The sequence below is a fragment of the Rhyacophila brunnea genome, unplaced genomic scaffold (genome assembly GCF_057557595.1).
Source record: "Rhyacophila brunnea isolate RB1 unplaced genomic scaffold, BYU_Rbru_1.0 scaffold_24, whole genome shotgun sequence".
NCBI lineage: Eukaryota > Metazoa > Arthropoda > Insecta > Trichoptera > Rhyacophilidae > Rhyacophila > Rhyacophila brunnea.
Window position 1 is genome coordinate 25,991,347 of NW_028232904.1, and position 72,089 is coordinate 26,063,435.

Genomic DNA, 72,089 nt, shown 5'->3' on the forward strand with positions numbered 1-72,089 from the left:
TAATAAAATATTTCTTTTATCCAATGAATAAGACAAAAGATTTGAGAATGTAACATTCTATATATTAAACATCTCATGCATATACACACTAGAAAAAAATCTTTTTGTAGAAATAATATGGCACCCGACGGGACTTGAACCTGTCTCTGCTGGATTCGCGCCAACCGAACATTATTACGCAATTCAATAAGCATTTCATGTAACAACTACTAATGTAGTCGTAATTTAGTAAGATGCCCGTAGCCCTATTGGAAAACCATACTGGCGCAAATCTAGCAGATACAGGTTTAAGTCCCGTCGGGTGTCGTATTTTTTTCTATAAAAAGATTTTTTTCTGCTGTATATAATATGCATGAGATGTTTTCAAATTATGTATGTTCATTATATACCTTTTATTATTATTATGTGTCCAACCTTTTTGCTTCCCTAAGTCACACGTTATTTACCACGAATTAATGATTATCTAGGTACGTAGCGATGTATGACTAATATTTAATTTTAATGTAATGTGATTAATCAAAATGACAGCTCCATGAATAATTTACTTCCGTATCAAGGCTACTATAGGAGGTTTTAAAAACCAATGCTTTGTATATCAATTATAAAAAAGCTATATTGTTAATTATATGGGTCCATACTTGCTTTATCATTAGGCGTCTGAAAATTAACATAACTCATTACTTGGACTGGCTTTGCCACAAACTCTCGAGTAAGACGTACATCGTGTAGCTCCCGGGTCTTTTGTGCTTTAAAAATCGAAAAGTCATCCGATTTTGAAAAAAAAAAGGTTTCTCTGTTTTGGCTCATGAATGTCAACCTGGTGATACAAAACTTTTCCGAGAGATTCCTCCGGAAAGCCGTAAAGCCGGAAAATCTTTTTGAATGTTAGTTTTTTGATAAAGTGTCGCGAGAAAGTGTTTCAGAAAAGTCGGTTTTTGCTCCCAGGCGTCGACGGGAGCCCCCTTGCATTCGAAGTCGTCGGAAAGTTTTGGGAAAATCTCAAGGTTCTTCGTGAATCGAGTGAAAAACCATTTTTTTTTGTCTTTTTTGTGCTATTTGTGACATTGTGAAGGCCCCCTTTGGGCTATAGTGATAAATTGTTTGTGGGATACAGGCGTATGTGCCCTCAACGTTTTGGTGTTTGTCCGAAGAAATTCGGTTCAGACCAACCGATTCTAGCTCCAAAAAACCATAATTTGTATTGTACCATTCCCCGAACACGTGCAAATTATTCATGTTTTGATTTGAACGATTTCCAGAACTTTCTCGAATGATCTGGAAGAATCGAATTTCGAAATCCGCATAGCAATTACACTTAACTGCAAATCCTTCTAGAAGTTTCTCGAAACTACTGGAGCAAATCGAAAACTTCGAGGGACTTTTTTATTAATAATATTACTTGCATATATATTTTAAGTTTAAATTTAATTTAGATTATTTTATTGAATTGAATATTATCATTTACCTAGTTTCTTTAATAAAGAATATATATTTTATATATATTTTTTAGAAATATTTTTTAATTTTTTTTTATAATTCTAAAAAAGGATTTTTTAAATGGTTTTTTAATATTTTTTTTAAATAACATTTTTTTTTTTCTTTAAATATTTTTTTCAATAATTTGAAAAAATATATAATTTTTTTTTTAATTTTAAAATTTTTTTTTTTTTTTTTTACTTTTTCTTTTACTTTAGTCATTTACTTATGCCACTAATCTTATATATATATATTATATAATAAGCTTCTCCACAGCAACTCCACAAGAAAAGCAACGGCATGGGAAAACCTGCAGTCGATCCGCCCCCGGGAGGGGATAAGCCAATAGTTCCCGAGGACTGGTACAATACGCAATCCGACCCCTCCTCCGAGGACTCTGACACAGATGCAGTGCTTGACACCACCAAATCCGAAAAGGAAACGGTGAGAACTAGGGCGGAGGCTGCCACAAAGGCGAAAATCCTTGCTCGAAAGGCTGCGGATCTGAAAGCGGAAAAAATCCTAGCGGAAGCTGCCGTGAAAGCCAAAGCATCCGAACGCCAAGCGGCCACAGAAAGAAAAGAGAAGGAAGAGGCGGCAGCCACCAAGGCCAACAAGAAGGTCAAAAAGGTCAGGAAGGAAAGACGTTCCCTGGCTGAGGAAATACCACAGGACTCTGAGGAAACCCCGAGGCCAAACGCCAAGAATCCAAAGAGCGTTGCCCCTCCCGGGGATAGGATAGCCGACTCGGATGTTACGGACTCACAAAACGGGGCTACTAAGGTTGCTCAAGCAATCCAAAGAGTGAAAGAATTACTCACCGGCGACGGAAATATCCCCGCATCGACAATTAAGGCGATAACAATGGAACTGGAGGCAGTCGTCGCGGAGACTTGGTCTCTCGCAATCAAGCTTGAATCCAGCAAAGCCATACTGGAAGATCGTGCCTCCTACATAAACGCGGTTGCCGCTGCCACTGGTGACGCAGTCAGTGAAGGAACCAAGTATTCTTGGAGCGACGTCACTCGAAAAGGCGCCAAGCCGGTCAGACAGACTTCTCCGGAATGGCCAATTGTGCCACCAACAACCGCCGCAAGGCCCGGCGTGTTCTTTTTTCCTACACAAGAAGGAATGGAGTCTCCGGCCACTAAAGAAGTCGTCAAGAAAGCCATCGTGCCCGCGGAACTAAAAGTCCAAATAACGGGCTTGAGAATGGTACGTGGAGGTGGGGTAATCATTCACCCCAGAACCGAGGAAGAGGCCAAACGACTGGCCGCCGCTCCTGGTCTAAAGGAGGCCGGTCTCCGGGCTGAAATCGCAGGAAAAAGGCTCCCGCGGATAATTGTATTCAACGTGCCGGTCAAGACGACGGAGGACGACCTTAAGGAAACCATTAAGGCCAACACTCAAGAGGTCACGGGTCTCCCCTCGGAGGCATACCGCCATGTTAAACTGAGCCACAGGGCAGGCCCCAGAATCGGAAAATGTCACATGGTGATATCAGTCCCGGCAAAGGTGAGGGAAGCGCTCATCAATGACGGGCGCATATATATGGGATGGGAATCCTTCCCAACCAAAGACTTTTGTGGCGTCGTCAAGTGCACAAGGTGTCACTTATACGGCCACATGGCAAAGAATTGTTCGGCGAGAAGCGCCACATGCGGCCATTGCACCGAGGAAGGACACGATAGGGCTGAATGCCCTAATATTAAGGCCCCCGGAAAGTGCCCGGCCTGCGCCAGGCACAAGAAGCCGCATCAACATGCAGCGATCGACCCTGATTGCCCAGCGCGCAAGTACGCAATGGCACAGGAGCGGAACCGAACGGATTATTCGATTCAATGATTCGGTTCGGTCAGTTAAATGCGGGCAAAGGGAAGGCTATAACGGCGGAGCTGATCAAGACGGTTCGGGAAATGGACATCGATTTGGTCCTGGTGCAGGAGCCTTACTCCTACGGCCCCAACCTGGGTTTCAGTGGGGGTCGGGTAATGCACCACGGCCTGGGGTCCATGGCCTGCATCTTCGTTGCAAATCCTACCCTAGTGGTGCTACACCTTGCCCACTTGTCGAGCGAACTCTTTGCCGTAGCGGAGGTCTCCGACCGATCGGGGAACTCCATTGTGGTGGTCTCTTCTTACTTTAAATTCAGCGTAAACATCCTGAAATGCGTCGAGCAGCTCGATAAAATTCTGGTTGCATGCCGCGGCAAACAGATTATAGTGGGAGCGGACGTCAACGTTCAATCATGGCTGTGGGCCCCCCGGGGGCCGCGGTCTGGCCGGGACAATCCGGCGCCCCTCGAGGAACTCGTGGCAACTCACGACCTGACGGTGCTGAATAACTCTAATGGTCCAGCCACATTCTCTACCAACAATGGGGAATCTCACATTGATGTCACTTTGATATCCAATGGTTCTGCCGGACGCGTCGTGAACTGGACTGTCCATTTGGAAGCGTCAGCAAGCGACCACCGTCTGATCACGTTCGCCTACAGGACCGAGAGGGGCCACGCGTCTCTCGCTCCACTTGTGAGCGAGTCACTGCCGAGGCGTTTCAGGACCAAGGGAACCGACTGGGTACGTTTTGACCGCGAGTTTGCTGAGGGTCTGGACAGGATGGCCTCGCGCCCTCCGCCAAAGGACATGCACGCTGCGGCTGAGGACCTCACGAATCTCATTATTGAAAAAGTGGAGGGCACTATCGGAAGGACGACCCCGAGACCGCCGAACCTCGCACCCTGGTGGAAGCCGAGACTGACAAGACTGAGAGACACGATGAGGAGGGCCAGAAGGGCCTTACAAGCAGCGCGAAGATCGCTGGAGGGGCCGCTGCACGCGGACCATCCGCTTGCGGTCACCTACAGGACCACTAGACTCAAGTTCAAAAAGGCAATCAGTAAGGCTAAGAAGGTGCACTGGAGAGAGTTCGTCACTGAAATGGGTGGCAATGATCCGTGGGGCCCCCCCTTCCGCGTGATGAAGCTTGGCCTACGGCCCGGAAAAGTCAGGTCGGCGGTACGGCGCCCCGACGGATCGTTCACCAATAGCTCTGAAGAGTCCGCCACAGTCCTGTTGGATGCTCTTATCCCGCAGGACAACGAGTCGCTCGACATTGACAACGACCGATTTCAGCAGCTTCGCGTCTATGCGCTGCTCCCCTTAAACACTCCGCGATCCGCAGCCACTACCATGTCCGAGCTAGGGATCCTGTTTGCCAGCCTCCCGATTGGCAAAGCCCCGGGGCTTGACTGCATAGATAACGCGCTAGCGAGAAGGGCGTGGTCTCTTGCCTCACACGAGATCACGCAACTCTACAAAGAATGCATGAGTAGTGGCATATTCCCCGACTGCTGGAAAAAGGGTCATCTCACGGTGATCCCCAAAGCCGGCAGTCGCCCTCCTTGTGACCCGAAAGCGTATAGACCGATTACGCTCCTTCCCGTCTTCGGGAAGATATTGGAAAGATTGATAAACAGCAGGATTGAGTCCCACCTGTCGGAAAACTGTCCAATCTCGCAAAGACAATTTGGGTTTAGACCCGGAAAGTCCACCGAGGATGCGATTCGCTTTGTGATCGATTCTGTGGAGAGCTCTGGCAAGGACCTCGTTGCCGGGATTTTTCTCGACATAGCGGGCGCGTTTGATACTGCGTGGTGGCCCTTGGTTCTGGCAAAGCTTAGGCTGAAACAGATCCCCGGGGACCTCTTTGCCTTAGTTCAAAGCTACTTCAGCAATAGGGAGATAACCTACGACTCCGGCCCCAGCCTGATTCACAGGAGGACCACCATGGGGTGTCCTCAGGGCTCCGTCCTGGGACCCCTTCTGTGGAACATTCTGTTTGACGACGTTCTGTCCCTGCCACTGCCTCCGGGCTGCACGCTCGTTGCGTACGCCGACGACTTGCTCCTGCTTGTTGGGGCGACCAGCCGACCGGCACTTGAGCGTGCAGCCACGGACGCCTTGGGCAGAATCCTTAATTGGGGGTTGCTGAACAAGCTGACCTTTGCCCCGAGCAAAACGGAAGCTGTCCTCCTCAGGGGTAGTTCTCGGGTCAACATAACTCGACGGCCGCCCACGGTTCGTTTTGGCCAGACCTCAGTGCGTTTCTCCGAAAGGGTTACGTATCTGGGAGTAATTCTTGATGACAAGCTGTCTTTCGTTCACCACGCCAAGACGGCCGTCTCTAAGGCCAATTCGGCCTATCAGAGAATGGCCCGAATGGCGGGCAGCAATTGGGGACTTAAGCCTAGAGCCCTTAAGGTTGCATACGGCGCAATTTTCATGGGAATTGCCGGTTACGCCTCCAGCATTTGGCATTCTCGAGTAAACTCCTTAACTCTCGTGAGACGCGCACTATTAAGCGGGCAGCGACTTGCGCTGATCTCGCTTACCAAAGCCTACCGCACAACTTCTACTGACGCGCTTGCCGTACTCGCGGGGGTGCTACCCCTCGATCTGCACGTCCAAGTCAGAGGATCGATCACCCTCCTCTTGAGGGGGATCAGCACAATACTCGCCGGTGTCCATCTGACACCACCGCAGAGATCCGAGGACGTTCCTTACAGGAAGACTGTAAGTGACATTGTGTACAAGACCGCATTTGCGGCATGGCAGGCGAGGTGGACCGCCTCCCTCAAGGGGCGGCACACTTACCGTTTTTTTCCAGACGTATTCTGCAGGCACCAAACTAGAAGACTCCAACCTTCGCACTGGATTAGCCAGTTCCTCACCGGCCATGGCAACTTCGCCGCCAGACTCCACGAGTTTGGCTTGATAGTAGATGGGCCGGGTTGTACCTGCGGGCATGACCACCAAGATGTTGAACACATCCTCTGGGATTGCCCGCTTATGGAATTCGAACGAGCGGAGCTGTTTGCCAGGGTCCGTCCTCACACGGGCCCAATTGGTCATGGAGATCTGGTAGCAACCGAGGCCAACTTTGCGGCATTTGAGAAATTTGCAGCGTCGTATGGGGAGCGGGATAGTCCCGACTCTTCTGTAGACTCATCCATTTCAATTCGTGACACTCAGTATGCGGGTACACAAAGCGCTTAACGTCAGCGGACAGCAGAGCCAGTCCAAAAACAAACATTTTCTTTCTTAACTTTCTTCTTTCAGCACTACGGTGCATGGTTGCAGCATCAGTCCCGTGCGGCTCCGTCTCGGGACGGAATGAGCACTTAAAATCACTTCTTTCAGACACGTTTAAAGCGTCATAGAAAGCGGCCGTGCATATCCACGGTTGTGCATATATGACGGGTGGTGGTGGGCACTTTAACGTAACTCATTACTAGGAACCAGTGGCGTGCGGTACGTAGATTCTATAAATGCAGAGCACCTCCAGAAATAATTGATAATGTACTGTGTAATAATACTAACATAGGTAATCTATTGGGCTAAATTTTTCTAACCTTTACTCTTAAATGACTAATAACGATATTCGTTGAATAAAAAAAATAGTTAGAGTCTGTATTCTATAAGCTGGCGTTCACGTCATGACGGAAAGCATTTGCCATAGCGTTCGACTGTTGCAAGTTTAAGCGGGGGGGGGGACCGCACGCCAGCTTATAGAAGACAGACTCTAATTCAAATATTAACAAGTTTAAGTCCAACAAAAAATCTTGGAGTGATTCGTGACGTCGGTTAGTAATTAAGGTAATTAATACCTACTTTGATTTAAAATACATTTGTTTTAATTTATCGCAATTAGATAAGATGCCTGTACCATTGTGGTCAATGCGCGTCGGCGCGTATCCCGAGAGACACAGGTTCGATCCTGCTGGGTATCGTATTTTTTTCAAAAAGATTTTTTCTATTGGTTACATATTTCTCAAAAGTGTTTTCAAATTATGTATTTACTTTTTTAAATGTTCAATTCTATTTAGGTATACCACGTTCATTTTTTTAAAACATGAAAAAATTACTACCTACTGTAATATGTATTATCATATAATAATTCATCATAATTATATCAAGATCCAAGAGTCAATATCTAAAAGTCACCGCACGCCATTGCTAGAAACCTACTTAACAGTCCTTCTTCAGAGCCACGGGACGAGTATAGACTGTATTGACCATCCTATCACAATCAAACGAAATATTGATTTTTTTTTAATTTCTACGATTTGTGTATAATCTACATAATAGGTATACATTATTAACTAGATAGAGAAAGGACATTTTTTTCTGGGATTGCGACTACGACGTAATCACTTTACAGCGGTGTTAGTGTCATTTGAAAGTAACGATACCAACACATTAATGAATCGTCAGCACTGCCACAAGAATCTGACACCATTCTACATATGTTGATATTTAACTAGTGAAATACTAATGAATTGAATAATCGCTAGAGCAGCGAATTTGAAGTAGGTACCTGAATGAATATGTACCCACCTTAAGTGAAAATCATTTTCAAATTAACCATTAAGAAGCCGGCATGACCTCGTCGTACCTATAACTTAATTCTTATTGCTTCACCCACGGCCATGTGACACAAACTTCAAAAACTTCACAAACGATTGTCCAAAATATGACCAAAATTATAAATGGAAAGTTGATCAGGTACCTATTCGTTTGTGATTGTGAAAAACAAGCTTTACAATGTAAAAAGAATGAGTTTGTTTAAGTTGAAAAATAATAATTACAAGATAAAAAGAACTTTTTATATACAACGTTTTTAAATTTTCTGTTGAATCACATAAACTTGACTTAAACGATCAAAAAAAATGGTACTTGATAGAAATACTGAATAAACATAGAATACTGAAATGTCATTTTGACATTTCATATTGATTTCCACATAGTAACGCACGTATATATTAATAATTTAGTTGCTAGGACCCCAGATCCCTAGCAACCAATAATAATGTTTTACTTTTTACGGATTTCTTCCGAAATAACTTTTCATACAAAACAGAATTAACTGAAAATGAATTCAATTCTACTTAAAGATGGCTTAAAGTATTAAAAGAGTGCATTGGCATCGTGTTCTGATATATTCTAAAAGTTTCAAATGTCTAGCTAGTCGGGAAGTTAGTTAAAAATCGATTGCAAGATTTGTACTGGATAAACAACCACAGGACAAACAAGAATACGACCTAATAAAAACGTTGTAATAATAAAGGAATGTTATATATCACTGCCAAATTTTCATACTTCATATTAGAATACAGCCTAATAGCAGCATAAAAAGATTTAAATGAGAATACGCATTATGCATTCATATTTTTTATTAATAGCTAATATCATGCCAAATATTAGACATTTTTATCAAAAAAATACATCTTCAAAATCAACTCCTCGTCTTCACAATAAAAAGACTTCTTCCGTCCAACCTTGACCTTCACTTTTAACACCAAATTACTATTACCGAACATCCTCAGAATTAACGAAGTTTTTAATAGACCAATTATGTAAATGTATAATAAAAATAAACAAAGCAAGGAAATGATTTGACAATCTGTGACGATGATGGCTGTGGGTCGAATCGATTGCAACGTTTAGTTTTTATCATGTCGAGAGATGCTCTCAAAACGTCATACCGAGCGGCTCGCCCATCATCATCATCATCAGGGGCGTGACAACCCGGTGTGGGTCTTGGCCTCCTCCAACAGCTCCCTCCACTTGTCCCTATCCAGTGTGGCCGCTTTCTAATTCGGTACCCCTAGAATACGGCAGTCACTGGCAGCTCGATCCAACCAGCGAATCTTTGGCCTGCCTCTTCTTCTACGCCCCATTGGATTATCGGACATCACTCTCTTTGCCGGTTCATTGTCATTCATACGGTGTACATGACCTAGCCATCGCAGTCTCCCAATCTTAATTGATTGAACTGCGCTGCAATCTTCGTATAGCCCGTAGAGCTCGGAATAATATCTTTTTCCCCAATTGGTGCCGTTCCTGATCGAATTTTTCTTTCAAAAATGTTCAGGGCTCAGTAAAGTTAATATCGAGGTTTCCGATGTGTATGTGAACACTGGCTTTACAGTAAAAAGTGCTTTTAATTCGGCGAGATAGTATGCAGCTCGCCCAGTCATTGATAATGATTATATATTCACCATAAATTTGAATTTGAAATTTTCAAAAAGTAGTTATAAATCCATACAGTTTTCAAAAATGACGTAACTGTGTATTACTAAAGCAATGGTGCATACCACTTCTCGATCAAAGACCACTTATTTACTGACCCGTTAACAAATTCAATTTTTAACAAATATTCCACTCTCTTCTCTTCTTGGTCGTTCCATCATAGCTGGGTATCGTGGTCTAGCACGATTTGGTGCCGGGACAACTGGACGCCACAAAAATAAATAGACGTTATGTACTTATACGTACTTTAAAAAGAAATATTTGATATTATCATTTATAATTAAATTATTATATTATGATTTAATAGTTGGTGAAAATTTAAATATGCACACGTAAATAATGATTTAATCGTGCATATGTTTAAGTTCCAACGAAAAACGAGTTTTTTTTATTTTTACATAAAGCCTTAGGCGTGGTAATTATCAATCCACAATAAAAAAAAACATTATGTTAAGAGTAAAATGAATTAAAACTACTAAGTAGTAGATAGAAACTGATTAAAATTCATCGTCTACGTTTCTGTTTACGTGTCTACGACAGTGCGGTGTCCAATTGTCTTGGCGTCCAGTTGTCCCATGCCCGGAAATCGTGACCATCTTGAAATTTTGCTATCTTTTGAGCGACCAAGACTTTCTACCCCTCTTGATACTCTGCTTCTCTCAAGACAGAATGAAGACTGCCCCCAGTTTTTCATATACAAATAAATGTTAATATAATATTTTTTAATAAACTATTTCTTTTATTTAACGAATAATTAAAAAAAATAGAGAGTGTGACATTATTTATTTTAAATATACATAATTTTTTAATATTTTAGATATAGGTACCTATTTGCCTAAGTACTAAAAAAAATTATATAAATACGAAGCTTAGAAACTTAATAAAAATCGATAAACAAATAGTAATGCATTTTGGTAAGCATGTCATGTGAAATATATTAGTTGTTTTCGTCATGATTAGATAGAACGCCCGTAGCTTAATTGGTAAGGCACATTGGCGCAAATACAATGAATACAGGTTCGTATCCTATCGGGCGTCATTAATAAATAATAATATATAATATAATATATAACTTTCCCGGGCATTATGCATAATACTCAACTAATCAATAATTGATATATAACATAACATAAGTATTATCATATCACCTACCTATATCACGGAAAATACGCAGTATTGCATCATTAATTCTGATCAAATCGAAAATATTCCATTAACTATAAGATGACCTAATAAAACATGGTGACCTATATTAATTATTACACTTTGCAATTCGTGTGAAATTAAGACTTCGGGCTACTTTTTACTACACAATCAGAGATCTATTAAAGTGACTCGATTGTGTGGGCCCCGCATCAGTTGAAATATGACCTTATGGTGGAGCGAGTTCAAAAGAAAATTTTGAGACTCCTTTATTTGAGGTTATATGGATACTATCCGTGGCTTTATCCAACTGGCTTTCCCTTATGTATGCTTACATACTGTAGTTTAAATGCTAGAATATATCAATATTTTGCCACGTATTTTTTTCGACTTATACGTGGTGTAAATGAGAACTCTGCCATTCCTGGTAGTATTGACTTGTGTATCCCTGATAACTATCTTAGAAATTGGAAGCATCAGTTGATTTTTCTCAGAAGTTACTAACCTGCCATTGGTGATACCAATTGCAACAAATTTTAACTAATGGTTTTTAATACTCACTGAAGCGCTTTCCAAATTGAGCTACTATTGGCGATCGGTTTTGTATTTTAAATCAAAATAGGTATAACTTTAATTACGAACCGACGTCACGGATCACTCCAAGATTTGTTAATGTTATCCAACTGACTATCTCTTAGGTATGCATACATACTGCAGTCTGCAATTTAGAATTAGAGATTTTTATTTAGCTACGTATTTTTTTCGACTTATACGAGGTATAAATGAGAACTCTGCCATTCTGGGCAGTGTTGACCTGTGTGTCCCTGATAACTATCTTAGAAATAGGGAACATTAGCTGTTGTTTATTCTCCCAAGGTGCAGAACCAACCTGCCACTGGTAATGCCAATTGGGAGGGCGATAACTATCTTCAACCAAATTGCTACGGGTGTTGATATATTCCACTTGCGTGAGATGAGTTTAGGTGGACGCTATTTTATAAATTCTTAATTCCTCAGCAAACTAGGTGTACTTTTTTGAACTACTATATATGTATAATTGTGTTTTCACTGCGTTTTTATGTTTATATTTTGTTCTCTTTTTATATTTTCATTTTTATCCCTTTTATTACTTTTCTTTCTCTTTCTTCTTTATAATAATGTTTCACGTCATGTTGTGAACGTCTTAAACTTATAATTTGTAATGTCCACAATATGTAAAATAAATAAATTGAATTGAATTAAAAATTCTTAAATATTGTGAATTATTTGTTGAATTAAAAATGTTTTTTTTCTTTTATACGTACATTAAATTTGTCGATACCATCAACCGGCTCGTACAAGCAATAAATAGTAAGTACGCATGACGTGTTTACAACACTCATTTCGATTGCATATAAACACTATTTTTGGTTCCGATTCCCTCACAATATCGTTTTCCCTTCACCCAAGTGTACCATCATTCCGACGCATCAGTGAATAGTATCCGTTGTTCAACTTAACAATATTCGAGTAGATTCAATTGAATTTGTGAACATACAATCGGTGATACACTTTTTGGGAATTGATTTCATTTCATCAAAATGCCTGCACAAAGTTATTATTGTCTGTTCATATGCATTTTGGTTCAGATGACAATACAGTTTTCACATTCTGCTTCCATACGTGAGTATTTTATTTTCAAAATAATTTTATTATAATATAATAATTTCTTTTATTATGTTAACAGTCAATTCATGGTGGAAATGCATTGTATTATTAATTTTATTTAATAAAACGCAAATTTGGATATTACTTTTTCCACTTTTATATATGCCTCAGAGGGACATTTTCAACTAAATAATCTTTAATAAACAATATCTTGTATTCAATGAATAATTCACGAGATTTTAAGAATATAATATTCCATATATTGAACATATTTAACTTGAAAACACCTCACATATATATTCACTATAAAAAATCATATTTGAAAAAATACGGATGTGAACCCGTATTTCCTTGATTTAGTACACAAAAACCGATAGTCAATAATAACGCAATTTGATAAGCATTTCATGTATGACTTACTAGTTTAAATAGTCGTAATTATGTAGGAGGCTCGTAGCATAATTGATTAATGCACAGATTGGCGTGACACCAATGGGTTAAATCCCGTCGAGTTTCGAATTTTTTTCCAGAATGATTTTTTTCTAGTGGGTATATATCTGAGATGTTTTCAAGTTAAGTATGTAAATAATCTTTATAGAACATGCATTTATCAAAACAAATTCAAAAGGCAACACAAGTAATCTGCCAAAACATTGAATTATCCATCCAATAATATTTTGTCATATTAATTCAATGTACTGGTAGATTACTTGTATCTTATACTTGTACATTTTGAAATTCTTTTGATAAATGCATGTTGTATAAAGATTATTTAATTGAAAATATCACTCTGAAGCGGATGAAACCGGTTCAGATATAATATTAAAATATATTATAAAAATTTGCGTTTTATTAAATTAAAATAATAATTATCTAATAGTATTAATTTTTTTAATAAAAACGTTTAAAGAAACCTTCAAATTATACAAAAATATTACATTTAATTTGGCGAATAACAACATTTATTTTGTAATAGTTATTTTTATTAATTGGTCATATAATATTTAAATTCGATCCGACTGCATCGTTTGGGATTTACCAATTTTTAACTGTCATAATAGACTAAACTGGTCTAGATTTAAATACCTGTCAATGTAGTTATAAACATAATACAAAGAATGGAATGTAATAAAATTTACTATTAGTGACTATTGTAAAATATTTTAAATAATCAACCCTTTCGTATAATATATAATTATTAAAAATAACTGTAATTATTTTTCAAATGAAGAGACAAATAAAATATATTTTCTTTATTTAATAATATATCAATGCATTCGATGAAACGGTTCCTCTTATTACAACGTTTTTCTTAGCTCGTATTCTTATTTGTCCGGTACAAATCTTGTAATCGATATTTAACCAACTTCCCGACTAGCTAGACATTTGAAACTTTTAGGATATATCAGAACACGATGCCAATGCATTTTTTTTAATACTTTTAGCCATCTTTAAGTAGAATTGAATTCGTATTTAGTTAATTCTGTTTTGTATGAAAAGTTATTTCGATACCATTATTGGTTGCTACGGGGTCGTAGCTTTAAATATGTCATTGGTCGTAGCAACTAAATTATTAAATAATATAAACGTGCGTTACTATGGAAATCAATATGAAATGACATTTCATTACTCAGTATTTCTATCAAGTACAATTTTTTTTGATCGTTTAAGCTAGTCAAGTCAAGTTTATACGATTCAACAGAAAATTTAAATCGTTGTATATTAAAAGTTCTTTTTATCTTGTAATTATAATAATTATTATTATATTTATATTTTTATCATTGGGTATATAAAATTATATTAAACGTGTTTTATGTTTATATGTATAATATAACCATTCCAAATTCAAAACACGTTATTTTTATAACCACTGATTTTATACAAGATTTTAAAAAAAGAAACAAATGAATGTCGCTTCTTATGTCATCTGCATACAAACTGTGTTTATATTAAAATGACAATTTATTTTTCATTACCAATAATGGTAAATTCTCTATCGACTTAGGACGAGCATAGATGTAAAAATCATTGCTTATGAATGGGCAAGCCAAACATTATTTAATTAATTTATCATCACCATCAAGCGTGATCGATCCACTACTGAATGGAGGCCTCCCTTAGCTCCATATTTCTTTTCTGCCACTTGCATTCAACGAACTTTATGAGTTCGTCTATCCAGCCGGTTTTAGGGCGTGTAGTACCATTGGATACCGGTACCTTTGTATGACGACAATTTTATCGATTTTCCACTCGCTAAGCTACTTGTTTTTTAAACTAATTTACAAATTAATTATTTATATATATTTTGATAGGGTATGACTTGATGCTCACGAGCACCTATCAGAATTTTATATAGATTATACCATATGATTACACAAAACAGATTTATATATATATATATATTCCGATAGGCTATACCCTAATACACTACATTTTAAAGCAGGGTTTTGAATGTGTGAGTGTCCTACGAAAATGAAACACACATTATAGACGCGCAATGGTGTCTGTTGCAACCTTCAAATACACCAATATTGAATGAGTGAACTATACGATATTACACAGAACAGATTGATAAATATAATTCCGATAGGCTATACTCCAATACACTAGATGTTGAAGCAGGGTTTGAATGTGTGAGTGTCCTACGAAAATGAAACACACACATTATAGACGCGCAATAGTGTCTGTTGAAACCTTCAAATACTGGTGTATTTGAAGGTTGCAACAGTATAATTGGTATATTGAATGAATGAATTATACGAAATGATTACACAAAACAGATTAATAAATATATATATATATTCCTATAGGCTATACCCAATACACTACATTTTGAAACAGGGTTTTGAATGTGTGTGTGTCCTTCGAAAATGAAACACACATTATAGACGGGCAATAGTGTCTGTTGCAACCTTCAAATACACCAATATTGAATGAGTGAATTATACGAAATGATTACACAGAACAGATTAATAAATATATATATTCCGTTAGGCTATACCCCAATACACTACATTTTGAAGCAGGGTTTTGAATGTGTGTGTGTCCTACGAAAATGAAACACACATTATAGACGCGCAATAGTGTCTGTTGCAACCTTCAAATACACCAATATTGAATGAGTGAATTATACGATATGAGACACAGAACAGATTAATAAATATAATTCCGATAGGCTATACCCCAATACACTACATGTTGAAGCAGGGTTTGAATGTGTGAGTGTCCTACGAAAATGAAACACGCATTATAGACGTATCATAGTGTGTATTGCAAACTTCAAATACACCAATATTGAATGAGCGTCAGTGCATAAACCATGAGCAGCTGTCAGAATGAAGGATAAGCTTTGAATGACGTATTCTTGACAGGTGCTTAAGTTTACCCCATATTCTTCCATACTCGAGATTGGTTACCTGTTACTACACACCCGTTGGGTATTTCCGTTCCCATTCATTCTGCGTTCCTTGTATAATTTAAATAATCTTTTGATATTTTAGTATTGTAGTTACATGACATAATGCGTATTTTTAAAACGTCTTCAAGTTTATCCCATAATCTTCCACACTCGAAATCGGTTACATGTTACTTCACACCCGTTAGGTATTTCAGTTCCAATTAATTCTGTGTTGCTTGTATAATTTAAATAACCTTTTGACAATTTAGTATTGTAGTTACAATATGCAATCTTATTATACTTCTGATAACTTCTATTCTCGTCTAGATTGTGAGATTCGCCTTCTGGCAATTGTAATTAAGCATAATATTATATAAACGCAAATCTTTCCACACTTACATAGGACATTATATATATATATATTAATGATGACGATAATATATGTATTTACAGCCATGTTATAATCAATAGTGATATGGCTTAGATCACTAACAACAGTGGCGAAGGGTGAAGGTAGGCTGTTAAAATCCGACATAAATAGCGCATACTAAACTAAACTTTGTCAGTCATACACGTTATTTGCTACCATTGAACTAAGACTACATTTTGATACAGTCTTACTTGGTATATAATAATTAATATTCTTCTTTCTATAAAATATATAAAATATGTCATTAATTCATACATAGTTTTAGACATTTTATAGATAGAAGAATATTTTGTATCGATTATGGTTTGGCTTAAGCAGCGCTTAATGAATTTAAATAAACTAACTACCACCATCTGTAATATGTATTCTTAATTCAACGAAAACAATATTAAGTATGACTGAAAAAGTGTGCACTATTTTTGATGGATCGCCCATAGCATACCTTAACTATTATGGTTTAGTTTAGGCAGGGTTTAATTGACTATTTTTAAATCTAACCACAGGCCTAACCTCATGGCAGCATGTTAATTTCCATGCTTTATAATTATTTATTTTTTTATATAATTTTTGTACCTTTTACTTTATTTTTCATACTGTTTTTGTGATACTGCATAGATATATTTATTTCTTCTTTACACTGTTTCTTTGTTTTTATATGTCATGTTGTGAACGTCTTAAATTTATAATATATAATGTTCACGGCATGTAAAAAAAATTGAATTGAATGAATACTGAAAATACCGATATTTAAAACCGGTAATAAAAAAGGCATACTCAGATAAAAAAAAACTATTGTAATCCCTACTTCTCGTAAATGTGCAGAAAGCAGACTTAATATGTTAGGTCATTGCCGACTCAAGTAGAAAGCCGATACATTCACAACGAATGGTCCTACTTTTTCCGCCTCTCCCTTTATTGTCTACGGATGACCTGTCATTCTCTATCTTTGTTCTATAGAGTGCTAATACTGACGCGTCTGTCGTGTTCACACAAGGAATAGTTTGATTTGGATAGATGAGTTACATAATAAATAATGCACTAGCATTAACACACCTTCTACAAATGTAATGCATAGATCAATGCTACATATTTTTAGGAAATCGATATTACCACCGGTTTTTGTGTGAAGGACTAGTCTGACTTTGACAGCTGATGAATAACAGGAATGTATATTATTTATAAATAACACTGATAGTTGAGGCGTCTAATTCCAAAAAGCGATAAGTCCACATTTGGTCCAAATCGAGAAAAAAATACGCACGTATTCTTTGTATAATTTTACACAATATGTATTGATCTATAAATTCCAAAACGCGACATAACCCTATGAAAAAAAATATTTTAAGTCTCGATTTATTACAAAAAGCGCGAAGTCCGTTTTTCATATTATTTAAAGCTTGGTTGATTTCGCGCGTGCTTAAGTCAGCCAATAAGGGAACGTTCAATATTGAAAAGGGCGTCTCCCATGCTGTAGCATCTGGTTAACTCATGACAGTGCCACGGAAATATGTGCCTAATGCGGAGTAAATTAAAAAATGAGGTACAAATAGCGCTACGTCCAATTTTATTTTGCCTATATTTATTACATTTAAGAGTTTATCGGCTGAAACAAATTGCCATTTGGTTCTCATTTTGACATATAATACAACGGAAAAAATAATCTCACTTTAAAACAAATAATTGAAGCTTGAAACATAAAAACGTTGTTTCCCAAAAATATTAAATTGTGGACTTGTCGCTTTTTGTGATTAGACGCCTCAGTTATTATATTTGATTTAATAATTTATTATAATTCAATTTGAAACGAGAAAGGGCGAATCAATATGTCAAGCAATCTGGGATCTGATTTTGACAGCTGAAAAGTAGACCGCTCGTTGCTTGTGCAAAAAGTTAAGCTCAGGCTTTATTAATCTTAAGGTGGCGGTGGTTAGGTATATGATTTCTGTATCGTTATCATTATGTGTGCGTGCATGTCAAGACATTGTATTCTTTCAATAAACATCATGAACATTGGTACAACGCTAATCATTCATTTATTGAGATAGGTAATCAACAAGTAACTACCTATCATTTCATCGAAGTAATTACTTCCTCGTATCATTCTTTCGTATGCATTTACGCCGTGATATGCAATTAGAATATTGTAGCACAATACAGTGGCGCACCCAGGGGGGGGGCAGGGGGCCTTGCCCCCCCCCCCCCCCCCCCCCCCCCCCAAAATATGAAAATCATCAGAATGATTTTACACATTGAAATTGAAAGCCAATAAACTATACCTTGGGCTTAGACAAACAACACGGCAAAAAATGATTTGTAATTCTCCAGCACCCTTTTTAGTAAAATTTCTTAGATTTTGATTTCTAACACAAAAATTTCGAAACACTGATGTCAGGTTTTTTTAGAAACCCGTTCCCTAATGAAATTCTCGGTGTCCCCCGAATTCTGGAGTGGTATAGGTGATGGCTGGGGAGGGTTGACAGGGCTCTAGCCTGGGGGCCCGGGCTGTGGAGGGCCGGCGTGTCCGGTTGACCAGATAAATGAGATAAACACACATAAATTATCTTTAATAGTAAATTCGCCTGCGGCGCTATTACACTTCATGACTATGAACATTTTAAATTATATAATTGTCCAATATATTTTCAGATTATTATGTGTCGATACTCGACAGCTCCATTATTAAAGTAGATGTACTGAAAATCGCCAATAATTCACTGTATATGTACCCTCAATTTGAACTAAAACACAATTTGAAAAACGTTAATGTAGTGTTTCACACTGTCTTTAATCTAAACGGTGGATAGGGGGCCCGTCAAATACCCTAGCCCAGTGGTCGGCAAACTCATTAGTCAATAGAGCCAAATATCAACAGTACAACGATTGAGATTTCTTTTGAGAGCCAAATTTCTTAAACTGAAATTATATGTTAGGTTAGGTTCGGTTAGGTAAGTCGTAATTAAATTATAGGTAGGTATACTGAATAACACTAATAATGATCTTATTTATTAATAAAAATTAAATTATAAGTCAGGTATCCATAAAATTGAATCATGACAATGACTGACAAACTCAATGTGAATAATGGCCTTGCATCTCCTTGTAAAGTTTGAGTAAGTCAGGTTCGTATGTTGTTGATTTAATTTTAAGTACGATTTCAGGTTCTCATCAATAAATCGATTTCTCAATTTACTCTTTATTTCCTCTCTTGGAAATCTTTTTACTAACCACAAAACTTGCAATATTAACCGGTTAAGTGCCCAAAGCGTCTTTGGACGCCCTAATTACACCAATTCTTATGTTAATTACTATCAATTAACTAATTGCGGCATAGAAAGGATTAACATTGTTGAAAGATTTTATTCAGTACCTAATTAAATACAGAACTTTATTTTTCTTGACTCTTCTCCTCAGCTGCTTTCTTCCTTGCATCATCGACAGAATATTTAGCGCAAAATACGAGTTTTTAGTTGTAGTATCTCTCTAAATTTGAATGCGCTAATTTTTTCTGACACATAAATAAAGGTCGGTAAGCCATTTAAGTTTTGAATAAACGCGAAGTCTCGGTCTATTCAACATTACATTTACGGTTATCCTCTTCCATTTTCTTTGCTTCTTCTTTGTAGCCATGTCAAATATGGCAGAGAGCATATGTGGCAGAGCCGCACTCAAGGGGCTAAAGAGCCGCAGTTTGCCGACCACTGCCCTAGCCTGAGGGCCCGTTTCAGGATGTGGGGGCCATGGTGTAGATACACCGACCGATAAACGAGATATTAGGCTGTGTTGTATTGAGTAGGTTGTGTATAATTTAAAAGCAATAATACTTTTTTTGTCCATTTTCAATTAACACGCTCAACGGTTACCGCCACTATGCCTCCAATTTAATAAAACCCAAGAGAAACTGTACAAATATATCGCCGTGTATTGTGAAATTATGTAAAAATATTTATATGAAGAAGAAAAAGAGCCTATGGGACTAATTTCCATTCTACTCCTTCGCCCCCCCCCCCCCCCCAATAGTAAATCCTGGGTGCGCCACTGGTACAATAGTATTTGTGCATAGATGACAAAACATTATAATACTAATGGAAAACTAAGTACTTTTATATCAAACTAAGAGCGGAATGCAGAAACATTTATCATAACTAAAATTTCCTTAGCAGAAAACACTATGCAGAAACATTGTCCTTAGTTAATTCTATTGAAAATAATACCATATTTAAAAATTCTCTTTCCTATAGTTTAGGTAAATTATTTTATAATTGTTAAACGATGACAAAAATATGACAAGTGCATTTTATAAATGCAATAACTATAAATACATATTATATATATGTTTCCGTTATAAGTCATTAGACGTGATTCCACAGGCACCGCAAGATATTTTTAACATGGTAACACTAGCGTCAAGTGTCATTTCATCATCTGGCATCTTGTATTTCTGCGGGCTGGCGTATACAAGTAAAATAATATTCTGCAAGTACATACCAAACGAATTAACACTATCAATATCCATACTGAGATAAATTGTTAAATGAATATGAGTGTATGGACTGTTTTATAGCACGCGAATTTATTTTGACAGCAGCTGTCACTGGTAAAATGGTAATACGGAAAGAGGCGTATTCATAACAAAAGTTGTCTATGGTTAAGGATATACTCTATACTCAGTATAGTCTATAGTTAAGTCATCCTTTTCGGCGACATATCCTTAGGACCGAAATCTTAGATTGTGCATGCCGCTCTAAGTACCTATATAAAATACATTATCATCAGCCTGAATCAATCTATTGCTAAGTGATAAGTGTTTCCCATGACTCATTTCATTCCTCTCGGTAAAGTGCGTTACACTACCATATACTGCCGCAGATCTAAGCTAATACGTCGATCTTCTAAATTGTGTCGGTCCAAAGGCGCCAAATTTTGGAATATGTTTATTTAAAACATCATGCACACAGAAAATTGTGTAGGGAGGTATATTTCGAAAAAATATCAGTAGTTTTGGGCTCAAAACCCTCCCTCACTACCTTGCGTACACACCTGATTTAAAATATACCATATGAAGCGCCTAGTTCCAAAAGCCCCTAAAACGATTTTAAGTAGATCTGAGAAAAATGAGAAAAACGATTTCAGATAGTTTTGAAAAAAATGAGAAAAAATCATATCTATTAAATCTGTGAACTTTATGTATTTATTTTTTAATTCGTTACATTCTTAAGAGTATTTTGGCTTTACTTTTTTTCCATTTTAGAGGTATTTGAAAAGCACACCTTACCATTTTAGCGGGTTTTGAAATTTACCCTTATTTATGATCATACGTAGGATAGGGTTTTTGGCGTTTTTAAAAGATCAATTTTTAGCCATCATATAGGTAACAAAAATATCTATCTAAATACATATCTAACTCAACAATTTTCAAAAACCGTTTTAGGGGCTTTTGAAACTAGGCGCTTTATACGATTATATTATAATATATTAATTATTCTTCTGGATCTGGGCATAACCCAAAACAATATGAACACACTTTTTACATCAATCCATTTTTACTGCATTTTTCATAATATACGAGTTTTATATATATTATATGGTAGTTTCATTATATTATACTACGAGTATTATAATATTCGTATATACGTATTCCGGATGCCGCCAAAGAATGCGACACTTCGTACCCTTGTGGCACAGCCTCAAGGGTTCCTCCCTCACCTTGCAGCGGTGCTACAGGAGCGACGTACGTGCTGCAGGTCTGACATGGCGGGAGGCGCAAGAGTTGGCGATGGACCGAGGGAAGTGACGCGAACTTGCGCTTGCCCTATGCCCTAATATAGGGTCATGACAGTAGAAGAAGAATTATAATATTAAGAGCTATTCTTTGACATTCAATAAATGAGTCAATTGGAAACAACGATAGTAAATTTACAAAATATATTTTAGGTCTTTTTAAGAATCCAATTGAGAATTGTCATTAGGATGAAACGTGTCTTGAATTTATATTATTATATTATTGAGTAAACAAATAAACAAATAAACTGATAAGTAAACATTATAATAAGATGTTTTATTATTTCTATGGACCAAACCACACCGGACGTGCCACGTATGCCACGGGCACCACTTCCAGTGTGCTATGGCCCTAATACATTAATAATTATATCGACTGTGGAAAGGAAAAAGGGCGTAATCCACACAAATCAAATTTTATAGGAGGCACAAAAATGTTTTTGTTATGGTTTTCGGTCAAAGTTAAAATACAAAATAGACATCAAATTAAAATGCATGATACTTAATAATAGTTTTATGTCCCTCATCTAATATTAATTATTGAGTTAATTAAAAAAAAAAAACAACAACAAAAGTGATGGTTAAGTCGTTTTTCTCATGTCACTTCCTTCTTATTATTTTTTAATTGTTAATTAATTTAGATAATTAATCGGTATTTGTAGCTTACATCCTTTGGACACGACGTGTATTTACTCGTCTACAATGTTATTATGCAATAAAACCTATTTTTTTTAAACTGAGGGTTACGCCCTTTTTCCTTTCTACAGTCGATACATCAATTAAAATAAATTAACGATATAATGTACGTATTGACTAATGACTAGTCGTTTAACATCCTTTTCCAAACAGTCTTATCAGCAAAGGGTAATCAAATCTATATCAAATAAACGATTGTTTATTAACTTGACAAAAGCGTAAAAATTATAATATTATTACTTATTAGTTTGTTTGGCGTTCCAAAAAGATTTCAACGGTAGGTTATTTATGAAACTTTTTCTCAGTGATGTCCCTAGACAAAATGCCGCCCCTAGGCAGCGCCAAAATGCCGCCCCATTTTTATACAGTATTTTTTATCATCCTTACATGACCCCAATATTTAAGAAATGTGTTGTATGGATACATTACTAACAAAATATATTATACCACTAAATCCAATCTAAATGCCACCTCTACTTCAATAGACAATATTGCGAGTCCACGGTTTCAGATACATTTAAAAATACACCTGACAACTTTCAAAACACGCGAGCTAGCTAAGTACCTATGTAGGTACCTACCTATAATTCAAAATATAATTCGCAAATCTGCACGTGGCATTACTGGTAATCAAGGACGTGACGTCCAAGGACAACAGAAGTAAACTAGACATCGCTAAACCGACAAAAACAATACAGTCCTGTTAAACCTTTTATGTTAATTCTGAATACATTTTATTTCAAACCACTGAGCTAATTTTTTTAATCGAAGGACATTTTCGTTATTAGATACTAAGTTTAGGTACCTATTTCTATATAATATACCTAATGATTCTCCTCGATTTGCCGCCCTTCAAGTGACTGCCGCCCCCAAACGACGCTCACTCTGCCTACCCCCACGGGATGTCACTCCTTTTTCTGTCTGATTTTAAAGTTTAGTAATTATTTTACCTACTCACAAAGGCTCGTTCCGCCATATAGAGCAATTTATTATGTTAGATGACTTTTCTCTTTTGAATTTTCTACCGCATAGGAAATTAATATTTTACAAAGTATTTGGCATAGAAAAAAAACCCTCACCATAATAGGTAGGTAATTAATATAGTCTCCTTCACGTGCAATACCCGGGACCATGGCCCCGACAAGGTGGGGGCTGACAGGGCTCTAGCCTGGGGGCCCAAGCTTAGAGGGGACCCGGCGTGTCAGGTTGACCAGTTAAGTGAGATAAACACACACCACAAATTTTCTCTGATAGTAAAAAAAGTCGCCTGCGGTCTATTTCTAACATTTACAAATATGTGGCTATGTGATACAATTCGGTGTGATATGATGATTATATAATTAAATGATAAATGACATGTAGAAATTTATTTCAAATATTTGAAGGGTGCATGTTACTTGACTACCACAAAAAGAATTATCGCTAAATAATTACAACATAAAAAGAACTTTTTATATACAACGTTTGTAAATTTTTTGTTGAATCATTATGCTCAATATGCTCAAACTTGTACTTGATATGAAGTCAATAAAAAAACAAACAAACAAACAAAGATAGAATACTGAAATGTCATTTTGACATTTCATTTTGATTTCCATAGTAACGCACGTATATATAAATAATTTAGTTGCTAGGACCACCCACTTAGCAACCAATAATAGTCTTTTACTTTTTACGAATTTTTCTGAAATAACTTTCCATTCGAAACAGGATTAACTGAAAATGAATTCAATTCTGCTTAAATGCATGTTTTAGCATCATAATCTGATATATTCTAAAAGTTTCAAATGTCTAGCTTGTCGGGAAGTTAGTTAAAAATCGATTGCAAGATTTGTACTGAACAAACAATCACCAGACAAACAAGAATACGAGCTAATAAAAACGTTATAAAATACGAAGAAGGTTTTTAATTTTACCTTGCAGAACCCTAGGGTTCCATTGGGGATACTACTTAGGTAACAATAAAATGTAGAATATCACACTGCCCTTAACATTAGCGATAGATATGGGGGCCCGCCAAATATTTTGGCCTGGGGGCTCGCTTCAGGATGTGGAGGCCATGCCCGGCACATTAAGATAAAGTTGCATCCGTACCAACCTCGAATGTTCTTAAGTAAACAAATGCAGCGTCGTTCTCTGCTACGTTTACCTTTGATCTTTTCTTGTACTTATTAGTTGGGGAATGCAGCCATTGCGCCAATGTTGACCAATAGTACCTCAATTTGAACCTTCAGAGAGTAGGAAGAGCCATTAGTTAAAATTTGTCGCAATTAAGTATGGCGCATGGGCGCGAAACCAGAGAGATGCAGGTTCGATTCCTGCTGGGTGTCTTACTTTTTTCAAAAAATATTTTTTCTATTGGTTATAATATATTTTCTCAGAAGTGTTTTCAAAACTATGTATGTTCATTAATTAGAATGTTACATTCTTAAATCTTGTGAATTATTCGTTGAATAAAAAAAATAGTTAATTCAAAATATATATACTGATACCAAATATCATAATGCCTAAATCCCCCATCAAAAATCTTCCAATTGACAGAGTTGGGAATATAATGATAATATTGTAACGGTAAATGAGTCAAGGCTAGACAAGAATTCACTGCGAAACAAACAAAAAGAAAGTTACCGTTATCTGTTTCTGCGCAGATGAAGGATCGAGTCTAGGTACGAGTCAGTCGGTAACCTACCCTTGAGCCTTGAGCGTCGCCTCTAAATACGGTTTTCTACCCTTTTCGCGCCAAAGCGTGCGTTTACAATGTTGTAAGTAATTAATTGTTACTTGTCAAGCGAAATATACTTAATGTCCCTGAATCAGTGTTTTTAATAAGTGAAAAGCATAAATCAACACCCTACGTAAACCCATACCTATCAGTACATAATATATTGTATTTTTTTTATTTTCCAGCTGAATATATACAAATATGCAAACGTGATCAAGACACTATTAGCGAATGTGTAAAAAATTCCATCGAATTCTTAAGGCCAAAGTTGGCGGAAGGAATTCCCGAACTGAAAGTACCAGGAATCGAACCACTGCTCATCCCAGAGGTAAGCATACTTCATTAACTCATTCTGAGTCGATAATGATATCACACATCTGAGTAGATAATGATTTTTTAATTAGCACCTTTAAAATGCACGTTAATTACATCGATCGGCCGCCTGGCCATTACGCGCCGGGTGCGTCTTCCGCGTCCAAAGTATTAATAAATAATCCAAGTGGACTGCTTTATCCATTAAACCTTTTCAAATGTTTTAAATAATGGTGTCAATTCAGCGCACTAATTACAAACCGACATCCGGATCACTTCAAATATTAGTTATAACGCACTTGCTCTTGCTAATAATTTCATACTTATAATAATTCGTTGTAACATATTTGAGGTGTTTTCAAAAATTATATATGTTCAATATAAAGAATGTTACATTCTCAATTATTCTATATATATTATAATATGCTCTATTCCCTATATAATATTAAAACCCTTCCAAACCATGGCTGTAAGTATCACCAGCTATATTATTTATTATTATTATTGTTACAATAAGTTAGCCGTCTAAACTGTCAAAACTGTCTGTCTCGCTCTAAAAGTTAACACAGCCAAGAGAGGGTCTATTAAAACATAGCACTTTTTGACGGTTTAGAGCAGGGAACTCAGAAATAATGGGAACTGAAATACACAACGGGTAAGGCGATAGCAGGTAACCGACTCGAGTAAGGAAGAATCCGGGTTAAACTTACGCACGTGTCTAGAATACGTTTTACGGCTAATACTGAAAACTGCTCTCGGTTTATGCATTTACGCTGATTTAATGTTTGTGTATTACACACACTATTGCACGTGCACAATGCGTTCTTCATTTTCGTAGGACACCCACACATTCAAAAGCCTGCTTCACCATGCGGTGTATTGAATATAGCGTATCGGTATTCCATTTATTATCTGTTCTGTGGTTTAGAGTCTTGTGTCTTTTAGAGTCAGTGGTTTTCAAACATTTTCGTCTCACAGTGCCCTAAAAATAGCAACGAGATGGAAGCTCGATATTCTCCACACAGTTTCTCAAATATTAGAATCAAGCTAGACGAAGCAACCTAGTGACATACCATTGAAAATGCTTCTATAAGAAAACGAATCAAAATACCTTGTTGTAAGATAATGGCGATTGAAAATTTTGCACTAATTCTCATTTCTATATATGAAATAATTTTTGAAGTAAATGTGTTTTTACTTTATTTAGTTTAAATGAACTTAGCAATGCAAAATAAAATTTTACAGTTTAACAAACAATCAACCCATACATTCCCGATTACAATTTAATTAATGATGAATCCCAGAAAGAGTTGAAATTTTTGATTATTTTTATATAAAATCATAAAGATAAGACCTTTCTACATCGAATGACACTATAAACTCAAAACCTTGAAAATTTTAGTTATTTCTCTATATACCTATCTAGGGTATCGATTATATGTATGTGATTGTGAATTTTCTATTACTAAGTAAACTACCATTTTACTACACTACTGTCATTGGGCATCATGACATGTCTTGGTATTAAAAAAATATAGTATATACTTATATATGTATATTGACGTATATTTATAAAGACAAATCATTATTTGTTTGAGAAATAAAACCTATTTGCAGCGGATTCTCTGTTTTGTCTGAAAATTCCTCGTATTTGTATAGGTATATCATAAAGATACCAGGTACATAGATGAAACGGCTGAGAACCTTGAACTTTTGACAGAGTTCTCTCGCGAATGCCATCTGTAAGGCATCTTGGTATTACGTTTGGCAGTAAACTGATCATATGGATACCATTTGTAAAAAAGCGCTAAAAATGTTGGACTTTGTCTTGCGTACTTCCCGGGTCTTTTCAAATTAACTCCTTTCTTAGTTAGAAGCAGACTTGAGAGTGGGTCTATCGTGCCCTGCATCAGTTGAAGTACGGCCTTATGGTGGAGAGGGTCCAGAAGAAATTTTTGAGACTCCTTTACTTTCGGCTGTATGGATATTATCCGTGGCTCTATCCGACCGACTTTCTTTTAGGTATGCTTACATACTGTAGCTTAAAATTTAGAAGGGATCTTTATTTAGCTACATATTTTTTCCGACTTATACGCGGCGTAAATGGAAACTCTACCATTATTGATGGTGTTGGCTTGTGTGTCTCTGATAATTACCTTAGGAATCGAGGGCATCCGTTGTTTGTTCTCCCAAGGTGCAGAACTAACCTGCAATTAGTAATGCCAATTGGAAGGGCAATAACTATATTAAATGAAATGGCTTCGGATATCGATATATTCTACTTACGTAAGACTGAATTTAGATAGACGTTGTTTTATATGTTTTTAAGATAGGGTATACCAACCTAGTTCACTCTGCGTGCTTACATCTACTTTTATTTTTGTTATTTTAATAGTTGAGGCGTGTAGTTTCAAAGTGAACTTGTTCCACCACTTACCGAAAATGGGTTATGAATGCCAGAATTTAAAGGATAAAATTTTGTATATAAATAAGTATTTTTTGTATAGAAGAACCTAATAGCATTCAATCCAGTAGAAAAATCAACTTCAAAATCGGTGTTAGTAACAAAAGTATTTTTTTTCAATATAAAAGGCATGTGTAACATCGACACCGTAAATAGTTTTTTGGCTTTTGCCAAAAACTTGTTGAAGTGGAATAAGTTCACTTTGAAACTACACGCCTCACTTATTGTATTATTAACTCACAGTGCTCTGTAATTTTATTTAAAAAAAATGTTAACACTTATTTTATGTCATGTCATGAACGCTTTGAATTTATAATTTGTTATTTTCATTAAATATAAAATAAATAAATTTTAATTTGAATGTATTAGTGTTTGTGACAAGGACACTAGATAAACAAATGAATCCACAGTTTACACATACGTCACTTATTGTACTAACAACTCTGCTTTAAAAAAACTCTAGGTAAAATGATATGGAAATCTACTAACATAATTACTAAACCAAAACAGGCGTCTTTATATACAAAAAATTGCACTGTGTTCTCTAGGTCAGCATGTAAAATTAATGGAATCAAATTTATTAAATTTATACTACAGTGTGGTATAAATTTATTCGTAATTATATTATTAATACGAAACAATAAAAATATATTGAATACCAAATGAACATTAATGTATTGTATACTCTGAATCGCTTTGACGTTGTTATTGTTGTTAACAACGGAGAGAGTTTATTTATCGATACAAGAATAAATAAATACAATCATAAAGATCACAAAGTAATGTTATAATCGCGTGTACGGGTATACTGATGAGATTAATATTGTCGTGAGATTTAATAGGACCGCGAGACTGGACTCGAGTGAATGACGGTTGACTGTGTCGAGTGACGGATGTATGGATCGTCCTTGCTATTTTATACAAAAGCAGTCAATACATTATAAAAGACATTGTCGCAATTAAATAAATCATAAAAGACACTATTGATCTAGGTTATGATTGAGGAAATGCTGATAATTGCTTTCGCCACTTTGGTTTTGTTTTAACAACAAAATATAATTATTAAAGTGTGTCACACTTGTAATGCTGAGTGGTATAATTTCTATAAATATACAAAATTAACTAGCAGTTTTTACGTTAATGCTTATCGAATTGCGTTAATTTTTGACTATCGGTTTTTTTATTTTAAATCAATTTATCAATAATAATTAAGTTTCCCGTCGGGCAGCATATTTTTTCAAATAAGATTTTTTCTAGTAAATAAATAAATATAACAGTGGCAAAGAATTGAGGTAGACTGTGGAGAACCGCCATAAATAGTACATAATATAGTACGAATCTTCACAGCCTACCTCCGCCCTTCACCACTGGTATAATACCAGTGATATTATTATATAATTATACCAATAGTATTATTGGTGATACGTGAGGTGTGAGTTACAAACTATTTATGTTCAATGGAAAGAAAATTACATTCTTATATCTGATGAATTATTTGTTGAATAAAATAAATAGTTAATTTAATTATTATCGGGCATTATATTTTTTCAATTGTGTATTTTGTAAATTATGTACTTGTGTTTAATATTATAAAGAATGTCACATTCTCAAATCTTGTGAATTGTTCGTCGAATAAACGAAATAGTTTTGTAATACTCTTGTTTAAATATAAAAATGTATAGCTTCCTTATTTTTAATTGATTTTCCAATAAAAGATTTTTTTATATTATCGATATATTTTTTAGTATGTATTATAGGGATTATTTACATGGTTTTATAAATTAACTTATATACTAATTGATTATATAATTTACATAACGATTTTTTTCAGCTTATCGTTGACCAAGGAAATATAATCAGATTCAAAGCTGTTGGAAAAGATGTCAAGGTATTTGGAGCCAGTAACTTCAAACTGAAAAGCCTAAGGTAAAAATTATTAAGTACTTTGTATTTTTTGTATGTCTATTGATTCATTAAAAAATCAATATTAAGTATATCATAATAGTGACTGGACAATGTGCCATTCATAATATATAATACCTAAAAGTAAATAATATCTAGTCGCACAGTTTTCCGTGAGTTTTCTTATCGGAAAGAGATGACCGTATAATATACTGCCTTAATAGCCGATTTTGGTAAAATTCATGAATTCAAGAATGAAAACCTAACTTAACCTAAGAAATAATCCAGTATATCGGCTATTTTCAATTGTTTTTGCCGCTCGCTACCTGTAAACCGACAAGAACCGTGTTTTATCTCAGTACCTAAAGCGGTTAGACGGTCTTTAATATGCGACCATCTATTTCCGATACAACATTTCACGGTGAAGTTTGATACGACGAACTGCATACGTGCAAATTTCCGGATACGTTACTCCACATCCGTTAGGTATTTCAATTCCCATTAATTCTGTGTTCTCTGTTTTTATAATTACAAGATAAAAAGAACTGTTTTATATACAACGTTTTTAAATTTTCTGTTGAATCATATAAACTTGACTTGACTAGCATAAATGATCAAAAAATTTGTACTTGATAGAAATAATACTGAAATGTCATTTTGACATGTCATATTGATTTCCATAGTAACGCACGTAAATATTAATAATTTAGTTGCTAGGACTCCAGACCCCCAACAACCAATAATGGTGTTGAAATAACTTTTCATACAAAACAGAATTAACTGAAAATGAATTTAATTCTACTTAAAGATGGCTAAAAGTATTAAAAAAAATGCATTGGCATCGTGTTCTGATATATTCTAAAAGTTTCAAATGTCTAGCTAGTTGGGAAGTTAGTTAAAAATCGTTTGCAAGATTTGCACCGGACAAAGAACCACCGGACAAATAAGAATACGAGCTAAGAAAAACGTTGTAATAAATAGCTGATATTAGATAGGTACTATTCTAAGAAGTTAATTTTTGAAAGCTTTTATATTTTACTTTTAGCGTTGATTTGGACACACTGCAAATAAGAGCGAAAATTTTCATACCCCGTCTGGAATTTGATGGAAAATATGACTTGGATGCTAGACTTTTAGTTGTACCGATCCATGGAAAGGGAGACATCAAGGCAAATGCATGTAAGTCACATTTGAAAACAACATAGATTATCTTCAGTATGAATAGTTAGTACTACCGACTGAGGGTGATTTATAGAATTTCTATTTAAAAATTCTAAGTGATTTACGTATTATACTCAGTGACGTCCCTAAATAAAATGCCGCCCCTAGGCAGGGCCAAAATGCCGCCCCATTTTTTTATACAGTATTTTTTATCATTCTTTCACGACTCAAATATTTAAGAAATGTCTTGTATGGTTACATTACTAACAAAGTATAATTACCACTAAATCTAAATGCCATCTCTATTTCAATTAATAGACATTGTTTCGAGTCCACAGTTTCAGATACATTTAAAAATACACATAACAACTCCCAAAACCCGTGAATTTAAATTAGGTAACTATGTACCCACCTATAATTAAAATATAATTCGCAAATCTACACGTGTCATCAAAGACGTGACATCCAAGGACAACGGAAGTAAACTAGACATCGCGAACCCGACAAAAAATACTGTCCTGTTAAGGGGGGACATGCTCGTCGAAGGTCAAAATTGAGTTTTTATTGTATTTTCAAACCATGATCCTGGACACTCCTTAAACGTTGTAGATAATCTATTTATATAATTTTGAAGCCTTATTATCCTTTATAGTTATTTTAAGCATTTGATGACTGCATAAAGTATTTTTGTTACATAAAATAGTATTCTTTTAAACCTCTCGCTCTAATGTTTTAGAATATAGTCATATTTCGGTACATAACTGTGCAGTGGTGTTAAGATTTTTTACTTTTATTAATTTTTAAACGCATTTATAAAACCATTAGCATAATTTATTACGAGATAATTTTTGTAAAATATTCACGATAAAAATTATATTGATAATCTCTGTGATCCCAAATTTGACAAGAATTAGGCATTTTATTATTCAAAAAATCGGCAAGATTAACACATTTGAAGATGATTCTAAAGGTATTTATTATAGGCTATGTCCTTGACCATTCAAGTGTGATAAACATCTTATGAATAATGATTTCTTTATAATAATTATTGACCTAAGAATAAGGTAGTGTTTTTTTGAAATACGCCATTTCTTTTGTCATTCCCCAGTGGTTAAGCTACAACATACGGCCGTAGCCATAAATTGACAAACTATAATTGAAGTAGGGAGTAAAATGATATTGACGCGCGTGTTTGAACATGTACCTAACCGATTTTTTTTTTATTTTTTTTTTAACGGTACATGTTCAAACACGCGCGTCAATATCATTTTACTCCCTACTTTAATTATAGTTTGTCAATTTATGGCTACGGCCGTATGTTGTAGCTTAACTACTGGGGAATGACAAAAGAAATAGCGTATTTCAAAAAAACACTACCTTATTCTTAGGTCAATAATTATTATAAAGCAATCATTATTCATAAGATGTTTATCACACTTGAATGGTCATGGACATAGCTTATAATAAATACCTTTAGAATCATCTTCAAATGTGTTAATCTTGCCGATTTTTTGAATAATAAAATGCCTAATTCTTGTCAAATTTGGGATCACAGAGATTATCAATATAATTTGTTATCGTGAATATTTTACAAAAATTATCTCGTAATAAATTATGCTAATGGTTTTATAAATGCGTTTAAAAATTAATAAAAGTAAAAAATCTTAACACCACTGCACAGTTATGTACCGAAATATGACTATATTCTAAAACATTAGAGCGAGAGGTTTAAAAGAATACTATTTTATGTAACAAAAATACTTTATGCAGTCATAAAATGTTTAAAATAACTATAAAGGATAATAAGGCTTCAAAATTATATAAATAGATTATCTACAACGTTTAAGGAGTGTCCAGGATCATGGTTTGAAAATACAATAAAAACTCAATTTTAACCTTCGACGAGCATGTCCCCCCTTAAACCTTTTATGTTAATTAATACATTTTGTTTTTAACTAGTGAGCTGATTTTTTTAATGGAAAGATATTTCCGTTATTACTAAGTTTGGGCGGCTATTTCTATATAAAGATACTTAATGATTCTCCTTGATTTGCCGCCCTTTGAATAACTGCCGCCCCCAAGCGACGCTCAATCTGCCTACCCCCACGGGACTGGTCACTGATTGTACTAATATATTTGGTTAGCTGATATTCCATTACATACTCCATTACAAAAATATTTATTTCATTACACGTCAAAAAGAACTATACCTACAAAACATATTTAAATACGTACTTACTTAAGCTAGTACTACAGACCATTCTATTTTTATTTGTTCCGTTATGGTTTTAAGAAACGGGGAATTCGCAAAATTTAATAGACTTTTTTCACAAAGTGCCGAGAACATTTAAAAATATGAAATTCACATCGGAAATGAATGGTTTCACAAATAAACGACAACTGTAAAAAGATAGATTTTTACTATGGAAAGAAATAGTTCTCACTTGTCAATAGATTATTATAGCACTCAATAGTGGTGATATAAATAAAAAGGATTTCAAGTTATACACGTTTATATTTTTATAAAAAATCGATGTTTTTTTTTTAAATATTAAAAATATTAAAACTATGAATTAGTCATAAATCTCTTAGACAAACCATAGAAAACTCAATAAACTAAATTCTAATCTTTTCAGCGCTGACGGCACAGCGTTTGTATTCTCATTAGTTGGCCATTAGATATTATTAGCATATTGTTGTTTAAATGTGGTAATTAAATGCTCCGCGGTGAAGAATATGACCATAAAGTATGTGTAATAATAAGATGGAACCCTGCAACGAATTCACATTTTATTACAATTGTAAGTTTATCTTTGAATTTAAAAAAAAAATCTTTTTAATGTTTTCAGATACATATTTACTAATTAATACAGTTGAAATTGTAAATTATCAAAAAAAAACTCAAATCGCAAGCTTCGTATTTTTCCGCTAGGTTCTCTGTTGGCATATATGATCACCCTTAAACATATTTATCAATTAATACAGTTTAAATTTTAAATTATCAAAAAAATGTCTCAAATTGTAAGCTTCGTATTTTTCCGCTAGTTGCCTCTGGTAGGTAGAGGTATCGCCTTAAAGACTACATTATTCATGCCAGTTTTTTTACATATCGATATATCAAAATTTCTTCAAAATAACACACTATGTAAAGTGGTTAGAAAGTAGTGGTGGAGTGGTGAGGTTATATGGGCAGCAGGGCGCATTCCAACATCCAACCATTGTCAAATAACACACTTGAATTTATCAGGGGTCCATAAAGTAGTCAAATAGCAGCGGTGGAGTGGTGGGGTGAGATGCGTGAATAAAGTAAACCATTGTCTATCTAATTGTTTTTTTTAAATCTAATATTTAAGTCTATCTCTTCATTATATATATATGTGTCCATCCTTCAAGCAAACGAAGTCACCAGTGACGCCCAGTGGGGGTAGGCAGATTGAGCGTCGCTTGGGGGCGGCAGTTACTCGAAGAGCGGCAAATCGAGGAAAATCATTTGGTGTATAGAAATAGCTTCCTAAACTTAGCAATAAAGAATATACTATCTTTCTATTAAAAATTCAGCTCACCGGTTGGAAACAAAATGTATTAATGAACATAAAAGGTTTAATATTACTGTATTTTTTTGTCGGGTTCGCGATGTCTACTTCCATTGTCCTTCGATGTCCTTGGTGACCTGAAACGACACTTGCACGGTTGATAAAAAATAGTGTGCAAAAAAATTGGGCGGCATTTTGTCTCGGGACGTCACTGGAAGTCACAGTCTATCGTTAATTACAGAATATAATTCTATGCATGCATTTTATCAGGCAGATACCTAATGAGTCATTAGGTACCTGCCTGATTAAATGCATGCATAATGACAAATTAATTAAGGTCGTGATAGTTAATGTCACTGCCTTGAACGTTAAACTTGTTGTTTTTTGCCATTGTATGTCACCTTTTTAAATGCATTAAGGAAACATAATATATTATCAACAATAATTAATACACTATTATTATGTATATAAAATGAGGTTGTGGTTTATTTTGTTAAAATATTTCTTAATAATTTTCCATAATATATAAATTTATTCATAATTGTTCTTCTTTCTTTCGACCATATCCGATCCTAATAGGATCATATATGGGCCTCCACAGAGTGGAAGTTTGTATTAACAGATTTTTGTATTTACGAGAAATGGATGTCAGCCATTTGCTCAACCTATTAGGTCCATACTCTGACTCATACACAAATTTAAAAACAATATGTGTACTTGCCAGACCCAGGATTCAAACCTGGGACCCACGACGCTATAGGCCGACGTTTAATCCGCGCGGCCATCGTGGGATAATAAAACATGTTAATATTTGTTCTCACCGAACGTGATTGGCAAGTTTCATTTTTTTAATACCTACGAGAGTGTTATTTAAGAGCGTACATAAGTGAAAAGGCAAATAATTTTCAACAGTAGGTATGTGGAACGAAATTTCGCAGTCGTCGCCAATCGGAGTCTGACAGTCGAGGTGTGAGCACGTCAATTTGTTTTGTGATGGCGTCGGAGGAATATATTCTTAAATCGTGTAAAGATGACTAAAAAACGTTCCGCATGTACTTGAAAAAGAAAGCATGTCAATGAATACACTATTATTATTACGAATATAATAATAAACATAACAGTAAAAGGACGCATGTTGAATTTTTATGACAAATTATGTTTTGTTGGTCACGATCGTTTTAGACCATGCCTCAGCTGAAGTATAGCCTTAAAGTGAATTCCATATAACAGTGTTTGACGAAATTGGACTGTTAAAACCATCTATCATGAATTTATAAATGATACCAAAAACTTTGGTCAATCTCAACTAGGTGGCAGTAATGATTATACTTAAGCGTCAATTACATTGAGCTTCTTTACGAGCTGTTTGTTGGCGAATTTATAATCTGCCTGTAAAGTCGCCCAGTGTAATCATCGAACAAGCTTACGAGCAGGTTGTAAACAATCTACCGATAAAAGTTGAAAGCCGGTCAACTTTACACGCTACACGCCGGCGTGTGGGCCTACTGCGTCTGCGCAGTAGAGCGCAGTAGCAACCTCCCGGTAAAAAAACGAACTACGTTCTGTCAAAATAGTCGCTGGCTTGTGGCTTCTCAGCGAATGGAAAGTTTTGTGTGTAATCGTTAAATCGCAGTAGCTGAATCGCCCGCTTTTAAATTCGCCAACAAATAGCTCGTAAAGAAGCTCAATGTAATTGACGCTTTAGTACATATTATATTTTTTTTAAATGGGCGAATTAGTATCTAATCAACATGTCAAAAAAACAAAATTTTAATTTGAAGCCTTGATGTTGAGGAAAAGTGACATTTTATTTAATGGGGCAAATTACAAAAATGTTGGTGAATGATCAAGAAATAGGTATTAATTGTCATCGAATTTGAGTGAGGAAAAAGAAGAGTAGAGGGAGCTAGGGGAGGCCTTCATCCAGCAATGAATCGACCCCGGCTGATGACGATGATGATTTCATAATACATAGTTATGCTGTCAGAATTTTTATGGTGCGAATATTTTTTTAACAAGATGTCAATTCCTTCTAATGAAACGACAGCATTGTCTGCTAACCTTCAAATCGCTACTGCTCTAAAAAGTTGTAATATTAATATGCGTTCCATCATTCGCCGCCCTTTATAATGTGCCGCTCCTAAGCAATGCATAACCTGCCTACTCTCACGGGACGTCACTGAAATGAAGAATTCAGATTACTATCTCATAATGAATTTTCATAAAAATAATTACAAGATAAAAAGAACTTTTTATATAGAACGTTTTTAAATTTTCTATTGAATTATTATGCTCAATATGCTCAAACTTGTACTTTATATGAAGTAAATAAAAAACAAACAAACAAATATAGAACACTGAAATAAATGTCATTTTGACATTTCATTTTGATTTCCATAGTAACGCACGTATATATTAATAATTTAGTTGCTAGGACCACCCCCTTAGCAACCAATAATAGTCTAACTTTTTACGGATTTTTCTGAAATAACTTTCCATACAAAACAGAATTAACTGAAAATGAATTCAATTCTGCTTAAAGATGGCTAAAAGTATTGAAAAATGCATTGGCATCGCGTTCTGATATATTCCAAAAGTTTCAAATGTCTAGCTAGTCGGAAGTTAGTTAAAAATCGATTGCAAGATTTGTACTGGACAAACAACCACCGGAAATATAAGAATACGAAGTAATAAAAACAAACCAGAAAAAACCTAATAATTATTTAACTATCAAGCGGAATTTAACAATTCCAAAAATACACTAGGTAACTTTTTTATTTACAAATAAGCTGCACTATGAATTGCCTATTATTACTATATTTTAGCTTCCCTTTTATATAAAGAATATTTATACAAAGACCGGATTTGTTCCATCTACGATATTGGAAATTTAGCATCTGCAGTTGGCTGTTTTGTTTAAAGAACGATAACGCATTTTTTATAGGTTTAGGAGTTTGAAAGTTTTGTGAGCATACAAAACATTTTGCTTTATAACAAAATGCGGAGTTAGGTAGCTGGTTTGCAGATTTAAACAGTCGATTGGTTATTTAATTGAACCGGCGTTTGTCGTGATAAAACACAATTATTGTAAACAAAACTTTGTTTCAAAACCATTAGACCATTAAATTTGCTTTGTAATACTTTATAAATATTTCTATTTCAATATTTTAGCAAATTGCAATGCAGAAGTCAATATTCAAGGTAAACTGGAGGAAAGAGACGGCGAAGAATACATAAAATTTACCTCAGTCACTACAGACATCGATGTTCAAGATTACTCAGTGAGATTAACAAATCTCTTCAATGGAAATGAAGAATTAGGTAAGTACAATCATACTGTTCAAATGTATTAACACCAATGCCAAATTTTTTTTTAAATAATGGCCAAAATTAGATATTTTGTGTAAGTAGTGTTATTGTGTTATTTTGTTGTTTAGTATTTCGTGTCTGGAGATCAAGTTTGTTATTATATTGTTGTATATATAAAGCTTCGAGAGCCCATCACTACATTTATAATATTGGGCAGTCGTTGATGACATGCCACACTGATTGTGCCGTGTAACCGTCACATGGACAGCAGTCATCGTCCCTCGGCTTAAATCAGTTTAGATTGGTTCTCAGTGCTCCAAGACCTATTAGTATCTGTTTTTTTACGTTCCTGGGAAAATATGATACCTAATATGTTTGAAATAAATTTATCCTGTGGTGCATGTTGTGTAATATAATATCGGGGGGTGTTCAAAGTGTATTAGGTATAATATGATTGTACTGGTACATGGTTTATGATAATACTTTTAAATTTATATAATTTAATGAAACAGACGAGCTGATCGAAACGTCTACATTCATAGACTATAGATACATATAGACGCCACCCGTTGCATTGCTAAATGAAGCCGCGTGCCGTGCGTTTGGTTTGTGGGCGAGCGAACGCATTCGTCTACAAATGTTCGAGACCATAGACCATTTCGCTAGTGCTTGCACTAGACGCTCAGAATTAAAATATATTTTTTTACGTTATATAGCATTTTTAAGCGGTCAAAATGCAACCATTAGGTAAAAATATCCATAATTTAAGTTATTTTAAAGAAACAGTAGGTCACTGATATTAAAATATATAATAATATACAAATAAATTATCACGAACATGTATCAACTTAAGTATGAAACGTAATACCATCTTCTTGCTTATCAGTACGGCTACCATATTTTAATACAACACACAGAACCATCTTTTCTACTTAACAAATATTAACACTGACTTTATGTTTAACACAAAAATAGCAATTTTAGCAATACGGTTGTCGACGCTTAGTTATGCAATAAGCTAAGATTTGCAGGCTACACCGTAGCAAACCATCTACAAGATCTGTAAACCTTTTATCTTACTCTAGCGCGTGTCGCAGAGATTATAAGGGTACCGAATACTTTCTCACTCGCACTTCTGCATCGTGTTTGTTCAGGCCTTGTCTACATTATTCTGTAAACTTTAATTATTGAGAACCTGTGTACGTTTCCGTTTCGTTATTGTCTATGCTCTAGAATAAATGAGCCAATAACATGTCAGTTGTAGAGTTGTGTAAAACCTCAATAAATATCAAGTACCTATCTGCTGTTCCATAACTCTATTGTGTCTTCGTTTTTTTGTGTAACTAAGGGGGGAAGTATAATAAAATATGTAAGTTAAAGGTCTTTTGTTTGCTGTTGCTTGTTTAGCGTAGATATTTCGTCAGCTTTCTCGTCTCCGGCTATCCGTGTGTAAGTTTTTATCAAGAATAAACTATGGTAACTATTTGATTGTAAATAGAGACAATAAACGAAAAAATTATAAATTGCATTTTTTTTTTTGTTTTCTAGGTGAAGTTGCCAACCAAGCAATAAACCACAACAAAGCCGAATTATTGAGAGCAACCAGACCTTATGTGGAAAGAACCTGTTCAAGTCTCTTCAAGAAAATTGGCAACAGAATTGCTGGAAGCTTCAAGTTTGATGACCTCTTACCTCTCCCATAAATTATGAGAATATAATGGCTTTTTTATAAAAAAAACCTGATTTTTAACGTAGAGTGATAATATAATTATATGTAGTAGGTTATACTATAAACAAATGATGTATTTTTTAATAAAAATATACTTAATAATTAAAATATTATCGTTTTCTATTCTTCATTTAAGGGGTATCCTATATGCCAACAGAGAACTTAGCGGAAAAATACGAAGCTTGCAATTTGAGATTTTTTTTGATAATTTACAATTTCAACTATATTAATTCCGTACCTATATGGCAGAAGCATATAAGTCATTTTTTCGCATTTTACAGGAGAAGGTTTTTAAGGTTTAAAGAAGTGTCACAAATCAGGATATGAAGGAAATTGGATTGTTTAATGTTATTATTATAAAATAACTAGTATAGTTTTGAAATATATTTAATAAAATAAGAAAATCAAGTAATTCAATGAGTTATTGAGCATTTAATGACATATGAGGTTTTGGCATAAAAATATTTTCAACATTTTGACATATCATTTACAATAATAGATGTTTTATTATAGAAAACTTATAAAATTAAAACAAGATCTTGGAAATTAAATGAACACACGATAAAATGAAACTAACAGGTTAATAATAGTTGGTAAAAACTAATATATTTTAAAAATATATTTATTAAAAAAAGAAAATTAAGTAATTACATGAGTTATTGAGCATTTAATGACATATGGGGTTTTGGCATAAAAATATTTTCAACATTTTGACATATCATTTACAATAATAGATGTTTTTTTATAGAAAAACTAAAACAAGGGCATGGAAATTAAATGAAAACATGATAAAATTAAACTAACAGTGATAATAATAGATAGTAAACAGTTGTTTATGAGTATTACTTATAGTATTTATATAAAAAATTAACAGGTATTTAAATTTATATAAAATGGATGATAAACCGGATCTATCAATGGCAATAAACTGATGAGATCATCTTTCTTAGATTGATTTATTGGCAGAGGACTGTTATAGCATTGCTTAATGTTAACAATGTTCCTTCTTCCTCTTGTCGTACGGCGTAAATCAAGTTGAAGAAATGGGTCATCTTCATGTAACGAATATTTATATTTTATTAAACCAAACTCCTTCTCATACCTGAACCATCTAATTTTGTTCCAAACGACATTTTCTCCAACTGTATTAATTTTTCGCTTCACCAGTTGATTAGAAAGTAGGCTTGAATAATTGTAAATCGCATCCTGAGACATCTCTTTAACAATAAAAGATTTCTTGCCCCTTACTGTTCTAACAAACTGATACCAATCATGGGGAATATTAATTTCTATGTTGGAAGTTTTCTTGGCTTTTTCAATACGTGAATGGTCAGTGTCACATTCAAGTCGCGTATGGCCTGGGAGCAAATATTTATGATCCATGACCTGAATAGTTGGTGATGTACTTACAAAGTAAGATAGAGCTGCAGTTATTATGTTATTTTTATTTTGTCCTGGACAAGAATCAGAGAATGCAATAACACTTTCAACAGTTGGAGTTAAGGTATTCAGATGACTTATCACACAAGACGCTATTTCGTTAGCTCCCCTTGCAGCGATTCCCTCGTGCCACATATAACATGAGGTTTGGTTCGATGTGCAATTTCTTACGGTCAAATTATATGTGTACAATTGCCTTTTATAGTACACAATATTTGAGTTAAGAGAAGGCGTTGGCAAACACTGCTGCAGGTCGAATGCTAAAAAAGCAATTTTACCTTGAGATTGGAGAGCTTTGGTCTTATCGTTTTTTTTTTAATTCATAGCCTTCATCTGCCACTTGCTGATGGGCAATCTTGTCAATTTCCAATTTTTGTTTTATTTGTAAATCTGTAGCACATTTTAATTGAATATTATATGTATCACAAGTTTTGCATGTGTCTTTGCTAGGTACTTTAAATTTATATCCGGTGCTTCTAAAAATTGTAGCATACATACAATATGACACAGGAATCATATTTTTTTCCATTTGCATATCACAATACATTTCAAACATTTTTGATATGTTTAGCTGCCCGGACAGGTATTCTTTGGATGTGCGACGACGTGAATAATGACTTTCATGTTTAGGAAAGCTATTTATGTGTGCAGTAACTTCTTCCCTTTCATTTGTTTTTTTGTTTATGGGTTCGTGTTTTCCACGATTATCATTACCAATAAATCCTGTATCGGAAAATCGTTTTTTTGATATGATAATATTTATTTTGTTTGCAGTGATTCCAAAGACATGTTGAAACATTTTTTTGCATACTTTATATTCCAGTCCCTCTGTATTGATAATTTTATAAATTATACTGATTTGGCGGTTTTTAATCTGGCCTGAGGGGTTTCTCCTCTTTCGTTCGTTTTTTTTTCCTACAATGTGAATGCAGTTTGATAGCGATTGATCATCACGATGAGATAATTCATTAAAATCTTTCAATAATTTTATTTGAAGCTCTTCATCCACCTGTTCATGACATTTTAGCCGACAACAGTTTTGCAGGAAAAATATGTCTTTTCTAGGTTTTTTAATTCCTTGCCTTGTGGTATAATCTAGGCCTAAACTCTTACGTTTTTTCATTTCTTTTCTGTTACACGTTTTCTTTTTAGTATTTTTCTCCAGTCTTTCAGTAATATGTGGCTCAACAAAGTTTATAAGCTGGTTATCATCTGGAAGGATATCAGGTCTGCTTAAATGATTTTCAATAACACTATTTTCAACCTCAGTTTGTTCCTCGATAACACAGATCTGATCATGTCCATAAGCTTCTTCTTCCACTACTTGTATTGTAATATTATCGGTATTAATATTTTCCAACAATGCTGCATCTAAAAAATAATATTAATTAGGATACCAACAAATCAACAAATTGAATAGAATTAACTATATTGATACTATAAAGAACTAAAAATACTGATATCGATTGACCAACATTATATTGCATTACTTACCATCTGTAATTTCAGAAAAGTTGTGATAGTCAGTGACAATTATTTCTTCACCTTCAGTATGGAAATTTGGACCTTGTGTATAAGCCCCACCTTCAAATTGTACTGGGCATACTTCAGATTCTGGATTCAAATAACTATTTTCCAATACTGGTGTGCCTGAAAGTAATATCTATTAGTATACTGAACCAAAAATATGCAGAAATTTTAAGCACATGACCCACAAAATGTATTGTCGGTTACTATTTGCAATCGGAACCATACATATATTGCCATCAACACATAATATTTTGACATAAAAGTGTTAAAATACATCAGAGATTCATTTAAAATCTTCTTAGGAGTATATTGTACACATTTTGAGGTTATAATTTTGTAACAATATGAATTAAACAAAAGATTAGTTTATTATTGCTTACCTTCAACTCCATGGATATTATTGTTTGCATTATTCAATATTCGAGCATTTTGCAAAATTAGTAAAGTTCTAGGGTTTTGATACATTGTAAAAGAGGTTATTAACACAAGCACAAAAAATCACAATTTTAACAGCTGCCAAAAATGCTGAACACCATAGATAAGTCTGCGCATGCGTAATTTTATATTATGCCAAAAGCGTATATGTCAGACATATGCTTTTGCCTTGTTAGATATTGAAATTTTATATTATGCCAAAAGCGCATATGTCAGACATATATGCTTTTGGCTTGTTAGAGCTTGAATTTATATGACATGTATTGTTTTTCCAAGTCGTTTTACGAGAAATCTATAGGTTTTAGAGATATATGCTTTTGCCATAACATAAAGTAGGCATTTTTTGACATATTGGCATTCAAATCTCAAAATCGCCAAAACACGACTTATATGCTTCTGCCATATTGGTACGGAATTAATAAATATGTACTTATCTGAAAACATTAAAAAGATTTTTTTTTAATTCAAAGATAAACTTGGTCTTACCTTATTGATATAAATAAAAAGAATTTCAAGTTATATACATTTATATTTTTATAAAAATCGGTGTTTTTTAAAATTAATATGAAAAATACTAAAACTATGTAATAATAAGATGGAGACGTAAACAAAATTCACATTTTATAACATTTTTCTTAAATTGTTGGTTTATCTTTGACTTAAAATAAAAAAAATCTCTTTAATGTTTTCAGATACATATTTATTAATTAATAGAGTTGAAATCTTAAATTATCAAAAAAAATGTCTCAAATTGCAAGCTTCGTATTTTTCCGCTAGGTGCCTCTTTAAAAAAGACTCAGTTAAGGCTTCACCGTAACGCCTTTCTCAATTACATAAATAACACCTGAATTTCAAATAATATATTTATAGACGTAAAACAGTTCCATTCCTCTCATTAGATTGTTTTTTTTTTTTTAATAAAATAGTGTACATATAAAATGGTATTTTACTTGCGGCCCGCCGCTCATTTTGAATTCCTGAATTTTGGCCCTTCATTCGAAAAGTTTGCCACCCCTGTTACTAATTTGACCATGCTTCACGCCCTCGCCAAATAGTTTGAAATGACATAACGAAAATAACGTATCAAGCTCCTTCTATTTATAGTCAAAATTATTTAGTTTTTTTATAAATTAATAATCTAAATAAGTTGTTAGGAAAATATTTTTTCCTCACACACAATTTTATTTATACTTGTTCATTTACACTATTTCTACAATGGCAACATTATTAATTTGACAGTTTTAAAAGACGAATTTGTTGCGTTAAACATAACATAACCTAAAAAAAGTTATCAAATCTCATCAATTACGCTTGCTTTCTTTACAAAATATAAATATGTCGACAAAATCTGCCAAAAGAACTGTCTATGTTGGCGGCCTTGCAGAAGAAGTCGACGATAAAGTGCTGAATGCCGCCTTCATTCCTTTCGGAGACTTGGTGGACATTCAGATTCCCTTGGATTACGAATCGGAAAGGCACAGAGGGTTTGCTTTCATAGAATTTGAAAATGCAGAAGACGCTGCTGCAGCCATTGATAATATGGTAAGGTTATTATTACCATAGCAACCAAGTTAAAATAAATGAAGCGTACTATCAGTAAACAGTGTAAACTATCATTATTTTCTTTTGTGTGCACAATAATGTAGCAAATATAATTTATACGCCAAGAATCCTTGTCGATCGCAAATGTTATTGCATCATACCAGCAGTTAAATACACCCTGTAGATGATATTTAGCAGCCTTTTAGCATATTTACTGCAAACATTGGCATCTAATTAAATGTAGTTAAGGCCACATCCAAACGTGTGTAATGTAACATGTAGTGTAACGTGAATTTGTCGTATGCACGTAGCTACGATGCTTACATGCATGAATGCTTGTAGCGACGTTCGCACTGATCCATCGGCTGTCAGTTTTTAACACGAACACAAATGCACTTGTTGTCAATCATAAAGGCCTACCATAATACTTCAACAGAAGCGCTCATTGTCTTAACTAGCGTTCTCACTCTCGATCTGCATATACAGGTATATGACGCGTCCACAATGCTAGCCTCACCGCCTTGATAGTGAAAAACTATTCATGGGAAAGCGAACTAATAACGTTGGATATTGATGACCTGGCAGAAAAATGGAATGCCTCCCCCAAAGGCAGTCACACATATTTGTTTTTTCCTAATATCAAATGTCGAATGGAAATGGACATGGTGACTTTGCTGAAGATCAGCCACGATCATGATCTTGTTAACCGTTTCAACATGTCTATGTGGCGGAGAAATACAAGATGCAAACCACATCTTCTGGGAATGTCCTAAAATGTGTACAGATATGGAAGAACTGCTCAACTCGGTTCAACCAACTGTTGGACCCATCGGACTGTCTGACCTGGTCGCCAGCTATTTACATAATTCAACATCGTTGTCGTCAACATAATATTATGACAAATTAGTATTATTTTTCATTTCAGAATGATTCAGAGCTTTTCGGCCGAACAGTCCGCGTGAATATCGCTACACCACAACGCATAAAAGAAGGTTCTCTAAGACCTGTTTGGAGCGAAGACAATTGGCTGCAGAAACACGCCGGGTCTGCCTTACCTGGAACAGTTCCTGATATAACGGAAGAGGAAAAAACTGAAGACACACAAGAAGTAAGTAATCAACGTGAACTCATCGCTGATAAAACTGTTTGGTGTTTGGATTTCATATTTCGTATTGCAACGGTCAGAAGTTTATTCGACAGTGTCATAAGCGTAGAATAAGTCTTCTTTACAATAATCGTGACGTCAGCAAACTTTTGATACAGAAAAACAGTGTCGCGAGTGACAGGTGTCAAATAAATATGTATTATAAATAGAAATCAAGTAAATGATATAATATTGAATATCGTTGTCTCATTTTCGGCAAAGAAAAATTGTATAGAGCATTGATCATCTACACATGGATGCCCAACCTAAATCGTATGGTGGGCCAAACAAAATATTACTGAGTTAGGTGGGCCGAACTTATTCAAGATATTTTATTACCTTATAATTAATTTGACACTTGTTTTTGTATATTGTTTGATATATTTTTCATATTGACTGTTAATTTAGCTGACTTGCATCGCAGTTAATTGGTCGTGTTTTTATCTTGCAACCTGCTGCGACACTTCGTTTTTACTTCATTTAATTTCGAAAAGAACGATTCGCAGCGATATGTAGTCCCAAATGCTGCTGTAATGGACATTGCCAGTAGTCTTAATTTTGAAAATCCATCTTCGAGGATATATTTCTGACAAAACTCAAGCTTATTCCATTTGAACATGCACTTCAACTCTATGCTTGATTGCAGTTCTGTTAGCTCCATTTGTAAATTTGGATGCGCTGATTCCACCTCTACGTTAATCCATTTAATAATTTTTTGAACATTTCCTCATACATGCAAATCTGGTATTGAATTCTTTAATTAATTTTGTGACTTCATTAGAATATTTAAAAAAATCTTTATGGTCACTATTAAGTACGGAGTGTGTGGAGCCGGCATAAGCATAAAAACAGGTACTAGCACGCAGCACAAAAGAAAGTTCTAATTTCACAAAATATAATATGAGGCGTCTAATTACAAAAAGCGTCAAGTCCACAATTCAATATTTTCGGGAAACAACGTTTTTATGTTTCTAGCTTCAATTATTTGTTTTAACGTGAGATAATAAAATTGGACTTAGCGCTACTTGTACTTCACTTTTTAATTTATCCCGCATAAGGCACATACTTCCGTGGCACTGTCATAAGCTTACCAGATGCTACAGCATGGGAGACACCCTTTTCAATATTGAACGTTCCCTTATTGGTTGACATAAACACGCGCAAACTCAACCAAGCTTTAAATAATATGAAAAACGGACTTGGCGCTTTTTGTAATAAATCGAGACTTAAAATATTTTTTTTCATAGGGTTATGTCATGTTTTGGAATTTATAGATCAATACATATTCTGTAAAATTATACAAAGAATACGTGCGTATTTTTTTCTCGATTTTGACCAAATGTGGACTTATCGCAATTTATTTCGAATTAGACGCCTCATATAAATGTGTTAATAGATTTTTTGGTTTCCACCGTGTGTCCTTCTTTACTCGACGTTTCGGGCTCGTTGCAGAGGCCATTATCAAGAGATCAAGATCTGCGCCCGAAACGTCGAGTAAAGAAGGAAGAAGGACACATAGTAGAAACCGTGGTAAATTTACGAGAATTTTTTTTATTGTATAAATACCAAAATGCAAAATATAGAAAGCCGAAAACTTCAATTGTGTCTTGGGTCACGGGTTGGGCATGGTTGATCTACAGTCTACACAAAGATGAAAGACTAGCACTATTAAAACTGTCATTATATTATATAAACAACTTATTGAAACCAGTTTTACAACTTTCATAGTATGCGTCAGCTGACTTTGTGTTTTAATAATTGTCTTTACACACTTGGAAGAGGTAGCTATTGATTTTGAGATCTGTGGCTCTGTACTTGATTGATCACAACATGCATAATATAGTTACTTAGTTAGTTTTTTTCAACAATGCATAGGTTTTATAATTACGTGGTTTTATATATTGTGTTTGGCCCAAAGCACTTTGGTACTAAACAATATTTTCATTATGATTCTTTCAGGAGACAGACAATCAAATCCTACCTGCAGTTTCTGGTAAACGAAATCCCCAGGTGTACCTCGATATATCAGCCGGTAAGCGGGAACTTGGCCGAGTAATGATCCTCCTTCGGGCCGATGTTGTTCCACGGACGGCTGAAAACTTCCGAGCGCTGTGCACACATGAACGAGGGTTCGGTTACCAGGGGAGCAAGTTTCACCGAATCATTCCAGACTTTGTATCCTTTATAATATTGCCTTGAAACATTTCATCAGAACATTATAAGATCGTGCGCCTCTGATAAAATATAAATCAATTGCAGGAATTGCAAACCTTGTAGATTTTTAAAATCCAATAAATAGCAACAATTTTCATCGCGGAATACAAAGTTGCCACTATTTAGATAAATAATTGTAAATTTACATTACGTTGATATTTTATGCATTAGGCCTTTAAGGTTTAAGTGATATACACAGTCGAACTTGGTTATGACGAGGAAGATGGGACCGACTGAATTTTCTCGTTATAAGCATCACTCGTTACATCGTTATATAACATTTTTCGCACCTCGTTCTATTGAAGCATAGAACATAAAAAATCTGAAAACCATCATAAAAATCCCTGAAACAAGCATGGAATTCATAAACTACAAAAGAAGTTGTTTATTGTAATGAAGTGCTGAGCCGCTGGCACTAGTAGGTACTTACTGACTTTACAAAGCTTGGATTTTTTACATGCAATTTCAACCATATGCGTGGATACTTTTTCAATGTTTTTGGCGAAAACACCAATTAGGTACTTAGACACTTAACTAGTGTCATAAACCTAATCCGATCCCGGCGGCATCGGTCTAGTTAACTGCCCGGTCAGATTTTATTGCTTAGGGTCGAAAATGTTGTTTTAAACGATCGACACATTAACAGTTTTGCTCTGTATACCCGTGAAGCAGCTTGTTATAAAAGTGAATAAATGTATGGAGAAAATCATAAACTAAAATGTCAACGAATGTTTCCTCATTACATCCAAGATTTCGCTATTTCCATGATCGTAATAACCAAGTTCGACTGTATATTAGAAAAAACTATGTTAAACTGAGTCTCACAATACGACGCAAAGCAGTCAAATTATTAATACTTTTTTATCTACATACAACATAATACAATATGAAACTTGACTCGATGTTAATCAGATGTGTCAAGGTGGCGATTTTACAAACCACAATGGCTCTGGCGGAAAATCAATCTACGGCCGGCGATTCGATGACGAAAACTTTGAACTGAAGCACACTGGTCCCGGCACACTCAGCATGGCGAACTCGGGACCCAATACCAATGGATCACAATTCTTCCTGTGCACTGCGAAGTAAGGACCAGGAATTTCCCCTTTGGTTTTAAATTTATTATTAAATTTTTATATTTACATCAGCTGAGAAGTGTTTGATGTTTGGAATTACAGTATCTATTTTACGTTTTTTAAGGGACTGAAAAAAAAAACCTAATTGGAGGGAAAATGTAAAAGGGGGGTATTGAAAAAAAGAACATTTAAATTTTATGTTTCTAAAAAAATAACGTTTTATTAAAAAACAACATTCAATTTAAATTTTTATTGAAAATTTTTTTAATTTTTATTGAAAAAATCATGTATATTAGTTTGTTGCATTTTTATTTTTTGTTATGTAATTGTCTTTCAAGACTATATAAACATTTAAAAGTGTCATCTTGAATATCAGTAAAGCTTGTAAAGTAGGTTTTTAAACCCTCGGTGAACCTCATTGCTTCTTCTTTTGTTGGAATATCAACCTCTTCTTCATCAGACAGTTCTCTGCTGGTGTTAAATGACTGTCAACAATGTCATCAACTTCCACCAAGTCTGATGTCATAACATTGGAGTCAATTTTTACATAATCCTCCAGGGGTTGGTCTGAAATCCTTTCCCAGCCTTCTATAACATCACATTGGATATTTTCTTGGGTACTGGGTACGTCTTCATCATGCTCCTTGTATATCCCAGCTTTCCGGAAACAATTCTTGATGGTAGAGTCGGTTATTTCACCCCATGCCTTAACAGTATAATGCATTGCATCTAAAATGGACATTTAAACTTTTATTTAACTTAATTTATTCGGCTCCTCCCCTCGTTCTAACTGACACAATAACTTCTGTACCAAGTTTCTTCTATAGTAGTGCTTGAATGCCCGAATTATCCCTAAATCCAGGGGTTGCAGTTCACTTGTACAGTTAGGAGGAAAAAATGCCAACTGAATGTTCCTCAAAGTCAAGTTTGTGGGGTGAGCTGGGCACCTATCGAGGAATAGCAATATTTTTGATGACAGAATAATGACAGACGGAGTGTATACAAAACACAAACACGATGCCAAAAGAAAAGATGGCGACCAATGGACCAATCACCTTGTTACGCGCCGAACTCGGGCCAATCACAGCGTCGCTCGCCGACCAATCACCGTGCGCCATTCTAAAGACACGGAGTTTTCCCTCCAAACACCCTACGCCGTTCGAATGTCACGACCCAATCATTGTCAAGCGCGCGTAACTCACATATTTTGAATATTTCCGACGTAAATCGGGGGAAAGAAAATTTAATATTAAATGTACTGAAATACATCGGGACTGAAAAAATTACACGCAATTGCCAGGAAAATGTTAATTCCGGGCACGTAAAAACGAGGTTATACTGTATTTTCAGGAGAAATCCAATTATAGCCAGATAATATTTATATTTTACAATATAAGTACATTAATATGTGTCTTTATGACACCGGATACATTTCTAGGGTCTCATCGAAAGTCACCTGTAAAGTGAAATATCATGTCTAATTATTATAAATCAATTAGCATTTGAAAATACAGTCTAACTTGGTTATTACGAGGAAGATGGAACCGACTGAATTTGCTCATTATAAATGTTTGTTGATGTTGAAATGAAGTTGTTTATTGTAATGAACGCTGGTAGGTACCTACTGACTTCACAAACCTTGTATTTTTAACATGCAATTTCAACCATATGCGTGGAAACTTTTTCAATATTGTCGGTGAAAACACCAATTAGGTAGGTACTTAGACACTTAACTAGTGTCAAAAACGTAATCCGATACCGGCGGCATCCTGTCCGGTCGAATTTTATTGCTTACGGTCGAAAGGTTTTTAAACGATCGACACAATTAACTGTTTTAAGAAAATTTTCAACGATATTTTAGCTCGGTATAGCCGATAAGTAGCTCATTATAAAAGTGAATAAATGTATGGAGAAAATCATATATAAATTAAAATGTCAACGAATGTTTCCTCGTTACATCTGAGATCTCGCTATATCCGTAGTCGTAATAACCGAGGTTGACTGTACATACATGCTTAGCTCTGTCGTTGCTGTGATACCTGGGTCTGTATTTCGTTCACCATCGTTGACTACTGAATGAAGGCCAGCCTCACGGAATCTTGAAGGTGTCCTTTTTTCATGTTGGAACATTGCCTAATCTTTTTATAAAAGTGTTTTTTAAGCCCAATTGAATTTGAAGTTGTAAAAAATATCAAAAATCTTTACTTTTCATGGCATTAACAGTTGAAAATGATTTCGGGCATATTGCCACCACGACTGTTCTAGACAAAGTGCATTCTGGATATCCAATTTTGGACCACTTTTACAAGCACTGCTGGACGTATACAACGAATACCACGACAGATATTAATTCCAAATTAGGAAATTTTTGACTGGGCACTAAATTTCAAAATAAGAACTGCTCCTATATCAGAAAATTGCAATTTTTTCGGATACTCAATGTCTAAAACTCACACTTTGGCATCAGAGTTAAATGTTCCTCCAGCCGTTCATATTCGAATAGTAAACTCTCTTTGCGAAATGTCTTTTCCCGTGATGTGCACCCCCAAGTATTTAAAATGGTTGACACAATTGACGTTCTCGCCCTTCGTTGAACAGGGGAAAATCTATCTGGACAGGAGCATTTTTAACCATGCAATAATTAATTAAATAATTCTTTCTGTTTTCAGAACTGACTGGCTCGATGGAAAACATGTGGTGTTTGGCCATGTGATATCGGGCTTGCACGTTGTTAAGAAGATTGAGAGCTTCGGAAGCAAGAGTGGGACCACATCGGAGAAAATCACCATCACCAACTGCGGAGAAATGCAATAGGAATGAACATTGTGTACAATTTTGACAAAACGCTTGATTGAAGTTTTACAATTTACCTTCAAGTCTTGTGTTATATTTACTTTCAAATAATCGTCACTTTTAATGATAACATTCATAAGATTTAAGAATGTAGCATTCATTATTAAACATTAAACAATATGGAATCATAAACATACATATTAGAAAGAGTACTTTTGAAAATTACTTTACTGCGTGGGATTCGAATCTGCATCCATCGGATTCCAGTCCAAATGAACAACTATGAGTCCTATCTTTTATGATTTTAAATCAAATTACACATTTTTTAATGCATTCTGACAAAAATTGATATGTTCTAAGGTCACGTAAATTGATAATACATATCGATGTTGCCAAATAATATTAGTGGTCAATATTTTTTTATTGAGGTATTAAAAAAACCCATCAAAAATTGTTTCGAATCCTTAAAAAAAACCAATATCGAAGCACGGATTTACTGAAAATTTGGTAATTTTTACCATACCATCAGCGCAGTTGTAAGACGGTTGGTCACCTTTTGGATGTACGATGTGTTCAAAATTATCGATGAAATAAGGATCTTTCTTGGCATCGATTCCTTGATTTGGTGATATGTGTGTATAAAAATAGAAAACCAATGCAGAGACGATTGCTGCCGTATCCTTTCTAAACCTGAGTTCACTCCACATTTTTTTTTATCTTGGATCGCAAACCGGTGCCACTGGCGATGTTGATTCTAAATCCCATAGTGAGTGGAATGCATCAAGGATCGCTAAAGACGAAAAAGATATTCAACGTCTGATCCCGGCTTTGAATAATTCGCCATTCAAGATAAATAAGGAGTATAGTGGCCTTTATAACATCATACTGGGACAAAAACCGAAAAATCAACATCACAATGTTTGCTCATAGTGCTCGAAATAGACCAGAACTCACCGGAGTGCAGTGGCGGTTCGTAAAATTTTAAAAGATTTTTAAAAAATGTAGACATCGGTTGTGCGTCGTGTAAATCTGTCAAAACATTAGGAATTCACTCCGATAAGCATTTAAGGTTGACAATACAGTGACAGCAGTGTCCTGTGATTCAATATCATCTCAGCAATCTAGTTTAAAGAAGAGAATAATTGAACATAAAAAATCAGCTGCGTATAAAATTGTATCGGAAATAATCCAATAGTAACTCAATTATTACCTGTACAAAATGCACAAAAAGCATCTTTTTTGACTACTAACTGAAGGAATTTTTAGAACTGTGTACAGGATCATTACACATCTTCTTCTTCTTTGGCTATATCCGTCCCTTAGCTGCCTATCGAAAAATGCTGGATCTGGCAAGAAAAATGCTAAATTGGCAACGCTGTTTTTAATACGTCAGCCGAAAATACTACCAATATGTTACCTTACTTTGAAAAGGTTCTAACTGACATTTTGGCCTAAAATGACCTTTTGGTGTGAAAAGGTTCCATTAGCCATATTCTATCATATACGTTCATTTCAGAGTCATCTATTGTCAAATATGGGAATTAGCAGTATGCCGGAGTTCTATCTACATGTCTTTTTATATTGAAAATATGACCATTCCAAATTTCAAACGCTCATAGCTCAAAACATGGTCAAGTTCAATTAGAACCTTTTCAAAGTAAGGTAACGAATAGTTATTATCTTGTTTATGCGAGCACAGATTTGACGACATTTACCTTGCTGAGTGTTTTATTAGTGTCATGTGTTATGGTGCTTCTGTAATTATAGAGGTCGCAAAACGCCTACGAAACATATTATCTTCTTCTTCTTCGGCCATATCCGCCCCTTAGTCGGAGCATATGGACACCCGCGACGCCTCCAAGAATCCCTGTCCCTCGCCAGTCTTCTTGCTTCGTTCCAGGTCAAACCAGCATCCCGTAGCTCCGCCGTATACACTCTATAGTATTTAGCGGCCTTCCAGAATGCCGGAATCCGGTTGGCCTGACGAAAAAACCTTTCTATTCAAGATGATATTTTTTTTCCTTTTCATCAGCAAATTAGTCATAATTATTCAAAGACTATTGGCTTTATCAGTCACAGAAAAATACTGACCGCGTATATTTCTGAGAGTATTGTTTTGTACTGCATCTTCCATGACACTAATCAAATCAATTTTAATGTGTTTTTAGAGACTTCGTTCCAAATTATATAAGGTCACATTTTTGATGTTGCGAAACCAGATTGTAATTTATGGATTTATGTTATGGAAGTCGTCTTATCAATTATTGGAAGTTAATTAAAAATATGAGCATCAAAGTAAATTTGGTTATATGTTACAGTCACAGTTTTAAGTATATATTTTTATGTTTTTATGTGACTGAAATATTTTATGGTTTTGTTTATTCATATTAATTGTATGTTTAACAATTATCTGTGTCTGCCAGTGTCCACATGATACATGCATTGACTAGATGTTCTTCCTTTAAAAAATCAACGTAGATACATCTTGGTGTCCCATAATATATAGCGAACTAATTATTTCGGTACTTATGATGTAATTATTGTGGAGGAATATAATTGTTATACTTATTTCGTCGGCATGATTGTTGACATTTTTGTAATTATTTTATATTTTAAGATAAATTAAATGATTTTTATAATGTTGACTTTTTATTTACATTAAATTCGTCACAGCTGGCTTTATAGTAGGTATGATGGTAAGTCTTTCAATAAAATAGTGCAGGGCTGAATAATAATAAAAACTTTTCACACTGCCATCTATTAAACATGAGTAAAACCCTTTAGCGATTTAAAGATTTTATTATTCATTAATAGAGGGCAGTAAAAATTATGAAGGTAAGACGAGTCTCAATAAAATACCGCAGGACTGGTTTATGATAACAAGGTTTTACACTGCCATCTATTAGACAAAACCCTTTATCGATTTAAAGTTTTTACTATCCATTAATAGAGGGTAGTATACATAATGAATAGGATTGGTTTTCCAATCCCACCATGTCCTCACTTTATATTACGGCTTGCACCAAGAGGATTTTTTAACAATTGAATGGAGTTGAAGAATAGACAAAAATAAAATTCGACTTATGCATTATCAGTCAGTCGACCACACCACAAAGGGATGGGTCCGGTCCAATGGTGGTAATTATTATACACAGGCTGTGAAAAGGCTCAAGAACGAAAAGGCACCGGGGTGAGACGGGATTCATCCTGAATTCCTCAAGTACAGTCTGAGCGCAATCCTGCACCCTATGTTTTATCTGATGACAAAGGTGTGGGAAGAAGAGCGCTGTCCAAGGGACTGGGTGAACGGTGAAATCATCACACTTCATAAAAAAGGTGACCCTCTAAGCTGCGACAATTACCGATGCATTACGCTACTCAGTGTTCCGGGAAAGATTTTGGCAAACATCCTCTTGATGAGAATAAGGGGGCCATAATGCACGTCCTCAGGAAAAACCGAGCCGATTTTCTACCTGGTCGAGCGTGTGCAGACCAAATCCACAACCTTCGATGTCTTCTCCAGCAGAGCCATGACCTGAACAGTCCGATGGCTTGCTGCTTTGTGGATTATGAGAAAGCTTTCGACAGTCCGCACCGCCCCTCCGTTTACACTATATAGATAGTATTTAGCGGCCTTCCAGGACGCCGGAATCCGGTCGGCTTGAAGAACAGGCAAGCCAGGTTGAGGTTCTCTGCTGGCATCCACAGCACGTGGCCAAGCCAGCTCCAATGTTGCCTCTCGACTCTCAGCATGATGAGAAGCCGCTTGGTTCTTTCTCCTCCTCGTTAATCCTATAGTCATACCCACCGCACACCCAGTATCCGTCGCAAACATTTGCTTTCGGAGCTCATACGGTTGCTCTGAGCCTTCGCAAGGTGCCATGATTTGCTACCGTAATCAGTACCGCTCAACATCGCCTCTTCACTCTCAGCGTGATAAGGGGCTGCTAGGTGTGATTTTTTTAGACATCAATTAAGATGACACATCTCAATAATATGTCAACTCGCTCTTTCCACGCTAAAGCCTAGTTTGGACCGACATACGTACATCTATCTTCACACAATAAATAAACATTTTAAGTATAAAAACTTCTTACATAGTGATACATTTTTGTATAAAATCATTTAAAGTGTTTTTGGCGCTTGTCTGTTTAGTGGACGCCAGTGGCAAACAAAATATTGTGGAAATAGACGATATACTGGATTATTTGTTAGGTTAGGTTCTTCTTCTTCGTTGTGTCGTGTATTCAATAGCTACAATGTGTCGCTCCAGAGGTTAGCGAAGGCAACACCATTTTCCTCGGCTTATCTCGTCGAAGTAGCAGCTTACTGGGCAAGCCCCCACTTCACCATGTTGTCTCGGATGCGCCCTACCATGGTTCTCAGTCTGTTTAGGGCTTTCCATGTACGGTATCTGAGACTGGCTCCAGATGGGAGATGCTCTGAAATCTTCGAGACCCTCAGAGGCTAGGTTAACCTCCCATGCGGATAGTCTATTTTCTTCGGGTGGGACGGTCAGAGGTACCTAGGTACTTATAGTTGTCAGTTGTCACCATAAAGCCTTTTCTGGATTTTAGCCATGTTTTGCACATTTGATACCCATGCATGACGTGTCGAGGGTCCCTCACTTGGGCTGCAGTTTGGCGTCGGATTGGAGGGGGGGGGGGGGGTGCGATTCCTGAAAGCACGCGAACTTTGGTGACAGGCGAGGTTAGGTTTTCATTCTTGAATTCATGAATTTTGCCAAAATCGGTCATGAAAATTGCCGCTGTTCCCGCCTGGCAGTAAACAGACGGTTCCCCGCGTTTTTATACAAATTGTCATGTTTTTTTTTTGTATTTCATCGTTATTGGAAATTGGAAAACATATTTTCATGCCTTGAATTCCAAAGAAAATATTTTTGCACGTGAATAGTGAATTCGTATAGGCGTAGCGGCGAAAGTTTACAAATAATTTGTTTCCGGGCAGGTGTAAGTAGGTATATAGTACGAGGGTGGGTCAATAATTCCTTAGAAAAAAGCATTAAAACAGTTTTTATTTTTTAATTTTTTTTTTATTTCTCAACATAATCTCCTTGGAGCTCAATACACTTGGTTAGACGTTTCTCAATTTTTTTTAAACCGTCAGAAAAATAAGTTTTCGGAAGGTCCTCAAAATAAGCATTTGTCCGATCGATGACTTCTTCATTTGAAAAAAAACGTTGTCCACTTAGCCATGGGAAAAGGAAAAAGTCACTGGGGGCTAAATCTGGCGAATACGGTGGGTGGTCGACCAATTCAAACTTCAATTCTTCAATTTTAGCCATTGATCGTAAACATGTGTGAACACGGGCATTGTCCTGATGAAAGAGGATTTTTTTCCTGTTTAAATGAGGCCGTTTTTCTTCAATTTTGTTTTTTAGCTGGTCCAATAAAGATGCATAATAATCCCCTGTTATTGTTTTTCCTTTTTCCAAATAGTCAACGAAAATAATTCCACGTGCATCCCAAAATACAGTAGCCATAACCTTACCAGCTGATTTTACGGTTTTCGCCTTCTTTGGACATGGTTCGCCTTCCGCAATCCACTGCTTTGACTGTTCTTTCGTCTCGCAAGTATAGTGGTGTATCCATGTTTCATCTACAGTCACAAAGCGACGAAAAAATTCATCCGGATTGCGTTGCATGAACGACAACAGGGCTTTAGAGGCCACCACCCTATTGCGTTTATTGTCGACTGTGAGCAAACGCGGCACCCATCTTGCAGAATTTTTTTTCATGCCCAATTTGTCATGTAAAATAGAAATGACGCTACCTTTTGAGATCCCTGTAACCTCAATTATCTCACTCAACTTTAATCTTCGGTCACTTAACACCATATCGTGGATTTTATTGATCATTTCTGGTGTAGTCACCTCTACAGGACGTCCTGAGCGTGGTTCATCCTTTGTTGATGTACGACCACGTTTAAATTCATTTAACCAGTTATAAATAGTTGCAAGTGAAGGAGCAGATGTGCCGTGAACTAAATCCAACTCATTTTTTATTTCCTTTGCTGTTAACCCTTTTATATTAAAATGTTTGATAACAGCTCTAAACTCAATTTTCTCCATTTTTGTAAACAAGCAATTTTTTTTTAAATGTACGAGAAACACACAACAACCCGACCAATCTGATTGAAACTTCGCAGCATACTGAATCGGTAGTGCCGCTGCATGAAAACAAACCGCTTACAGTACTAGTCGCGCCACCTGTCGGCTTTTCTAAGGACTTATTGACCCACCCTCGTATATACCTACATATTTTAACTAAATTAATTCAGCAACCAATCATTGGCACCAAAACCTCAATCGGAATCAAATCGATAACGAAACACATAATTCGCTTCGTTTTTAAATTATTGAAAGCATCATAATCGCTCACAATCAGAGCTCGAAACATTGGCACGCGATACAATAACACTAACACGCCAGCAAATTGAAAAGGTTAGTTGTCACTGCAGTCTACAACTGCCAAATAGGCAAGGTGTACGATTTTTCAAGATGTTATACGACTTTCGGTTTCATTCATAATGTGTCGATACATTTTTTTCTGACCGATGTAATATAGCACATACAGAGTCGAATTGGATTGGTTAACTTTATATAATATATTAGGTACGTTATTTCACACGTGTCCAGATATTTGTAGGTATCAGTGGAGAAGGGTGGAGGTAGGCTATTAAGATCCCCTATAAATAGCGCACATTAAACTTTGTTAGTCATACGTATTCGTTTTTATTGAACTAAGAGTACAATTTACAGATGGTATTGGTAAGTTTTTAAAAATCAATTAAACCCTGCCTAACCGAACCATAATAGTTTTCGTATATTTTGGGCAATACGACAAAATTGCGCACACTTTTTAATTCATACTTATTTGTTTTCGTTGGATTAAAAATACATATCACACATGGTGTTGCTTCATTTTTTTTAAATTCATTAAGCCCTGCCTCAACCAAACTATCAGAGATAAAAATATTATTCCATATATGAAATATTCAAAGTTATATATGATTTAATTGCATAATTTTAGATATTTTATAGATGAACGAGTATTTTTTGACTATTATCTATTATGGCTTGGTTTTTGCAAGGTTTAATTAAATTTTAAAAACTGACCAAACACCATTTGTAAATTGTAATCCTATTTCAATGAAAACAAATACGTATGACCAGCAAAGTTTAGTGTGCACTATTTATGGCGGATCTTAACAGCCTACCTCCACCCTTAGCCAATGGTAGGTATACAGTTGGCCGTATAACAGTTGACCGTGAAATCTTTTATCGAAAATAAATCGCTGTATAGGATTGACATTAAATTTACGTCACTTAAAAAATACGCAATAAATCCCAACGGAATTCAAAAGAAAGACAGAAGAAAATAGGTAGGTAGGTAAGTAAATTAGAAATACAATCATATCATATATAGGTACACACTTATTTATATAAAATTCTCGTAGATTCTCGTAAGTATCAAGTTATACCTATCAAATATTTCATAATAATGACAGCGTTGTCAATATAAAATAAATGTGTTCATTGAATCTTATAAAATTGGGACATTAGTAGGTACTGTCTGAAATGCTCCATGAACAACGCGTATTTTTTATATCAATGCCATACGGCCATCTATTTCTGATAAGGCAGCTCACTGTGAAATGTTCTACGACGAAATGCAACATGTACAATTAAAACCTGATGTAGATTTCAACCTGGCTTGCCTGTTCTTTAATCCAACCGAATCAACGTGGTCTGGAAGGCCGCTAAATACCACCCCAGCCGAGAAGGGTAGAGGTAGGCTGTTGAGATTCGACATAAAAAATGCAACTGAACTTTGTCAGTCATACTTATTTAAATTCAAAATCGATAGTATTATTAGTATTAACATACTAAACTTATTTGTTGTCATTGAACTAAGAATATAAATTGTACCTAGATGGTATTGATTAGTATTTAAAATTCAATTATTAAACCCTGCCTAAACCAAACCATCATGTTGAAGGTATGCTGTGGATATTCGACAATATTTTGTCACTCTTAATTGAAAACTGTTGTCAAAATGCTTATCAAAAGCAAATATTTCAAAATCAGAGTGCAATTTTATTAATAATAAATAGGTGTCTAACAGTGGCTTGCGGTCTGGTCCATCTTTAGCTATAGATGCAGCGCATCCCTGAATTATTTCAATATAATTAAAATATTTATTTATAAATAAAATCATTTTATTTGAAGTCTTGTAGTGAGCACTTAATGTTATTATTAATATATTAAAACAATGTTTACTACCACAGAACAGATAATAAATAGAATAATAGTTCCGATAGGCTATGTATCAATACAGTAAATTGTTGACGCAGGGTTTTGAACGTGTGAGTGTCCTACAAAAATGAACCACGCATTATAGACGTGCAAAAGTGTGTGTAATACACCAATATTGAATGAGCGTCAATGCATAAACCGAGAGCAGTTGTCAGTATTCAACGTATGACGTATTCTTGACACGTGTTTAAATTTATCCCGTATTCCTCCTTACTCGTGATCGGTTGCCTGCTTCTCCTTACCAGTTATGTATTTCAGTTCCCATTATTTCTGAGTTCCCTGTTTACTACACATATTTTGTTGCAAACGCTGCATTATCAATATAGGCTGCAAATTGTACCTATTTTAGTTTTGAAAGTATCTACTTTCCATACAAATCCTGCATAAGTAGGTAGGTATATGTATAGCAAGGTTAATTAATAATTAATCCTGGGTCTGGCAAGTACACATATTGTTTTTCAATTTGTGTGTGTCAGGGTACGGACCGAATAGGTTGAGCAAGTGGCTGACATCCATTTCTCGTAAAAAACAAAAATCTGTCAATACAAACCTCCACTTTGTGGAGGCCCATATGATCCTATCAAGATCGGGCATGGTAGAAAAAAAAAATTCAAACAATTTATTTTAAATAGCATCCCTCATCTTAAAAGTCACCGCACACTGCTATAGATGACACCTAATGGATTGAATGTTTGAGTTCTCATTCGCATTTAAGTTCCTATAAAAAAATATGTAGGTTCCTAAATAAAAGGATGTTCAACCAAAATAATATATATCTATTCTTTACAAATAAAGAGCCACCCCAGTGCGGCCCCGGCATAAACTCCTCAAGGACCTGAACTTTTCCAGCTGTTCAGTTTTGAAACATTCGACAGATTTCTTCGATTTTTTTCCTTTATTCATGTGGTTACTTACTTTTTATTCTTTTACCAATTTTATCGAATTTTATCTTCTCTCCACTGTGCAGATTTTTTTCAAGTATGTATGTTTGAAGGTAATTGGCTGATACAATCAATTTATTTGGATATCTGCATGGTATGAGGTTACATGACCGATTAATACATAGGTTATACACTACATTTGGAAGCAGGGTTTTAAGTATGAGATTGTCGTACGAAAATGAGCCACATATTATTATATACGAGCAATAGTGTGTGTTGCAACTTTCAAATACACCAATATTGAACGAGCGTTAGTGCATAAACCGAGAGCAGTTGTCAGAACGAAGGACAAACAACGTATTTTCGACATGTGTTTAAGTTTATCCCACAGTCTTGCATACTCGAAATCGGTTGCCTGTTACTCCACACCCGTTAGGTATTTCAGTTCTCATTATTTTTCTGAGTTCCCGGATAAATACCAAATTGAATAGATAATAGACATAAGTACCTACCTTAGTATACTTATATAATATTATGTAGGTTACCTACTTTTAAAAATCTATAATAATTCTTATTTGTTCGGTGGTTGTTAGACCGGTACAAATCTTGCAATCGATTGTTAACTAACTTCCCGACTAGCTAGACGTTTGAAACTTTTAGAATATATCAGAACACGATGACAATGCATGTTTTCAATACTTTTAGCCATTTTTAAGTAGAATTGATTTCATTTGCAGTTAATTCTGTTTTGTATGAAAAGTTATTTCGGAAGAAATCCGTCAAAAGTAAAACTATTATTGGTTGCTAAGTGGGTCCTAGCAACTAAATTATTAATATATACGTGCGTTACTATGGAAATCAATATGACATTTGAGTATTATTTCTATCATTTTGATCGTTTAAGCTAGTCAAGTCAAGCTTATATGATTCAACAGAAAAATTAAAAACGTTGTATTTAAAAAGTTCTTTTTATCTTGTTATTATTTCTACCAAATTCCAAACCATAATAATATGTAGGTACCTACCTAGGTATGTTCACTCTGCTTTAGAAAATATTTTTTTGCGGATTAAAAACCTCTACTCATACGAACATGAATAAAGATGTCTCTGGTCGGATTAATCCGGTAGCCTTAAAATATAATAAAAAGAATGATCATTTTTTCTGTCAAGTGACAACACTTTTGAATTCGTTTAAATTTTAAATAAAGAATCAAGGACCATTATTATTATAAAACTTATTTTTGTAGCCATTTCCGTTTCAGATAGAGGAAGATAATTATTATGAACCATTTTTTAAACAGTTTTGTTTACAAGAATTGGTCGTTAGCCACCTAAAAATATGTGAATGAGAGAATAATATTATAGGTACATACACCAGTGGGTCTATTCTATACTTATCGACCGCTAAAGTTATAAAGTGATAAATATTATCAAACTTAGGGTGGGTTTATATCAACTATACCATATTTTTGTATTTTTTGAATTTGGTATTTAATGAAAAATAATACCTAAATACGTATTATTTACTCCAATTAGCTAGCATTGGCGAAGGGATGAGGAAATTTCTGTAAGAAGTTAGTCTAATTAAAACTTCTAGAGAGGTCTCTTCCGTGCTCTTTTCCGTATCTATGGTACACGGTCATCTCTTTCCAATAATAAAACTTACGGTGAACTGTGCTACGGTGAAATTTTATACATACAATTTACATAATATTGTAACCACATTTGACACCTAAGATTTTTTTTTTAAATATTGGACGTTGCAACTAGGGAATCCAATCCCGAACCAAAATTCTGATCCCGGGATTTCAGGATTACAATTTGACAATCCCGGGATTGGCATTTTTTCCATAGTAATATATTATTTTATATTTACAAATAACATTGATAAAATCGGTCAAAAATAAATCTAGTATAATTTATACTCTTTAAGACATTTTTATTGTTAATATTGTGTACGTTCAATCTTGAAAATACATAAGTTTAATGGAGTAAATAATATTGTAATATAAATAATAATGTGTATTTAATATGAGATTGCTGTTTCTGATAGTAAAGACTTAATGAACGGGTTAGCGAGATTTAAAATAGTAAAGCAAATCGTGGTGTAGGTATGGCCTTTCCGCTTTATAAATCTAATTAGTCAGCCAAATATGAAACTGCCGTAAAACGTACGAGATCATGGTGGAATTACTTTGTTAAAAGTGCGAAGCATTGTATTTTTCCAACCTTTCTCATTTTTATTAATTTATGTGAAAAAATAAAATGAATCGGCAACTTACATATGAGTATAAATCAAACTTCATTCAAACTCAGTTTATTTCTAATTTAGTTATTTGTTATTAAAAGTATTTTTTCTGTTATATTTTCGTTTTTATTTTATTTTCCATATAAATTGATAAAAAAATCAATCCCGAAATCTTCGGGATTATGTTTACCAATTCCGGGATTCATAGGTATCGAAAATAGCTCGGGATCCCGGGATTGGAATCCCTAGTTGCGACACATTATTATGTAAGTTTGTCATCGTCGTTAAGTCCCAAAAGAACTACATTTACCTACAATTATTTATTTATTTATAATATAGTTTCTTGATGGGGTAAGTGCATACCCGCTACCTCCCACGAGGGCGCAATGCGAATCGCATTTCGACAATAGTAGCGCGACAAAAAGAGAAAAAAATCGCCCGATCTGGCGAAATACAAATAACCAAGGCATTGTGCGATTGTAACAATAACTAAATATCGAATCGGTAAAGAAGTCTGTCGAGCCCGAAGTTCGGCGTGTTAATCAATCATACATTTTGACGTTTGAGCCTAGAGCAGTGCTTCCCAACATTAGAAGTCGTGTAGGGTGTACGTATACCTAGCAGTGGCGAAGGGTAGAGGTAGGCTGTTAGGATCCGTTATAAATAGTGCACACTAAACTTTATCAATCATACTTATTCGTTTTCATTGAAATAACACTACAATTTACAGATGGTGTTGGTTAGTTTTTAAAATTCAATTAAACCCTGCAAAAATCAATACCTAAAAGCGTATACGATAGCTTTGACAGGAAACTAGACATAGTCAGAGGGGCACCGAGCGAGAGAAAGCTCTGCAATATTAATTCAGTCAAAGCACATTTAATTTAAGTATATGGTGACCTTAGTCTTGGGTAATTGCTCTTGAGACATTCCTATTTATTAAAAAAAATATGCTTTACAACCAAACGTAAGGTACCATGATACGTTCGATTAAGACTGAGTGTGGTGCTGTTGTGGTTTGGCGGGGCCATTAACTTCAATATCAAATCAACACACTAACAACGTTGACAAATCACTATCAACGAAGCTATTATATACACAAGGCGGCTATCGACGGTAGTTTATCATATTTTTGTACTCAGGCGGTTAATTGTTTCAATAATTTAACCGTCCAAACTGTCAAATAGTGTTTTAACAGCCCCTCAGGGATGCCATATCGGTGGATACCTGAAAACGTGGTCTGGAATGAACTGGAAGAAAATGTGCCAAAGCATGTGGATTGATTTTCACCGCAGGGCATCCCTAGAAAAGGGGGAATCAAGTAAGTCCATTTGGTGTCCTAGTTTGTGGAGTCTCATTTGAAGAGAAATGAACTTAAGCTGATACTGAGGTTAAGAACACATCACACAAGGGGTAAAAGATTTGATGTCCTCATAGGAAGAAGTGATTCGCAGCTCTGCGGTGAATGTGATATTTTAGAGGACATTGTACATATAGTAGTACAATGCCCTAAATATGAACAACACAGACTACAGCTGCAAATTGCGGATATCTTTGAGATTGTCGACGAATTGAAAGGTGCCCTGGCGGTGGGTAAGACGGAAAAGCTTGACATAATTGTAAAATTCTTTAACAGAATTGGAGTGAGGACCTGATTGGCGGAACTTCTTCTAGATGAGAAGAGGCAATACGATAGTGAGTCACAGCCAAAGCCTCGGTAAAATCATAAAAAAAGACTTCAGCCGTCGATAGACGCCTTGTGTCTACACCGACAAGTTTAGTATTATAATACAAAAAGATAATACATCTCTTTAGTTATAGGTCAAAAGCTTTGATTTATATTATTAAAATATATACAAAAAATGTTGAGAAACATTGATATACGCTAACAAAGTCAAATATACGATTCCTTCAACAAACCACCCACACAAAAATTGAATATGATTGAAAAGAAAAAAAAATAGCGTTGTAATTTTTTATTCAATTGCCGTCAATTTCGAGTTTAGTTAGTGGGAGAGTAAGGAAATTTGGGGATTTTTTTCTCAATCATGTGACAAGGCATGACGCAGAGAAATCGCGTGCACTTATGAATTTTAAATCAATATTTTATTTTTTTAAAAAAGCTGTTTCATCTTTGACTTGAATGTGCCATTTATAAGTGCCGTGGAACTAATTGTAGGAGTATTATAAATATATAGCGAATAAATCATTTTCAAGGGGTGTTTTTTTAAGCCTGACAGAACTTGATAAAAAAATAGCTTTTAATGATATTTGTATTTTTATTCGAAAGGTAAATACATGAGATTTCAAAATGATTTCGAGCATATGGCCACCGCGGTTGTTCTTGTGTCAATGCTGGCCGTAGGTAGGTACCTATGTCACAATGATATTAATTTGGTACAAGTCGGTTATGGATAGTGAATCCAATCCCGAGCCAAAATTCTGATCCCGGGATTTTGGGATTACAATTTGACAATCCCGGGATCCCGGGACTGGTCCCGGGATTGGCATTTTTTCCATTGTTAATATAATTTTTTTATATTTACAAATAACATTGATAAAATCGGTCAAAAATAAATCTACTATAATTTATACTATTTAAGACATTTATTGTTAATATTGTATACGTTCAATCTTGGAAATACACAAGTTTAATGGAGTAAATAATATTGTAATATAAATAATAATGTGAATTTAATATGAGATTGCTGTTTCTGATTGATAGCAAAGACATAATGAATGGGTTAGCGAGATTTAAAATAGTAAAGCAAATAATCATGGCGTACTTATGGCTTTTCCGAATCATACATCTAATTAGTCAGCCAAATATGAAATTGCCGTAAAACGTATGACGTCTTTTTTCCAATCTTTCTCATTTTTAATAACTCACGTTAAAAAAATAAAATGAATCGGCAACCTACACATGGGTATAAATCAAACTTCATTCAAACTCAGTTTATTTCTAATGTAGTTATTTTTTTATTACAAGTATTTTTTTCTGTTTTATTTTCGCTTTTATTTTATTTTCCATAAAAATTGATAAAAAAAATCAATCCCGAAATCCCAGGATTATGTTTATCAATCCTGGGATTCATAGGTATCGAAAATAGCTCGGGATCCCGGGATCCCGGGATTGGAATCACTAGTTATGGGGAAGCAGGCGGGAACCGCGCTAATTGCTATAGCCGATTTTGGCGAAATTCCTGAATTAAAGAATGAAAATTTAACATAACCTATCCTAACTTAACCATAAACTTACCCAACCTAACAAATAATCCAAGTATATCGGCTATTTTCAAAATGTGTCTGCCGCTGGCTTCCCCATAACTGACTTGTACCATTAATTTTATACATGTACGTATATTTTTTGACTATTAGATATCTATTATGGCTTGCATTAGGCAGGGTTTAATTGAATTTTAAAAATTAACAAACCCTATCTACACACATTGTAGTATTCTTTTCATTCGACCATGTCCGATCCTAATTCTATGATCATATGGGCCTCCACAGAGTGGAGGTTTGTATTAACAGATTTTATTTTTACGACAAATGGATGTCAGCCACTTGCTCAACCTATTAGGTCCATACTCTGACTCATACACAAATTGAAAAACAATATGTGTACCTACTTGCCAGACCCAGGATCCGAACTTGGGACCCTCGACACTATAGACCGGCGCTTAAGCCACGCGGCCTTCCTGGATGCACTCGTGCATTGTAGTATTAAAACAAATACGTCCGAATGACAAAGTTTTCTATGCATTATTTATGTCAGATCTTCACTGCCTACCTCCACCCTTCGCCACTTGACTAGGTACACAGTTCAAAACCATATACGTTTTCAGTATATCGATGCCCTCTTAAAAACCATCAGACAAACATCAGAAAAACGATCAGCAAAGGCAATCGATTGTGTAATAAAACATCAGATAAGAACAAATTTTAAAAATAAGTAGATACCTAACTTTTAGCTAATTTTAATGCATCCAAATAAATGCATCTACCCATTGACAATAGCATTCAACCAGTGGTACCCGCATTTTAAAAACAGGGGGGGACAACCGGTCGGAAAAAAACGACGAAAAAAATGGACGGCCAGCTTTTTAGGGGTTACTTTAGGGTGGGGAAAAAGTGTGTGCGAAGTGTGCTCTATGAATTATTTTAGACATTGTGCCACGGGTCTATTGGGGTCTCTGTGACTCGCGTACCTATTGATAATCGGTGAAAAAATAGTTTATAGCGGATATCAGGGTTGTATTGGATATTAATTTATAAACGAGTCAATATTTTTACTACTTAGGTAGATAGGTTAGGTTCAAATTCAAGCTCAAGGTCTCGACATTTTCAGTTATTTAAAAAAAAAGCAATGCATGAGATTCACAATGAATTAAAAAGGGTATTGAAATATTTATCACCTGAAAATTTAAATTCAAAATGCTTATTGTTTTTCTATAATCTAAGGTGTATAACTCTACAGCTCGGCAGCCGTTGCAGATATGATAACAATTGAAAAGTTTCTGCGAATAAGGGCTTATGTTACATTTTTTATCCCAACTCATTTTTTTCTGGAAAAGGGTTCTATGTTGCATACTTTAGTGTTACTTTGACTGGTAATGTTTTCAAAATGAAACATAGAATGTGTGAGTGTCCTACAAAAATGAATCACACATTATAGACGGGCAATCGTGTGTGGTTCAGCCTTCAAATTCTTACACCAATATTGAATGAGCGTCAGTGCATAAACCAAGAGCGGTTGTCAGAACGAAGGACAAGCGCATATTTGACAGTTGTTTATCAAGTTTATCACATATTCTTTCACACACGAAATTGGTTGCCTGTTACTCCACACCCGTTAGGTATTTCAGTTCACTGTCTCCAGAAACGTGTACCATATACAGTTCGCCGTATCACACTTCACTATGAAATGTTGTATCGGAAATATATGGCCGAATAATAAAGACCGTCCAACCTCTTTGGGTCGTATAGTACAGACATAAAACGTACAGGTCTAAATAAAACACAGTTCTTGTCGGTTTACACTTTGTAGGAAGCCAGCAGCAAAAAAATTTTGAATATAGCCGATAAACTGGATTATCTGTTAGGTTAGGTTAGGTTTTCATTCTTGAATTCATGAATTTTGCCAAAACCAGCTATGAAAATTGAATTCCTAATGTTCATATTGAATCTAATAAAATTGGAGACCGCATAGTAGGTATACAGTCATCTCTTTCTGATAAGAAAGCTCACGGCAAACTGTGCCACGGTGAAATGTTTTACTTACAATTTACATGTAATCGTAATTACCTATATTGTGATGGCTATTTATAATTTATTAAAAAATGATAAATTATTAATAAAATCCGTAATGCTACACTGTCAATAATCACTTCTTCTTTGTTAAATCGTGCTACTTTTTCTACCAATATATATATGTACCTACCTATGTATTGGTAAATAAATATATATCCCTACTTATATCATACGAACTCTCAACGTGATTGTGCTGCGGGCATTGTCCGGGTGGATTTTTAGGGATAGATTACTACTTACTTATGTATTTTGTCCTTTTTTTTATTGTCGATGGCTATTCATGATGGTCAGTTTTTAGCGCGGGCAACTCTCGATCGATTCATTTGTGTGTAAAGTAAAAATCCCCCTCGATTTTTGATGAAAGAAATGCACGCGGGATGCTACCGAACTTGCCGTCCAAGTCAGGTACGTTCAAGATACATTTTATACCACTAATTAAAATATATCATTATTTTTGGGTCTACAACCCTTTGCTGGTCTTGCCCTCCTCTATAAACTTTCATCCTAGACGATTGAATGCCAATTCTTTCCAATTTATTTGCCCCAACATCCTGAGGCATAATCCATCCAGGGACACTACTTCATGTCACTAAAGATAAATGACAATGCAAGTCAAGATTATTTTTTTATTTTCTAAAATCTTTCTTTAAGTACCTACCTACCGATGTGCAAGGTTGCTACATCAGTCTCGTGCAGCTTCTTTTCGGGACAAGGAAGTGTGGCGTGGCACTAAAATCTTTGAATTCTGACACGTTTATAGTGTCATGGACATGGCCTCCACATCCCGAAGTGGGCCCCCAGGCTGGGATCTTTGGCGCCCCCACCTATCACTAAGGATAAAGGCAGTGTGACGCTCTCTACCTACCTTAATACCTCTATGGACGCTCTACAGTAGCGTTTTCCAAATGGTGTAATGGTGTACGCGGTAAAATTAATATAAGTAGTGTTTTTTTGTATATTTTAATACATTCATTTGAATTATGGAGTTTTTGGGTATCGATACACAATTTAAAATTGCATCGTTGAACCACATAATTTTAAATAATAACGTTATCGAAGGAAAAAAGCGCCGCAGGCGACTTTTTTTTACAATTGCAAATTTAGCTAGAGCCCTGTCAGCCCCGCCCTTGTGGGGGCCATAGTCATGGAAGGCGATCGTGCACAAATTGCGGTACATGACGAGTGAATATGGGGTAAATCAAATCATCTCAACTATACAATTATTCAGGGTTTTTCTTGCTCTCTAGAGCTCTTTTACTCAGGTAATTCATCTAGCTTTGGTAAAGAGTGTCTGTTGAAAAAAATATAAGCTGTGGTAGGTAACTGAAAAGAGTTCCAGGACAGTCATATTCACGGGACTTGAATTTGAATAGTGTTTCATCATTATACTAATATTTAATACATCATTATAGGTACGAATAATAATTTTTATACCATGTTCAATCATAAGAAGATCATATGGATCTTCTAGAGTGGAGGTTGCATCAACAGAGTTTTTACCACTTTTTTTTAACAATTCCATCTATAAAATATCCAAAGTTATGTATGATTTAATAGCATAATTTTGGATATTTTATAGATATATAGTTTTTTTACTGTTATCTATTACGGCTTGATTTTTACAGGCTTTAATTGAATTTTAAAAACTAACCAGTAGTTATCATCTGTAAATTGTATTATTTGTTCAATGAAAACAAATAAGTATGACTGACACTTTCAATGTGCACTATTTATGTCGAATCTTAACAGCATATCTCCACCCTTCGCCACGGTCGCCTAGTATAGAGTCAGCATTCTATGTACCTGGCTGATCCAGTGCAGTGATCGTTTAATTGACAATTATAATCTAAACATTTTCATGGACCGCGAAAAAGTCACAGATTTCTGCGACCCCACAATGTCGCACATTTACCTTCTCTGTACTTGATTCCCGCACATTTCGTAAACGGAATGTGGCAGAAGCTGGTTCGAGCGCGCGTCCAAAAAATAAATCCCGCGCGAGCTCACTGTAACAATAATAAAAGAATGGACTCAAGAAGGGACATATCTACTTCTTATTATTTCCCTATTCACAAACGGACGTTACGCTGCCTCGATATTTCACTACAAAGGAATGTGAAGTTTTAATTTATGAGACGGTTTTTTTGCACAACGTCCCCTTAATTTTATACGATTTGACCTTAATTTTGGTTGACGATTTGAAACCCGGAAAACAACACAGAACACAGTCGATTTCATCTTCGATAATAGGGCCTCTAAAAAATTTGATGTACAAAACAGATTTTTGTTATTATGAGAAATCCGTGTTAGCCACTTGCTTAACCTATTTGGTCCATACTCTGGGTCCAAACACGTCATATTCAAAACAACGTGTAATTTTAACCCGGTACCACCGTCCACCGGCAATAATTTTAAAAACCAACAAACACTATCTACACATCAGTGACGTCCCGTGGGGGTAGGCAGATTGAGCGTCGCTTGGGGGCGGCAGTTACTCGAAGGGCGGCAAATTGAGAAGAATCATTAGGTATATTATATAGAAATAGGAACCTAAACTTAGTACCTAATAGCGAAAATATCTTTCCATTAAAAAAATCAGCTCACTGGTTGGAAACAAAATGTATTAATTAATATAAAAGGTTTAACAGGACTGTATTTTTGCAGGGTTCACGATGTCTAGTTTACTTCCATTATTTTTGAATTGTATTTGAATTATAGGTAGGTACATAGGTACTTATCTAATAATTAATTTATCCAAATATTTTTGCCTGTCACTCACAAGTTTTGGAAGTTGTCAAGTTTGTTTTTAAATGTATCTGAAACCGTGGACTCGCAATATTGATATTGAAGCAGAGGTGGCATTTAAATTGGATTTAGTTGTATATAATCTGTTAGTAATGTATCCATACAACACATTTCTTAAATATTGGGATCATGAAAGGATGATAAAAAATACTTTATAAAAAACGGGGCGGCATTTTGTCTAGGGACGTCACTGCTACACTTTGTTTTCATAGTTCAATGAAAACAAATACGTTTGACTGACAAACTTTAGTATGCACTATGTATGTCGGATCTTAACAGCATGGCCCCCACATCCAGGCCAGGATATTTGGTGGGCTCCCCTGACTATTACTAGGATTAAAGTTAGTGTGACTAGTGTAGCGTTTTCCAAATGGTGTTCCAGATACAATTGAGGGTATTTAGTGTATTTTTAATCATTTTTTCGATTAAATCCACTTGAAGTTGTCAAGTAACGACACACAATAATAAAAAATTGCATTGCACAACCACGTGGCTTAAAATGTTAAAACCTCTTTAGTAAAATAGCGCCGCAGGTGAC

The 72,089-nt window shown here is 35.2% G+C and overlaps 2 protein-coding genes and 1 long non-coding RNA gene across 3 annotated transcripts; 2 read left to right on the forward strand and 1 right to left on the reverse strand.

Annotated features, from left to right (window-relative positions):
• The first annotated feature begins 12,155 nt into the window (after positions 1 to 12,155).
• Positions 12,156 to 39,890, forward strand: LOC147069235 (circadian clock-controlled protein daywake-like). Its single transcript, XM_085951238.1, has 6 exons — positions 12,156 to 12,374; positions 25,568 to 25,710; positions 29,990 to 30,084; positions 31,106 to 31,239; positions 37,926 to 38,075; positions 39,612 to 39,890. The coding sequence occupies exons 1-6, from the start codon at positions 12,293 to 12,295 to the stop codon at positions 39,764 to 39,766; spliced, it is 759 nt and encodes a 252-aa protein (XP_085807364.1). The 5' UTR covers positions 12,156 to 12,292; the 3' UTR covers positions 39,767 to 39,890.
• Positions 39,891 to 41,616: 1,726 nt separating this feature from the next.
• Positions 41,617 to 43,296, reverse strand: LOC147069236 (uncharacterized). Its single transcript, XR_015071220.1, has 3 exons — positions 43,143 to 43,296; positions 42,727 to 42,882; positions 41,617 to 42,603 (listed from the first exon to the last, which is right to left on the reverse strand). It is a non-coding gene; the product is annotated as an uncharacterized LOC147069236 (long non-coding RNA).
• Positions 43,297 to 44,411: 1,115 nt separating this feature from the next.
• On the forward strand, positions 44,412 to 52,527 carry cyp33 (peptidylprolyl isomerase cyclophilin-33). Its single transcript, XM_085951170.1, has 5 exons — positions 44,412 to 44,739; positions 45,665 to 45,847; positions 47,843 to 48,058; positions 49,010 to 49,182; positions 51,843 to 52,527. Exons 1-5 carry the CDS (start codon positions 44,533 to 44,535, stop codon positions 51,985 to 51,987), a joined length of 924 nt encoding a protein of 307 aa, XP_085807296.1. The 5' UTR covers positions 44,412 to 44,532; the 3' UTR covers positions 51,988 to 52,527.
• Positions 52,528 to 72,089: the final 19,562 nt, after the last annotated feature.

Bases quoted from the DNA above. Each gene is read 5' to 3' on its own strand.
- LOC147069235 (XM_085951238.1), top strand. From the start codon at position 12,293: ATGCCTGCACAAAGTTATTATTGTCTGTTCATATGCATTTTGGTTCAG. The intron at 31,240-37,925 runs GTAAGTCACATT...TCAATATTTTAG, and splicing joins AGACATCAAGGCAAATGCAT to CAAATTGCAATGCAGAAGTC. The intron at 38,076-39,611 runs GTAAGTACAATC...TTTGTTTTCTAG, and splicing joins CAATGGAAATGAAGAATTAG to GTGAAGTTGCCAACCAAGCA.
- cyp33 (XM_085951170.1), top strand. From the start codon at position 44,533: ATGTCGACAAAATCTGCCAAAAGAACTGTCTATGTTGGCGGCCTTGCA. The intron at 48,059-49,009 runs GTATCCTTTATA...GATGTTAATCAG, and splicing joins ACCGAATCATTCCAGACTTT to ATGTGTCAAGGTGGCGATTT. The intron at 49,183-51,842 runs GTAAGGACCAGG...TTCTGTTTTCAG, and splicing joins TTCTTCCTGTGCACTGCGAA to AACTGACTGGCTCGATGGAA.